At 50.9% G+C, this 69,244-nt stretch overlaps 3 protein-coding genes across 4 annotated transcripts; 2 read left to right on the top strand and 1 right to left on the bottom strand.

Moving 5' to 3' along the window:
• The first annotated feature begins 25,918 nt into the window (after positions 1-25,918).
• Positions 25,919-34,286, top strand: Znf683 (zinc finger protein 683). 2 transcript variants are annotated; one of them, XM_038333789.1, is made up of 5 exons: positions 25,919-26,682; positions 27,007-27,083; positions 30,052-30,707; positions 32,750-33,296; positions 33,897-34,152. In XM_038333789.1, exons 1-5 carry the CDS (start codon positions 26,588-26,590, stop codon positions 34,028-34,030), a joined length of 1,509 nt encoding a protein of 502 aa, XP_038189717.1. In that variant the 5' UTR covers positions 25,919-26,587; the 3' UTR covers positions 34,031-34,152. The 2 variants fall into 2 exon arrangements, with proteins under 2 accessions (XP_038189717.1, XP_038189718.1); XM_038333790.1 differs by having other exon boundaries at positions 25,926-26,682; positions 32,750-32,878; positions 33,897-34,286.
• A 1,277-nt stretch (positions 34,287-35,563) lies between these two features.
• Crybg2 (crystallin beta-gamma domain containing 2) lies at positions 35,564-64,916 on the top strand. The gene is made up of 22 exons (XM_038333791.1): positions 35,564-35,950; positions 38,218-38,287; positions 40,262-40,989; positions 46,736-49,271; positions 49,828-49,875; positions 49,957-50,069; positions 50,216-50,345; positions 52,987-53,126; positions 54,275-54,401; positions 54,695-54,730; positions 55,034-55,170; positions 55,309-55,435; positions 55,710-55,849; positions 55,938-56,064; positions 56,460-56,492; positions 56,601-56,713; positions 60,137-60,266; positions 61,542-61,681; positions 61,967-62,090; positions 63,660-63,818; positions 64,480-64,639; positions 64,730-64,916. The coding sequence occupies exons 1-22, from the start codon at positions 35,838-35,840 to the stop codon at positions 64,816-64,818; spliced, it is 5,520 nt and encodes a 1,839-aa protein (XP_038189719.1). The 5' UTR covers positions 35,564-35,837; the 3' UTR covers positions 64,819-64,916.
• A 1,501-nt stretch (positions 64,917-66,417) lies between these two features.
• LOC119817189 (CAMPATH-1 antigen-like) lies at positions 66,418-67,868 on the bottom strand. Its single transcript, XM_038334379.1, has 2 exons — positions 67,818-67,868; positions 66,418-66,712 (listed from the first exon to the last, which is right to left on the bottom strand). The coding sequence occupies exons 1-2, from the start codon at positions 67,866-67,868 to the stop codon at positions 66,479-66,481; spliced, it is 285 nt and encodes a 94-aa protein (XP_038190307.1). The 3' UTR covers positions 66,418-66,478.
• Between the last annotated feature and the right edge of the window lie 1,376 nt (positions 67,869-69,244).

The following is a 69,244-nucleotide window of genomic DNA, read 5'->3' as shown; positions in this document are numbered from 1 at the left end:
AGTCTCTGAGGCCAGACAGCTGCCTGGGAGAAGCAGAAACCAGTAAGCTCTCTGCAAGAGATTTAGACCAACAGAGCCCTTTGGAAAGGACACTCTCCAACCTGCTGAGCTGTCTGCAGGCTGCCGTGTGCTTTAGGTCCCCCAGTTTTGTGAGCTGTCAGTCATGCTATGATGGGCCTTGGTGATGCAGCTGTCATTCAGTCATTTCTGCCCCAGTAAGTGACCCCTCACCTGTAGTCCTCCTATAAGTAGCCCCAGTAAAACTCGTTGGTTCACCAAGTTGACTTTGGTGAACTGTGGTAATATCTGCACTTCTGTTCATCATGGTCTCCCTATCTGGGATGAGTAGACGAGTGTGTTGTGTCTTCCCAGGAAAAGTTTTCTCAGACAGGAGCGTTCTATGACCCTGGTGCTGTGAACACGAAGACAGGGGGTCAGGAGTTCAATGTCATCAATTGCTGTATTTGAGAACTTGACATTAAAAAAAAAAAAGAAAAAAAAAACCCAGTTAAAGAATTATCCAGAACGCAGTGTATTACCTACCTTTCCTGTGCAGTGTGACAACGCTCTGTGCTTCAAGAGAGAGGTCTAGAAGACGGCTCAGCAAGAAACCTGCCACCCAGCCTACTGATTTGAGCTTGATTGCTGGGACCCACAAAGGCAAAGGAGAGGGCTAAGTTCCAAAAGTTATCTTCTGACGTCCACATGTGCACCATGACACACATGCACCCACGTAATACACACATATGTGTGTACACTGAAAAGAAAAAAATTGTTATTTTAAAACGGAGAAGTCAGATGTGGCCGCACACACCTTCAATCCCTGCATTTGGGAGGCAGAGGCAGGTCTCTGAGTCTGAGGCCAGCCTGGGTGAGTTTCAGAACAGACAGGACTGTAGAAAGAAACCTTGTCTCAAAAGACAAAAAAAATTTTTTTTAATTACCAGTGGAGTTGGGTGGTGGTGGCGCATGCCTTTAATATCAGCACTCGGGAGGCAGAAGCAGGCGAATCTTTGTGAGTTCGAGGCCAGCCTGGTCTACAGGAGCTAGTTCCAGGACAGGCTCTAAAGCTACAGAGAAACCCTGTCTCAAAAAAACAACAACAAAAAAATTACCAGTGGAGGGTATGGAAGTACACATATTTAATCCCAGCACTCAGGAGACAGGGGCAGGTGGATCTCTGTGAGTTCAAGGCTAGCCTGGTCTACAAAATGAATTGCAGGACAGCCAGGGCCAGTAGTGAGGCCCTATCTCAAAACTAAAAACAGTGGAGAGGCCGCCAGGAATGTTTAGTAGGTGAATCACCTGCTGTCCAGCCTGATGACTAAGTGTCAATCCTCAAGACCCACATGGCAGACAGAATTAACACCTGCAAGTTGTCCCGTGACATTCACATGGGTGCCACAGCATCGCTGAACACAAAGACACGCACGCATGCCCACGCGAACGCGTACACACACTCACGTGCACACAGTAAAATGTCATTAGAAGGGAACACGATGTGTGCAGTTCATCAGCTGACTCACCTAACAGATACTTATTGAGCGTCTACTTTGTACCAGGTGGCACTGTGTGAAATGCTGGGGACACAGCAGGGAGCAGAGAGGTCAAATTCCTGTCTTCGGTCCATCCCTTTCTAGACAAAGGCAGACAAAGGCAGACAGCCAGCGTGGGTTGATATAGGGTGCATGTACCTCCAGCCTGTGCATCCCTGAGACCGCGAGAGACTATCACAGGTGTTTGTTTATTTTTGAGTCAGGGTCTCTCTGTGTAAACCAAGTTGGCCTTGAACTCAGAGATCCCTCCTGCCTCTGCCTCCTGAGTGCTGGGATAAAGGCCTGCGCCACCACGCTCAGCCAAAGACCAGCTTTATTCTTTAAGACTGAAATGAGAGTTGGATTCAGTGCTGACAGATGTGTCTTCCAGAGCTGAAATCCTGCAGCCGTGTGTGTGTGTGTGTGTGTGTGTGTGTGTGAAGAAAGACTCCATCGCTAACTCTAATGAGAAACAATCTGTCCTCGCCCCATGCTGTCAGCCTCATCCCATTGCAGGGACCAGTGCTTCCTACATCCATCAGGGCTCTGCACCTCTCACCTCGCAGGCCTGTTGAGCTGGCAGGAGGACTAGCCAGGGGACTTTCATCTGCTCCCCATGCTGGTCCTGCTTCACAGAGCAAGACGCCGGGCACTTGCTTTCACCAATAATGGCTTCATTAGATTGAAAGGAGACGAAAGTGACCTCGATGAAATAGACTTCCTGACCCCAGCTGACCTCTGACCCTCACCCTGACAGCCTCTAAATCTTCTCTTTCTGACACGGCCCCCACAAGAGAAGATGATGAGCGGTACGTGATAGCTGTCTGTCCAGCGTCGGTCCCTCTCCAGGTAGCCTCTGGAGCAGACCTCTGATACCCAGCTGGGCTTTGCTAGTTGCTGCTGCTTTCATGGGTCCTTATCCCGATTCTAGTCCGGACGTGGGGCGGGGGGAGGGTTGTCCCAGCCCATGCGGCTGTCATTCACATGGTGTCCATTTGTCTGTATCCAGTGGGTGTCATGGACCGCAGAGGCAGGAGGCAGGGTGACTAGCCGAGGACTGTCATTTCCTAAGTGCTCTTTTGACCCGCTCTCCCCTGATCGTGAGACTATGTCATACACCCCATGCTCACTGTCTGTCCTCAGCAGCCCAAACATGACCCCCATCGTACTAGACAAGACACAGCCTCAACTTAAGGATCACAAAAGAAGATAAAGTGGTTAGCGCACAGTATTAATAATCAATTTGTGTGGGAAGAATTGTAATAAAGGAGATACCGTGGCCAAGCCACTCCGTCCCTTTAGGCCGCCTCTCTGAGCCATTTCTTTGGAGGAGACTTCCGTATCTCTAAATAATATACATGGATGTCTATTCCTTGATTTATTGGCTTTAGTGCTTCCCTATTGATTTCCTGTTATGATGGATGAGAACTTACCCCTACAGGACCCTTTCCCCTTCCTCCCAAGTACAGATAAATCACCATTTCCAGCTAAATTGGTAACTGATGTTTATGTTGTCATGACTATGGAAATGCCCCACAGTGCCTTGCCAAGATGATCCTCTCCTTTTTCGGCTTGGCATTTTCTTTTCCCTCAGCTTTCTAGAAGCCGCCTTTTCCACTGATGGATCCCACTCACTCTCAGAGGTTCTCTCATTTTCTTTGGCTAAGCCCTCCCTTCTGCAGCCTGTCCCTGTTCCTCTTCCTGCCTGCTCTCTGGCTTGCTTCCCTGTGGGCATCCTGGGGGTCCCTCACTGATTTTCAGGTTAGAACTAATGTTTTCAGGTCTTTTCAGTTTTCTTGGAGGGGGACTTACTTGCCATGTAGACCAGGCTGGCCTCAAACTCAGAGATTCCCCTCCTGAATACTGGGATTAAAGCCACAATATCGCCATACTCAGCTTTCTGGCTCATACATGAACAAGTTTTGGGTTCAGCGTCAAAGAGAATATTCTCTAGTAAGTACCCAAGAAAAGGTTTATACTGGCGTAGGCTTGGGTGATGGCCAGGGGAAAAATGTTTGCTATTCAAGAATAAGAACCTGAGTTTGAGTCTGACGCTGGTGGCGCAAGTCTTTGATCCCAGCATTCCGGAGGCAAAGGCAGGCAGATCTCCATGAGTTCAAGGCCAGCCTGGTCTACAGAGCAAGTTCCAGGACAGGCATTCACCAAAGCCAGAGAAACCTTGCCTCGCAAAACAAAACAAAACAAAAAAGAACCTGGCTTTGCTCTGTGAGTTTGAGGCCAGCCTGGTCTACTGAGTGAGTTCCAGGACAGGCTCCAAAGCTACAGAGAGACCCTGTCTCGAAAGCAAACAAACAAACAAAGACACCCCCCCCCCCCAAAAAAATGAGTTTAGCTCCCAACACCCACATAAGAAGCCAGGCATCTCAGCATCTGGCTGCAAACCCAATCAATAGTGAGGGTGTATGGAGGAGCAGGCAGATCCCCAATGTTCTCTAGCCTGGCAGTAAGCTTCAGGCTCAGTGAAAGATGCCTGGAAGCCAGATATGGTGGTACACTCAGGAGCAAAGGCAGATGGGATTTCTGTAAGTTCAAGGCCAGCCTGATCTATATAAGTTCCAGACCAGCTAGGACTACATGGTGAAACTGTCCAAAAAAAGGGAAAAGCTATTGAGAAAGAACCTTAGTGTTATCCTCTGTCCTCTACAACCAGGCAGGCAGGCAGGCAGGCAGGCAGACAGACAGACAGACAGACACACAAGAGAAAAGAATAAGGGCGAAAGAAAAGATTCCTGGCAGACCTTGTGTGTCCAAGCTTGCTGCAGTATCCCTTGTTACTGTGTTCTGTTTGCCCAGCACTGAGGGCTGGGGATCAAACCCAGAGCCTTGACCGTCCTTCAGTGAGGAAGTGTTCAGCAGCTGATCTGCATCCCACCCTCTTCCCCTTGTTTACGGTTTCAGTATGTGTTCTTTTTCTTTTCTTTTTAAAAAACATTTATTTATTTATTATATATACACTATTCTGCCCGCATGTACAACCGCAGGCCAGAAGAGGGTGCCGGGTCTCATTACAGATGGTTGTGAGCCACCATGTGGGTGCTGGGAATTGAACTCAGGACCTCTGGAAGAAGAGCCTATGCACTTAACCACTGAGCCATCTCTCCAGCCCTCAGTGTGTGTTCTTTAACACTGTGCTCTGCACACCGGTAGCTGAATAAAGGACACTCTGTGGCTAGTGTTGAGGACATTAAAGCTGGAGATGTCTTTTCCAGATTCTGAGTTCTCAGTGGAACAAAACGCATGAGTGTTAGCCTTGTTTATAGGCTCACCGTTGGCCAGGTAATGTACCAAATGCTGTACATAAGTTCTTATCTCTCCCAACAAGCTGGGCAAAGTGGCACAGCCCTTTCATCCCAGCACTTGGGAGGCAGAGACAGGCAGATGGATCTCTGTGAGTGTGAGGCCAGCCTGGTCTACAGAGCGAGTTCCAGGACAACCAGGACTACACAGAGAAACCCAGTCTCAAACAAAACAACACAAAAAACAACCAACCAGTGAAAGTCAACCCTACCAACAAATCTTAGCTTTGCATGTATTGCCATGTTGCTAATGAAGTGGGGAGACACACAGGGTAAGTAGCTTACTCCAAGTCATGGAGGAGGCTAACTGGTTGATTCTGGAATGTCGTTTGGAGTCAGTACTCTCTGCTTCTTTCATAGAAGAGAGTAACAGTGCCTAGAAAGATGACCCTGTGGTCAAGGGCACTTGCTGCTCTTATGAAGGACCCGTGTTAGGTTCCCACCCTCATGTCAGGTGGCTCACAACTGCTTTTAACTCGAGCTTTCGGGGACCTGACACCCTCTCCGGGCCCCCATGGGTTCCTTCACATGTGGCATAGACTCACACAAACATTCGTACACAAGTGGAAAGAAAACTTCTCTTCAAAAAACAGGATTGTAGAGCCATGGATAGCGTACACAGCGGAATAAGTAAGTTTCAGGTTCAGTAATCCCTACACCTGGGAAGTGGAGGCAGGAGGATCAGGATCAACCTGGGCTACATGAGACCCCATCTCAAAACAAAGCAAAAAGAAAACAAGAAAGAGAAAAAAGAGGCTTGGGTCTTGGTATTGTCTCCCCTCCACCATTTAATCAATGTGGAGCTGGCTTGTTTTCTCCGAGTGACTTTTTTTGAAGTCTCAGCCAGCAGATGACGAGAAGTAGCCTCCAGGTATCTGACACGGTATCCTAGTTTCAGTAGGGATATGATCCCAGTTACTGTTTTGTTGCTGTGAAGAGACACCATGACCAAGGCAGCTTAAAAATAGAAACATCTAATTGGGGCCTTGCTTTAGTTTCAGAGGGCTATCTGTGGTCATCATATAGGAAACATGGTGGCAGACAGGTATGGAGCTGGGCAGTAGCTGAGACCTTACATCTGACCTGCAACATGCTGGCATGGGGCTTTTGAAATCTCAAAGCCCACCTCGGTGACACACCTCCTCCAACAAGGCCATACCTCCTAATCCTTCCTAAACAGTTCACAAACTGAGAACCAAACATTTAAATATATAAACCTGCGGTTCAATGAAATCTTCACAGGTGTGCAAGATCATATTCACATCCCCTCCTCCCCCGCCGTGGTTAGCGGGGCTAAAACTGGTAGAACAGACAGAGGGATAAACACAGATGCACCAAATTGTGATTGGGACACAGCAGAAACTCAGGTGTGTTGTGTGTCATAGCTTCAAAGAGGGGAGGTATTGAGTGAGACCTTGTATAGAGTTTTGGTTTTTTGTTTTGTGCTTTTTTATTCTCTAGACAGGGTTTCTCTGTGTAGCCCTGGCTTTCCTGGAACTTGCTCTGTAGACCAGACTCACCTCAAAACTAATGGAGATCCACTTGCCTCTGCCTCCCTAGTGCTGGGAATAAAGGCAGGGACCACTGTAGTGATACTCCATTTGTATTTTAATAAATAAAACTTGCCTGAAGATCAGAGAGTAAAACAGCTGCCCTGGTCAGCTGTACAGACCAGGCAGTGGTGACACACACCTTTAATCCCAGTAGCCACACTAGTTTGTCATAGAAACCAGGCGGTAGCGGTGCACATCTTTAATCCTAGCACTAGAGAGGAATATAAAAGGGGAGGAGACAGCCGGGCGGTGGTGGCGCACGCCTTTAATCCCAGCACTCGGGAGGCAGAGGCAGACGGATCTCTGTGAGTTCGAGGCCAGCCTGGTCTACAAGAGCTAGTTCCAGGACAGGCTCCAAAGCCACAGAGAAACTCTGTCCCGAAAAACCAAAAAAAAAAAAAAAATATATATATATATATATATATATATATATATATATATATATAATTTTTATATATATGGGAGGAGACAGCTCTCAGACACAGTCTCATTCTGAGGATTCCTGGAGGCAGGATTGCCATTTTGGACTGAGGTAGAGGTAAGAGCCAGTGGCTGTGGGTTTTGCTTTTCTGACCTTCAGGTTGAACCCCAATATCTGTCTCTGGGTTTTTATTAGTCACGCTACACACCACTGGTATAGTTTTGAAAACTGAGGAGAGTAGAATATTCCAGGAACAGAGACAGCAAAGAGGCTTAGAACAGAACAGCCTATCTGAGGAGCAGCCGCAACACTTGGCCTCACCTGGTGTTGTGGGACTAGATGTTTCCTGGGGAGACACAACACATATCAGTCATCCAAATCACGGCCACCAAATGTCAGGGGTGTCAGGGTTTCTATTGCCGTGATAACACACGTGGTGGTTTGAAAGAAAATGGCCCCCCAGAGTGACACTATTAGGAGGTGTGGCTTTGTTGGAGGAAGTGTGTAAGGTGGGGGTGGACTTTGAGGTCTTTTCCTCCAGCTGCACTCAGCATGACTGCCAGTCAACTTCCTGTTGCCTCTGAGTCAAGATGTGGCGCACTCAGTCCAGCTCCACCTCTGCCCGCATGCCACCATGCTCTCTGCCATGACAGTGATTGACGAACCTCTGAAACGGAGTCCCTCAATTAAATATTTTCTTTATCAGAATGGCATGGTCATGTGTCCCTTCATAGCAATAAAAAACCCTAAGACACCTACTACGACCAAAAGCAACTTGGGGAGGAAAGGGTTCATTTCTTCTTAAGACCCTCAGGTCACAACTCCACCCCTGAGAGAAGTCAGGGCCAGAACTCAAAGCAGGAACCTGAGGTGGGAACTGAAGCAGATGGAGCTGCTCTGATCCCTGGCTCACTCCTCATGCCTTGCTCAGGCTGCTTTCTTGTACATCCCTTTCTGGAACTACCTTCCCAGGGTTGGCACTGGCCCCAGTGGGCTGGGCCTTCGCACACCAGTAGTGAATCAAGAAGACGCCCTGCAGGCCATCTGGGGGATTTTTCTCAACTGAAGTTTCTCTTCCCAGAAGACTCTAGCTTGTGACAAGTTGGGGGGGAAAAAAGGAAAATTATGGACTTTTTTTCTTTCTTCTTTTAACCATGGGACGCATGGGACATCTGTGGTTTGAGAAGGATCACAGAGAAAACAAAGGCATAATGCCATAACGCTGCCCACTTTCCCCTTCAGCCTCTACTGAGTGTTAGCGGCACTGTGAGGTTCTGTACACAGATGCCCTGCCCCTGTTCTGCCTAGAGGAAGAGGGTGGGATGAACGGTCACACTCCAAGGTCCATGGGACCAAGGCTTTCGGATTTTGAAGGCCGTCCGTCCTGCCCCCATAGGCTCAGCTTGCTGTTATCTACAGACTCCTAGTTTGCTGCTGCTGAGACCTGGTCCATCCAGGGATAGTGACAGGGAAAGTTGCTTCTTCCACGGAATTGAGTCTGATCTCCAGAGAAGACCCATGAGCATCCTTAGGATGAGTCCTCTGTGAAGACTGGGGTTGGGGAGCAGGCTTTGTGTCCTACCCTTCCCCAGCTGTGTGACCTCAAACGAGTTTCTCGTTGTTGTTATTGTTGTTGTTTTTACTTAATAGTCTCCAGTCAGAATGAAGCAGCTTCCGTCTCGGCCACCCCTAGCCTCTTGCTATCGGTCACATACGATTTCATACTATTTTGTGTCGAGCTTTTCCAACCACAAGGTGGCTTCCCATTTATTGTCTCCTTGGGTCCTAGACATTCGGGCTGTTGGAACAGGAAGGGCATGCATAGTTGTATAAGGTAAGGCAGATCTCTGTCCCAGATCAAAGCCTTACTTCCAACCCTCAACTCCTTGGTCTCCCTCTTGCTTGGACCATCAGTAATATTCTCGGACTTAGACACATGGCTGTCTCTTCCTGGTTTTCCCTGTAATCTGGTCTCTGCATGAAGAACCATTTCATAGACTTTCAGTTTGTTGATTACTATTGCTATTGTTATTTTATTAGTGTCTAGGACAGGCTGTGCTTAAAAGCACAGATACTTACCTGCCTCTTCCCTCCAAGTGCTGGGATTAAATGCAGGTGCCACTACTTCCAGCCTCTTTTTAAAAAATTAGATTTATTATATTTTATGTGTATGAGTATTGCCTGCATGTATGTCTGTGCTCCACATTCATGCCTGGCATCTTTGGAGGTCAGCAGAGGGTATCAGACCTGGGAACTGAGGGAAGCTTGTGGGCCGCTATGTGAGTGCTGGCAACTGAGCCCAGGTTTGATCAACAAATGCAAAGCGCCTCTCTAGCCCACCTGTCTGGCTTTTGAGACAGCACTCTACAACTCAGGTTGCAATAAAATAAAATTCATTTTATTAACTTACCATAATTATTTGTGTGTGTGTGAAAGAGAGAGAGAGAGAGACACAGGGACATGCATGTAGAAGTCAGAGGCCAGCTTTCGGAAGACGGTTCTGGGCACTGGACTCAGGGTTTGCGCAGTAACTGCTTTTGCCAGCCGGGCTGTCTCACTGGCTCTGCATCACCCTTCTGAGTGCTAGGGTCACAGGCATGAGCCACCCTGCCTGGCCTCGCTTCTTCTTTCTTAATTCTTCCTTCCTTCCTTCCTTCCTTTTTTTTTTTTTTTTTGGACAGGATTTTTCTGTATAGCCTTGGCTGTCCTAGAACTCGTTCTGTAGACCAGGTGGCCTTTAACTCACAGAGATCCACCTGCCTCTGCCTTCTGAGTGCTGGCATTAAAGGTGTGCGCTGGCCTCTGTCCATTCCTTAGGCTCCAACACAGCTGTCACTTCATCCATTCAGGGATCTTTTGGCCACACCCCTCACCTATCCAACACCCTTGCCCAGTGTTCTTTTAGTACTGTGCATGTCAAGACTTGGCATAATTCCTTGTTAAGTGTTTGCAGTGTTTGCTAAGTGAATGTGCCTATGTTCCCACATAATTTTGGCTATTAATGGCCAAAATTAGGATCTACATTTTTAATTCCAATAATAATAATTTTCATTGTTATTTTGATTTTTCAAGACAGGGTTTCGCTGTAACTTTGGCGTCTGTCCTGGAACTAGCTCTGTAGACCAGGCTGGCCTCGAACTCACAGAGATCCGCCTGCCTCTGCCTCCCAAGTGCTGGGATTAAAGTTGTGCGCCACCACTGCCTGGCTCCAATAATTCTTTTTTGCCATCTCCTAATCTAACCTCTTTTATTGCCTCAACTCCTGTATGCCTTCCTTAGAATCAGCGTGGGCTGAGGGGATGGCTCAGCAGATAAAGGTGCTTGCTGCTAAGCCTAAACCCGAGTTCCATCCCTGGCACCGAGTGGTGAAGAGAACTTACTCCTTCAAGTTGTCCTTTGATCGCTGCGTGCAATCTAGGAAGTGTGCAGTCACGCGCATAAACAATAAATAAATAATATAATTTAAGAAAGAATCAGATCTTTTACTCTGCATATTTGCAAGGGACCTCAAAGTTATGGGATTGGTCCCATAACTTTTATAGGACTGAGATCCTAAGGGTCCAGTAGCTTGCCAAAAGCCAGAGCAGCTTGCTCTGTGCCCCCTGAGTCCGAGTGTATAGCTTTCTCTGTCATCCATGCTTTTGCGACCTCAAAGTGTGTTCCAGCTCATTCTCTCACTGGATTCTAGGTAACAGGAAATCGTGGATTTCCAGGGCTTTGTCTTTCGGGTGAGGGAGCAGTAAATAATCCCTGTAAGTCCTGCTTTTTGTTCTCTAGACACCCCAAAGTCCAGATAGCCAAAGTCTGTTGTGAGACCCTGCCCCAGGATGGGGTTAACGAGGGTGCGTGTAAGAACATGGGGAGTCAGACCAGGTGCAGCCTGTCTCACTGTCTTGGGGTCCCTCCAAATCCCCCAGAGTGGCAACACACTCGTGCCCCTGCCCTGACCTGAGGGGCCAGAGGTCAATAACCTGGGCTTTGGCATCAGCCCCCTTTAGCTCTCCAGTGACCACAGGGAACTCAAAAAGAACTCACAGGACTCTGGGTCATTAAGTAACGGTCTCTCCTCCCCAGTTCCACTTGGAGGCGTAGCTGGGGGAGGAGCTAGGGATGGGGAACCACACGGAGAGACGCAGTGTGTTTTTTTTCTGCTATCCTTGCTGCTGGAGGAGTGACCTCTATCTCCCCTTGACCCCGCTCCTGTCGTCTTTCTCTGCCAGCCCTCCTCACTGCCCCCCACACTGCTCTGAACTGTAGCTCCTCTTTTGAGCCCCTCCCCTTTGGTTGCACGGAGTGTGTAAACTGGGGGTATTAGAAGGCTAAGCTGAGTTGGGTAGAAATGGTATCTGGCAACTCCCCATTCACCTTTGTCTAAGTAGCTCATCTCATGAGTCTTTAGCCATTGCGCCTCCCCCCCCCCCCAACTCCCATGCGCCGTGTGTTCCTATGATTCTGCCAGATTTTCAGTATTTGCGATTTTCATTATTCTTTTCAGTAGGTTCTTGTTTCGGAAAGAAACAAAACACTACACCCCCAACCCCAACCAACTTCACATCCTGCTGCCCCAGTATCTCCCCCACCCCCATCCCAGTGCCTTAGCCAATCACTCTGATTGATTGATTAGGGAGGAGGGAGAGAGAGGATCGATGAGGAATCTGGTCCTATTCTTATTCAAAGCTAAAGGCCCAGGAGGAGGGGATATTAATTGTAGATAGGATTGGATGGAGGTCACAGGAGCTGGGGCCTGTGTAGTCTGCAGTGTGGGGGAGGGTGGGGGATAAAAGCCAAACTATTGGGGGTCAGGACTAGACAGACAGATAGCAAGAAGGTTGGGAGGAGAGTGATCGTGGAATTGATGTCGGAGAACATCAATTCTGTGGAATCTGGCCGTGAGATGAGGGTTCCCAAGACTGCTCCTCCTAATTTAGTGAGTCTGTTCTGGGCTCCTGGCACTGTGTCCAGCAGGGGGCGCTCCTTCCCCACGTGGCTCCTTTCCTTAGCCACCAATTCCTTTGTTCATTCATCCATTTGAAAATGTTTGCATGCCACTGTGTGCCAGTCACTGTGCGCCAGATCCAGTGCGCGAACTGGAAAAACACAACCTCAAAAGACACAAAGTTCCAGACCTCATGGCTCGTGCTCGGTAGGATGACAGCGAATGGCTAAGCATCGCGATTTAATGTCAGGGATAGGGAGCTACACAAAGCTCCTGAGAAATGGAGACTTAACAAATCTCTCTCTCTTGACCAGATGGAAAGTACTCAAGAAGATGGTGGTAATGATGAAGATGATGTGATTGTGTGTGGAGACTGGGTCAGGCTGAAGAAACAGTTTGCAAAGACCCGGACGCAGGAAAGATTTGGGACCCCTGTGTGTGGGCTAAGGTGGTCCAGTAGGGGAAATAGGGGTGGGTGGACAAAGCCTGGTGAGGCTGGATATAATTCAGCTGTGCTCAGAGACTTAACCCTTTCAGTGAAAGAAGCATCTTGTACTATGGCTGGGACTCCAGGACCCTCAACTTTCCACTGCTCAGGTTGCTCCCAGCCAACAGATCCCCGGCGGGAGTGGGGGGCGGGGGAAGGCTTTTCTAGAGTAACCAAGTACCACAAACCTCGTCCTCAGGAAGTGAGTAGATCAGAGGCGTTCTTTTTTTTTTTTTTTTTTGGTTTTTCTCCTGGAAGTAGCTCTTGTAGACCAGGCTGGCCTCAGACTCAGAGATCCGCCTGCCTCTGCCTCCCGAGTGCTGGGATTAAAGGCGTGTGCCACCACCGCCCGGCCAGAGGCGTTCTTGATGCCAGCTTTGGCTGTCCTTCCTGGGAAGAAGGGGGAGTATGCCCGGATGGCATTTTAATTACTACTGTAAATTTAATTTGTAGATAATGTATGTATTTAATATGTAGCCAGCAGCTAATGACTCGGAAAACAGCATAGTGATGTGCCCATCAGCAATATTATTACTTTTTGTAATACTTAATAATGCTTTATATTTATGTTATTTTTAAAAAATATTTATTTGGACTGGAGAGATGGCTCAGAGATTAAGAGCACTGCTTGCTCTTCCAAAGGTCCTGAGTTCAATTCCCAGCAACCACATGGTGGCTCACATCCATCTGTAATGAGATCTGGTTTCCTCTTCCTGCCCACAGGAAGGCAAACCACTGTATACTTAATAAATAAATAAATCTTTAAAAATTATTTATTTTTACTTTATGTATTTGGTGTTTTGCCTACATGTATGTCTGTGTGAGGATGTCAGATCTTGGAGTTACAGACAGTTGTGAGCTGCCCTGTGGGTGCTGGGGATTGAACCTGGGTCCTCTGAAAGAGCAGTTGGTGCTCTTAACTGCTGAGCCATCTCTCCAGACCCTATTTATTATTTTTTAGATTTATTTTTATGAAAGCAAAAGTTAAATCTAGCTAAATGTGAAGCTGCGAGTGACCCAGCAAGCAGCATCCCCACCCCCACATACTTTTCTGATTCATGTTCCAGTCTGCTGCAGGCACCAGGCATGAACATGGTATACACACACACACATACACACACATAGGCAAAACACTCATACGTATAAAATAAAACACTTTTTTAAAAGTAAAGATTTCTTTTTATTCAAAGTGATGTTTGGCTTCCACGGGTGTGTGTGCACACAGTGCCCGAAGAGGCCAGAAGAGGGCGCTGGATCCCCTGGATCTGGACTATTGTGTGGAGGCCGGGAATTGAACTCAGATCTTCTGCAAGAAGATCATGACTGAATGTCCTTCAATTTAGATTTGTCTGATGCTTCTTCATAATTAGATTCAAATTACGGATTCTTGGCAAGAATATCACAAAAGTGATCTTTTTCTCTACATACCAAGTGGTACGTGATGTCGCTTTGTCTCATTAGAGATGCTGAATTTGAGTCACATGGTTGAGGTGGTGTTTGCCGGCTTTCTCTAGGACAAGACCACTATTACCCCTTTATAATTAAGTAACTTTTTTTCTTCCCCGGACAGGGTTTCTCTGTGTAGCCATGGCTGTTATGGAACGCACTCTATAGACCATGCTGGCTTTGAACTCAGAGATCCGCCTGCCTCTGCCTTCCGAGTGCTGGGATTAAAAGTGTGAGCCACTGCCACGAGGCATAATTAAGTATTTAATAGGGACAGTCATTGACATTATGTAAATACCCTGCTTCTCATGAAACTTTCAACAAATACAGTATTTTTAAAAACTATTTTATGCGTGCATTTGAGTGCCCATGCTTGCTCATGCGTACGTCTGTGTACGCACAGAGGCAAGAAGAAGGTGTGGGATCCCTCAGAGCTGGAGTTGCAAGCCATAATGGCACAACTAGTTTGTTAGGTGGGTACAGAGATCTGAAGGAGCTCTGGTCCCCATAACTGCATAGTCTCTTAACTGCTGGGCCATCTCTAGACTTCTGTTTCAGTATTTTTTTTTCCTTTCCTTTCCTTTCCTTTCCTTTTTCTCTTCCTTCCTTCCTTTTTTGCTCTATAGACCAGGCTGGCCTCGAACTCACAGAGATTGCCTGCCTCTGCCTCCCAAGAGTGCTGGGATTAAAGGTGTGCGTCACCACCACCTGGCTGATTGAGTAATGAGTTCTTTTTGTTTTGGTTTTAAGATTCATTGTTTTGGGGCTGGAGAGATGGCTCAGCGGTTAAGAGCACTGCCTGCTCTTCCAAAGGTCCTGAGTTCAATTCCCAGGAACAAGATGGTGGCTCACAACCATCTGTAATGAGGTCTGGTGCCCTCTTCTGACCTGCAGGCGTACATGTAGACAGAATATTGTATACATAATAAATAAATTTAAAAAACTTTTTTTTTAAAAAAAAAGATTTCATTGTTTATATGTGAATTGGTGTTTTGCCGTGTGTGTTTATGTGAGGATGTCAGGTCCCCTGGAACCGGAGTTACCGTTTTGAGCTACCACGTGGGTGCTGGGAATTGAACCTGGATCCTTTGGAAAGAGTACCCTGCACTCTTAACCACTGAGCCATCTCCCCAGCCCTCAGTTAGCTTTCTGTTGCTGTGACAAAACGCTATGCCTGGAAGCAGCTTGGGAAGGAAAGAGTTTACAGGAGCTGATGCAGAGGTCATGCAGGGATGCTGCCTACTGGCTCGCTCCCCAGGACCTGCTTAGCTTGAACTCAGGACCACCTGCCCAGGGGGGTACTGCCCGCCTACGTCAGTTATCAGTCAAGAAATGGTCCCCACAGACTGGCCTACAGGCAGTCTGATAGAGCATTCTCTCAATTGAAATTCCCTCTTCCCAGATGAGCTCTAGTTTATGTCAATTTGACAAAAACAAAGCACCCTTAGCCAGTCATTTTAGATCCACAGTTAATCGTGGGCTAAGTCTGTTATTAATAATCATGGTGTGGGATGGACCCCCGGGGTCCTGTGCACACTGCACACACATCCTGCCCCTGACTTAACACCACCAGTCCTTCAGTTACTTTCAATTTTTTAGAAAAGATTTATTTAATCTTATGCATGTGGGTATTTGCCTGTATGTGTCTGTGCACTGTGTGTCTGTGCTTGGTGCCCATGGAGGTCCAAAAAGGGTGTCAGGTCCCCTGGAACTGGAGTTACAGATGGTTTGAGCTGCCCCAGGTGTTGGGCATCAAACCTGGGCTCTCTGAAGTAGCAGCCAGCGTTCTTAACCACTGAAGCATCTCTCTGGCCTCAATGACTATTTTTTTTTATGGTTACCAAATGGTGATTTATTTCCCCTTCCTCCCTCCTTCCTCCTTGTTCTTTCTCCCCACCCCTCCCCTTTGCTTTTTCCCTTCTCCCACCTCTCTCTCTCTCTCTCTTACTAGATGGGACTTCCTGGGTCACCCTCGTATGCATAGACACAGGGTGGTGATTTTCTAGATACATGCTCCCTCTAAATGGATTGAAAGAAGCATTTCCCACCTCCCCCGCTGTGTCGGAATGCATTCATGAATTCCCTTTTTCATGGGGGTCGTCATCTGCCACTCATCATTAACTCATTCTTTACTCATTTGTTTATTTTGAAGTAGAAGGGATTGAACCTAGGAGCTCACACACGCTCCTAGGAGTTCAGCTCTGCCACTGAACACCACCCCAAAAATACCGTCCTGTACCTGATGTTCACACTGTCCCAGGTCTATCCAGTGTGAACCACCTTCAAACTGGTTCCTGGGTCTTGTGGCACATCCTCATCTTTCTTTGATCGTTTCCTTGCTTCCTGCCATTTCACATGGTCCCAAGTCAGGACCTACCTCTGATGATGCAAAATGGGAACCAGATTTGGGAAGATGCGCCCACACAGGAGGCACAGATCTCTGCAGCATCCCTCACCTGACTTGGTCTGTGAGCAGAAGGGGCGCTGAAGCAGCTGTTGAGGTAACAGGGAAACAGCTGTAAGAAGCTAGCACGTGCTTGGTACACAGCTCGACAGCCAGGGATGGGGCTCTTGTCCTTTCCTGGGTGTGACTCCTGTGTGGTCAGAGCTGGAGTCAGTTTCCAGAAATGTGCTGTTAAATGAGCTAGCCAGAGGTGCCTGCCCCTGGCTGAGGGTGGCCTAGGTGCGCTGGCAGGAGCAGAGGGGAAGTCCAGCGGGAACTGAAGCCAGACGTCATGTGGAGGATGTGCAGGGAGGTGAGAGGAGCGGGCGGTGCTGGAGGCCCGACTTCCTGAAGACAGAGAGAACGTAGCACAGGCTCAGACAGTGGAGGTGTGCTGAGGTTTTTATTGTTTTGTCTTTTTCTTTATTGATATTTCAAGGCAACGTCTCCCTGTGTAGCCCTGGCTATCCTGGAATTTGCTCTCTAGACCAGGCTAGCCTTGAACTCAGAGATCCACCAACCTTAGCCTCCCAAGTATACCTTCATTTTGAGGCTCATATAAACTTTCTAATCTGATAGAAGACAGAACAACCATATGGAGCCTTCTTATATCAAGGGGGACCATGAACCTGCCATCAGGGGACCTTCAGGTATGGAGATACAGCCGATCCCTTTTTAGCCATTAGCTTTGCCCCTCCTTGTTCTGCTCCCTGATCCCCTTCCAAACCCGGTGGACTCTAGACTCTGGGCATATGCCCAGTCTATGCGGGAGGGCTTGTGGATTTGGACCAAAGCTGTTTGTCTTAGGAACTCCTGGAGGTTTCTTGGAAGTGGGGGTAGTGAGAGTCTGCTTCAGAGTGGCCACCACTCTTTCCTCAAAGGCTATTTAGGGAGGTGACACCTTCCCTTGGCTTACCACAGCCCTCTCAAAGCTTCCCCACCTTGCTGCCCCCACAGCTGCTCTAAGAGCTGAGAGAAACCACAGACCAGAAGCCAAACTGGTCTGCTCAGGAGAAGCTGGCGGGGGAGAGGCTGAGGGAGGATAAGGTCTCTGCTTTACAGGCCTAAGTGGGCTCAGAGTCAGGGTGAGGTCAGAGGCTGTGACTGTCCCCTGCCCCGCAGGGTCCTGAAGAGATCTTGTACTTTGTACCTTTTATTTTTTTTTAACATTTATTTAGTATGTGAGCGCATTAGGAATGTGTGTGCACACATGTGCATCTAAGTGTGCCACAGCACTAGGAGGGAGGTCAGAGGATGTGTGAAGGAGTCAGGTCTCTCCTTCTATCTTACGCTTCTGGGGATAGAACTCAGATCTTCAAGCTTACATCCATTTGAAGAAGTGGAAACCAAGCAAGTCACTTCAAAACGCCCTCTGGCACTTTAAGGTCAGAGAGAGGCTAGAGCCAAGATGTGCCTCTATCTACACCCCCAGTTATCCCTTAACTGGGAACCCTTGGAATCCATAATTTTCCAGAATGTTCCCAGGAACTTCATTCATGAATTGGAATGTATCTCTGTCTCTGTCCCTCTCCCTTCCTCTCTACCCCACCCCTCTCTTAGCTTTTTATTTATTTATTCAGATTTATTTTGTGTGTATGAGTGTTTGTCTCATGGATGACCACAAACATACCTGGTACCCATGGATGTCTATGGGAGAAAATGCAGGTATGACCTATCGGCCAGCCTACCTGGCTGGCACCCTGTGCTTCTAAAGAAGCATGGCGCACCATGCCCCAGAAGTCAGAACACTGAATTCTGAAGTAGCCCGAGTAGCCACTAGTTGACCTGTGGTCTCCAGGTCTCTTTAACATGTTTCTTCCATATAGACGCCCTGATGGTGTGACTGCTTGCTGCACAGTACGAGAACATGTGAAGAAATCACAGTGGATGGTTTCCACTCTATAAGCTGTAGCTGCGATAAAGCCCACACTGCTCCCTGAAAACGTCTCTGGAGAGGTTCATCTCCACATCATTTACCGACCCACGGGCATTGCTGTCTTGTTGGGGGACACCCTGGTAACGGTGACTTATGTCAGAAGACGATATCAGACACCCTTGGATTGATGGTTATGAGGTACCATGTGGGTGCTGGGAATAAAACCCAGGTCCTCTGGATGAGCAACAAGTGCTCTTACCTGCTGAGCCAACTCCCCAGGCCTCTTCTTTTAAAACGTATTGGAAAATGATACATTTTACGGACACCATTATGCACAGCTGGTCTCGCCGGTCCACGATTGCTGCTGTTAGGAAAGGCTTGTCATCTTCAAGCGCCATGCCTGTCTCAACTGTCCCGGCAGGCACCATCACCATGTTCTCTTCAAGGCCACATTTCCCACTGGCTGTCCCCAGGGAAGGACACAAAGACAGGTTTAGTTCTTGTTTCCTTCTGCTTTGTTTGTTGATTGGTCTGGGGATCAGGTCTCATTATATAGTCTAGGCCGACTGGAGTTCGCGACCCTCCTTCCTCAGCCTGCGGTTACAGAAAGCTTGGGCTCCACAGGCATCTGCTGCAAAGACAGATTTAGACAGTGGGCCTCTGTTGGTTCTGCCTCAAGTTACATTATTCTTGCTTTTATTATTTTGTTTCTTTTTTTGTTTGTTTGTTTTTTGAGACAGGGTTTCTCTGTATCTTTGGGGTCTGTCCTGGATCTAGCTCTTGTAGACCAGGCTGACCTCGAACTCTCAGAGATCCGCCTGCCTCTGCCTCCTGAGTGCTGGGATTAAAGACGTGCGCCACCACCGCCTGCCTAGCTTTTCGTGTCCTTCTTATGTGGATGTGTGTTTCGCCTGCATGTGTCTGTGCACCACATGTGTGCCTCTGGTGCAGAAAAGGGTGTCAGATCCTCTGGAAATAGGGTTACAGACAGTCTCAGGGGTTTTTTGGGGTTTTTTTTTTTTGGTTTTCAAGACAGGGTTTCTCTGTAGCTTTGGAGCCTGTCCTGGTACTAGCTCTTGTTCCAGGCTGGCCTTACAGAGATCACCTGCCTCTGCCTCCTGAGTGCTGGGATTAAAGATGTGTGTCACCACTGCCTGGCTACAGTCTCAGATTTGGGGGGGGGGTTACAGACAGGTGTGAGCCATTTCTCATACCCTCAGTTGTGTAATCCCCAGTCTGGAAAGGGGAAGACGGGGGCTCCCTGGAGTGAGCTGGCTAGTGATACTACCATATCCGAAAGCTCTGGGTTTAATTGAAAAAAACTGCCTAAACGAATAGACGAGAGAGCAATTGAGGAAGACTCCCTCGATGTCAGCCTCAGAACTGTGTGCTTTTGCACCTGCACACCGAAGTGTGAACATGTGTATACTCATGCGTGCACACCACAAACGTTCATATGCCTGCGAAGGAACAGGAGGAGGGGGAGGACCTGGATCCCAGCAGTGTGGCTTTTTGTGTCCAGCCCTTGGCGATGGCTGACGTGAGAGGCTTGGTGGAGTGACCTTGGATGTCACTTGAAGACGTGGCTGGACTTTTGTACCCAGAAGGAACGGAAAGTCACGGAGGGCGCAGGGGAGGGATGCAAGAGGCTGCATGCTCCTCTGCAAATGCGAGAGCTGGAGCTGTATCTCAAGATCTCTTCCTCACCCTGGGGTGTGAAGTCAGGGCCCACTCAGTGCATCCGACAGACTGCTGGGCTGGCCTAGGAGATTAGCAAGAAGGTGTCAGGCAGAGGGAGGAAGGTGTCAACCACAAAAGAGGTGGGGACCCCCCCACCTCCCCTCAGCCCAGTCCTTAGAATCATGTCCTACATGTTTGCTCTCCCTCTGGCCAGCCACAATGCCAGGCCCTCTCCTGACATGGGGTCCTGGCATAGTACCCCTCAAACACACCCATGTGACAAAGCTCTTGGAACCATGTGCAGGGCCAGCTGACACTTGGCTACTGAGTCTCCATTCTGGAGGTGTCAGTGGTTGTGGGACACAGGCCTTCGAGGAGGAGGTGGGGGATTTACCTGTGGGGCCATTGTACCCCCTTTCTCACTGTGCTCTCTGCTTTGCTCTGTTCCCCAAGCCCACGTTCTGACAGCCATTATGCCCTGATGTTTGCGCCAACGTTGATTCCACAGCACCCAGCAGGCCCTCTGCTAGAGAGGCTGCAGACCCCAAGGTCTGGGCTGTATCCCTGTGAGAGGTAGTCCCGGGAGTACTTGATGCCCGATACCTCATTGGTGGTCAGGAAAACTGTGAGTGAGAGCAGGGGATATAACCAGGTCGGCAGAGAGCTTGCCTAGGATGAATGGAACCCTGGAGCGGGTCCCCAGCACCAGAGAAAACCTGACCTAGCAACATATACCTGCAGTTCCAGTAGTTGGGACTCAAAAGGCAGGAGGGTCAGTAATTCAAGGTCATCCTGAGCTAATAACGAATCGGAGGACAGTCTAGGCTCCATGAGACCATGTCTTAAAGTATGTGGATGAGTGGGGGGCAGGTTCTTGAGGGTTACCAGATGTTTATTCCATAGCTCATTTCTTTAATCCTTAGCCTGGGCCTCTGTCCATCTTGACTTTTTTTTTTTTTTTTTTGCTTGCTTGCTTGCTTGTTTGTTTGTTTGAGACAGAATTTCTCTGTGTAACAGTCCTAGCTGTCCTGGAACTCGCTTTGTAGCCCAGGATGCCCTCAAACTCATTGAGATCCACCTGCATCTGCCTCCCAAGTGCTGGGACTGAAGAGTGTGCCACCACTGCCCGGCTATCCATCTTGATTTTTCTGGGTGTTTTATGGTCATTCTTACCATAGCACACCTCCTTACAAAACCTATATGTTCCTTTTCCTAGGGACCTAACTTAGACACACACACAATACATACATACATACATACACATATGTAGGTTTACAACAAGTTTTATGTGTCTGTGTACACACAAATTCATAGTGTGAAGTGATTACCACAGTCAAATAATAGTCATCAATTCAACATTAATATAGTAGTCATTTCATAGTGACCTGTGTGTGTGTGTGTGTGTGTGTGTGTGTGTGTGTGTATGTGTGTGTTTGGCAAGGGAACCTAACACAGCCAGTCATGGTGGCCCAGCTCTTAGGAGGTAGAGGAAAGAGGATCGGGGGTCAGCTTGTCTTACACAGAGAGTTGAAGGTCAGCGGAATGCCCAAGCTACTTAACAAACACACATAAAAATGTACTTAAAGGGATAAAGAGACACTGCCGGTTCAGTCTCAAACACAAGTATCTAAAATCTAATCCTCATGGCTATTTTTCAGTAGATTCCAAAATCACAAAATCATTTTCTCTTTTATCGTTTTTAGTTTTTTTGTTTGTTTGGGTTTTTTGTTTGTTTGTTTGTTTTTCGAGACAGGGTTTCGCTGTAGCTTTGGAGCCTGTCCTGGAACTAGCTCTTGTAGACCAGGCTGGCCTCAAACTCACAGAGATTCGCCTGCATCTGCACCTCAAGTGCTGGGATTAAAGGTGTGCACCACCACCACTTGGCTCTTTATCATCATTTTGAGACACAAAGCTGACCAGAACTCTCTAGGTAGACCAAGGTGGCCTTCAGCCCACAGAGATCTGCCTGACCCTGCCTCTCCAGTGTTGGGATTAAAGGCTCACCACCAGGCTCAGCTAAGGTTTTGTTATGTTTATGTGTATCTGTGCACATGTGGGTAGGTCCTTCTGAGGCCAGAAGAGGGTGTTGGATCGCTTGGAGGTGGAGTTACCCGGGGTTTTCCAGTGGCTGGTTGTCAGGGCCAGAACCCAACTGTGGTCCTCTGCCAAAGCACCAAGGACTCCTAACTGCTCAGCCATCTCTCCAGCCCCTCCTCCTTCCTCAGCCTTCTTTTCCTTCTTTACTCCTCCCTCACCCCTTCTTTTTTCCATTTAGAACTCCCAGGCTGGCCTAGAACCTGTGATCCTCCTGCCTTGGCTTCTGGATCATACCGCTTGTTCCTGCTCTCTCCAATGTTCTTAGCCATTCTTCTCATTCCATCACCAGGTATAACTACATCTTTGTACCCTTTGGCTCACCTTGAACCCCTGCAAAAGCACATGCCTTTAATCCCAGCACTCAGGAGGCAGAGGCAGTTGGATTTCTGTGAATTCGAGGCCAGCCCAATGTACAAATTGAGTTTCAGGACAGCCAGGGCTACAAAGAAAAACCCTGTCTCAGAAAACCAAAACCAAAACAACAACAACAAACTCCTTTCCACCTTTTGTTCTGTCTTCAAATTTGGAGTTCTCGGATGTTGAGTGAATCACTTTCTCTTGGTAGGTGTCTGTTTTCTAACCTGTAAGACGGGAATAATAGCATCCATCTTGAATGGTTACGGTGCTGGCAGGGTGAGGCAAAGCTTGTAGAAATGTCTTACCCAGTTGCTGGCACATGGTTAGGGCTGCCGTGCCATGAGGTGCTGCAGTGCTGGCATTGTGTAGACTAGACGGGCAGATTCCATTACATGAGGGCAGGGTCCCTAGCCAGGAAGGGGTTAATGAACAGAGCCATAAAACAAGTCAGTCTACCCAAGAGCATGCAGCCCTGCCCATCTGAACCCTCTGGGAAGCTGTTTTAGGCCCCTGCCTGATAGGACAAAGGGTGACTTATTCTAAGGGCTTGCTGTGGGCCAAACCCAACCCAAAGGCTTTACAGTGATTATTCTGAGGAATCCCGTACAAAGTTCCAAGAGGCAGAGATTGACAGATGAAGAAACAGAGATCAGGGGATTTGCGGTGAAGTCACCCAGCTGGATGATGTCTAGCAGAGCTGGATTAACAACTCCACACATTGACTCTGAGGGCTCTTCTGGCTTCATCTCCGTGTCCGCCAATAGGGATTGCCATACTGGAGGCTTCATCTCCGTGTCCGCCAATAGGGAATGCCGTACTGGAGGCTTCATCTCCGCGTCCGCCAATAGGGATTGCCATACTGAGGCTCACTAGAGTCAGAAGAGAGTGGGACACAAGTGTGCAGTGTGGACACATCATGAACCCAAGAGGCATATCCACAGGTCTGGAGAGCGCACAAGAGCAGATGAGATGCATCTTATAATTACATGCACAGATTAACATCAAAATGTAGGGGCTGGAGAGATGGCTCTGGGTTAAGAGCACTTCTGTTCCCAGCATCCATGTTGGGTTCCTCACAACCAACTGTAAATCCAGCCCCAGGGGGTTGCACCTGGCCTCCTCAGGGGCCTGTGCTCACCCGCACATACACACATCCCTGCATGCATACACACACAGTTAAAAATAATAAAAATAAAGTCTAGGGGCTAGGGAGATGGTTCAGTGGTTGGAAGCTGTGGCTGCTCTTTCAGAGGACCCGGGTTCAATTTTCAGCACTCTCGTGGCAGCTCATAGCTGTCTGTAACTCCAGTTCCAGATCTGACATCTTCATAGGCATACATGCAGGCAAAACATGAATGCACATGAAATAAAAATAAATTATTTAAAAAAAAATACGCCTAAAGAAACAAACCCCCACATCAACAAACTTAATGTCCACAATCACCTGTTGCCGATCCCTTTGCCCCAGCTTACATTTAGAACTTGCAACAGCTGGACCGCTGTTAAAAACGGTAACAAAAGATGAGTTGCTCAGTAAGCAAGAAAAGGGCAGGGCGGTTGTAGCACGTGGTTTTAATCTCAGCACTCTGGAGGCAAAGGCAGGCAGATCTCTGAGTTCAAGGCCAGAGTTCCAGGACAGCCAGGGCTGTACAGAGAAACCCTGTCTTGAAAAACCAGACTAAAACAAACAAAGCAAGAAAAAGAAGGGGATGGTGGTAGTGGTTGGGGCATAGAGATGGCTCAAAGGTTAAGTGCGTTGGCTGCTCTTCAAGGGGACCCGAGTTCAATTCCCCGAACTACATGGGCTTTGACGCCTTCATCTGGCATTGCTTGAATGCTGCACACACAAGGGGCGCAGGCACTCATGCAGGCAGAACACCATACACATAAAAGAAAAACATTTTTAAAGGATGGGGCTCTTAAGCAGCTTGGAAGACTCTGAAGCAACCCCGTGGCTTCTTTGTCTGGTCAGAGTGAGTGCTACATGGGTTCCCCACTATAAAGGGCTTCAGTGGGAGAGCCTTGGCCTCGCTTTGCACAGAAGGCCAGCTGTGGAGGTGCAGGGTTACTATCACAGAACTTAAGGGGTGAAGGTAGGAGGATACCCGGGTGCGGGCCCAGGCTATAAAGACAGTGTGAGGACAGCTGAGCCACATGAAACCCTGTCTCAAAACAACAATAGCAACATACTGTATCAATAGAAGCTGGGGAGGGGGGGAGTCAGGCACAGTCAAAACTCACCCCCTATCCTGGTGTGGTGGGTGTGGTAACATGTCCCTAATACTATTGCTTGGGAAACAAGAAGCAAGATTGGACATTCAAGGCCAGTCTTAGCTGTGGGAAACCCTGTTTCTTCTCTCTCTCTCTCTCTCTCTCTCTCTCTCTCTCTCTCTCTCTCTCTCTCTCTCTCTCTCTCTCTCTCTCTGTTTTTGTTTGTTTATTTGTTTTGTTTTTTGAGACAGGGTTTCTCTGTGTAGTCCTGGCACTCATTCTATAGACCAGACTGACCTCCTGTCCAGTGATCCTCCTGTCTCTGCTTCCCAAGTACTGAGATTAAAGGCCACTGTACACTGTACCACCACTTCCTGGCTGAGACCCTGTTTCAAAAAGAGAAAAAAATCCAAATAAGCAGCTCATGCCCTAGGACCAAAAGGGGCCTTGGCAGCCTCCTCTGTGCCCCTCTCTTCTTTCCTGGAAGCCTATTTAAGGCAACTTCAAACGTGTTGCATCTTCCTGTCATCTCTCACACCCCCGGGGGCCTCAGACTGCCCGTCTGTCTGCCCAGCCTCCTTCCTTCCCAGCCGGAGAGGGCTGCTGCAGAGCCGGGTGAGGAGCCTACATGGCCAGCTGGCGCCTTCCAGGCCACGGTATTTGAGACCTGAGACAGGGGTGGGGAGAGGGAAAACAGGGTCTTGGGGGCCTGAGACACTGGACTGAGAAATTTTTAGACTCTGAAGGGCATTTGGGGTCTCTTAGGATGGGAGGGGGTGAGGTGACAGTTGTCTAGCTAAGTTGACCTCTGTATCATGTGGCCTCAGATGAAGATGGCAGAGCAGCGGGGTGCTGACTGGCAGTCCACCAGCTGAACACGGGGGCAGCTTCTTGTCAGTCTAGGCAGATGGCACCTGGGGCTCTCCCTTTTTAGGGTTTCACTGCTGATGAGGGAGTTGACCCTGGAACAACCAAGGTTCACAAGACCCTGATGTTTCCCAGAAACGCTACCTGGGGGAGCCTGGATGGTGGGAGCCTCTGGTTGCTATGGTCCTGTTCTCTATGGAAAAGGCAGGTTCCCCAGTTCTCAATGGCCTTGAGGAATCCAGAATGTTCCCTCAGAGCGCCCAGGAGGACTTTGCTCTTCATTTAATATTCTTTCTGCCCCTTCCAGGGAAGTGCCATTGTCTTCGACGTGTCAGGACTAAGTTGTCACACATTAGCTAGGACCGTACCCATTTCTCTTTGCTTTTTTCTTTAGTTTTTCTTTGCTTGTTTTTTGAGTTTTTTGTTGTTTTGTTCTTTCTTCCTTCCGTCCTTCCTTTCTTTCTTCCTTCCTTTCTTTCTTTCTTTCTTTCTTTCTTTCTTTCTTTCTTTCTTCCTTTTATTCGAGACAGGGTTTCTCTGTGTTGCTTTGGAGCCTGTCCTACAACTAGCTCTTGTAGACCAGGCTGGCCTTGAACTCACACAGGTCCTCCTGCTTCTGCCTCCTGAGTGCCACCACCGCCCAGCCCTCTCTTTACTTTTTTTGAGACAAGGTCTCACCTAGCCCTGACCTCCCTATGTAGCCACGGCTGACCTTACAGTCCCGCTCCTCCCTCCTCTACCTCCCGAGTGCTGGAAGTACAGTGTTTCTCACCATGCCCAGTTTATGTGTTGCTGGAGATCAAACCCAAGGCCTCATTCGTGCAAGGCTTGCACTCTGCCAACTAAGCTCCGTCTCCAGTCCCGTGCCATCCGTGTCTCACATAGAGACTCTGAGGCCAGGAAGAAAGTGAGCTGCTTCCAGCCTCACCTCACAGCGAGGGTACCAGTGCTGTGCCAGCCTTCACAGCCCACCTGGCCTCGTCCATCTTCCCATCTGGTAGTGGGAACATGAAGGGAAAACCAGCCGCCCAGTGGGTTGTTACCACCAGACTTCTGGGTGGTTTGGGACACTCCCTGTCCCTCAGCTTGGACTTCCAGCCTTGTCACAATGACCATGTAGGATGGGACATGCCCATCTCCCTGAGAATGTCTGCATAATTGAACAGAAGGGTGGAATGCCTGAGTGGATGAGACCCTCCCCTTCCTGTTCCAGGTAGAGATGCCAGAGGCCCTGTGCACCTGCTTTAGGGGCTCAGATTGTCCTATAGGCAAGAGAAGGGAAAGACCACACAATGTGTAGATAAACTTGGCCTTGGACTTTAGTGGGGGCCCAGAAGCATCCCGTGCCTTTGCTGTCTTGGATGAAGATTTCCAAAGTTTCCTTTGGTCCCATTCAGAACAGCACAAGAGTTGAACACCAGGACGATCAGGAGTTGGGGTGTGGAGGGAGAGTGGGGTGAGTTAAATAGGGAAGAGGGGCAGTCTATGGTCAATGAAAGAAGCCCTTGGAGGAGGGAAGGGGAACCATTTGAACGAAGAGATGGTGAGTGGGTGGCCATGGTTTAGCTTCTTCCTTTTAGAAACCAAACCGGGGGTGAGTCTGTGCAAGAGACTCTCGAGGCCTTGGTACTCGGGCCTTTTTCCTGCTCCCCAGGTCTTCTTAATCAACACTTCTCAGCCACTTCTAGACACAATGGATACTTATGACCTGTCCTTGGACAGTAGGATGTGCCCCTTGCCCCTGGCACCAGCTCAACCTTCCTTGCTGGCCTGCCCACAGGCTCAGACCTTATGTCCTGCAGAAGACACTCCTGGGCATGACCCCACAGGATCTCAGAGAGGATGCCTCAAACATGAGTGAGTCTGGGGCCTGGGACTGGACCTGAGAGCTTTGCTGGGGGGAGGGTTGAATGGGACACAGGATTTAGGATGGGGAAGGAACTGGGACTCTGTGTCACTGGTGATGATAGAGCCTCAGGCACACTTTCCTGCCACATTTAGGGTTGGCGTTCTGGCCAGAATTGCCCGTGGCCCTTTCAAGACAATAGCATAGCAGCTGCAGTAGCCGATCATCAGGGTGGGGGTAACAAAACTGTTGACCTAGAATGTTTGAGCTAGAGCAGGCTTTAATTATTTTTACATTTAGTTAGTTAGTTATGTGTATAGGCATGCCCGTGATGGTCAGTTCTCTCCTTCTACCATGCAGATCCTGGGAATCAGACTCATGGTGTCAGGCTGGGTAGTGTGTCTCATTCACTGAACCAACTCATTGTCTACTTTACCAATATAGATGTTTATTTTTGCCAATTAACTTTTGCGTGTGCACGTGTATGTGGTGTAGGTGCCCGTGTGTATGTGGAGGCCAGAGGAGGATGTCCATAGTCCTCCTCTCTCGGTCTCTGCCTTAGTCCCTTGAGGCAGGGTCCCTCACCGAACCTGGAGGTAGGCTGGCCAGCTAGCCCCAGTGATCCTGCTGTCCCTGTCTGTGACAGCATTGAGGTTACAAGCCTGCACACAGCCATGAAAGGCCTTTTTTGTGGTACTGGGATTTTTTTGGAGTGATGGGGGTAGGCAGAAGGGAATATAATTTAGTTCTTCATAGCAGGCGTTCTTACTCACTGATCAAGTCTCCTTGTTTGTTTTTTAAGACAAGGTTGATTATTATTATTATTATTATTATCATTTTGGTTTTTTGAGACAGGGTTTCTCTGTGTAGCCCTGGCTGTCCTGGAACTTACTCTGTAGACCAGGCTGGCCTCAAACTCACAGAGACACCTGCCTCTGCCTCCTGAGAGCTAGGATTAAAGGTGTGCACCATCACGCCCATCTGAGCAAGTCTTTTAACGTAGATGGCAGGAGTCCTGGACAGGGGGTCACAACTACCTCTGTCCTTTCTAGTTCCCCAACTTTAGGCACACCCCAGACTTTCCTTGTCTGTAGAGCAGGGTCTCTTTTGGACCTGTTCTAGGTTTGTTGTATTGGAATACACTGAGGCCTTCTGAAGGACAGGGATTGATCTGTCTGTCTTTTATTTTGGGGACCCCAGCAGGACCCCAGCACAGAGCACATAGTGGAACAGCACTTTAAAACTGATTGAGGGAGCCAGGTATAGTGGCATACACCTTTAGTCCCAGCACTCAGGAGGCAGGGGCAGGTGGTTCTCTGAGTTGGAGGCCAGTGTGGTCTACACAAGTCCCAGTACAGCCAGGGTTACATAATAGAGATTCTGTCTCAAAAAATAATTTTTTTTTTTTGTTTTTCGAGACAGGTTTTCTCTGCAGCTTTAGAGCCTGTCCTGGAGCTAGCTCTTGTAGACCAGGCTGGTCTCCAACTCACAGAGATCCACCTGCCTCTGCCTCCCGAGTGCTGGGATTAAAGGCGTGCGCCACCACCACCCGGCTCAAAAAATAATTTTTGATTGAGGATATAAATGGGGGCCCAAGCAGATAATCAACCTCCCTTTCTGCATTATTGCCCCCTGAAATGCTGGAGCTAGAATCCAGAGTCTCCCACCTGCTGGGTAAACACTCTACCGCTAAGCTGTGGACCCCCACACTGCACTCCTGCTGTGCTGCGGTTTCCATGCCTGCTCCCCCTAAATGTTTCCACAGCTCACACTCAGCCTCCAGCTGTCTCTTTGCCCCATGTCCTCTCTCTTCTTCTTGTCCCCAGTCTCCCTGTTGTGTCGTCCCCTCCCTTCCTCCTCTCCCTTTTCCTCATTTCCTGTCTTCTTCACTCATGGCCATCTCCTTTCTCTTTTCTCCAGTCCTGTTCTATCTGGAACAGCACTGCTCAGAATCCATTCCTGTAACAACCTGAACTCATGCTCTTCCTGCCGCCTCCTCCCCTAGTGCTGGGTTCACAGATGTGTGCTCCCAGACCAGCTGGGTCCACAGGTGTGTGTTCCCAGACCAGCTGGGTCCACAGGTGTGTGTTCCCAGACCAGCTGGGTCCACAGGTGTGTGCTCCCAGACCAGCTGGGTCCACAGGTGTGTGTTCCCAGACCAGCTGGGCTCACAGGTGTGTGCTCCCAGACCAGCTGGGTCCACAGGTGTGTGCTCCCAGACCAGCTGGGTCCACAGGTGTGTGTTCCTAGACCAGCTGGGTTCACAGATGTGTGTGTGTGTGTGTGTGTGTGTGTGTGTGTGTGAACATGCCATAGTGCACATGTGAAGGTCAGGAGACAACCAGCAGGGTCAGTTCTCTCCTTCTACTATGTGGCTTCTAGAGCTTGAGCTCGGGTTCTCAGGCTTGGTAGCAAGCACCTTTACCTGCTAAGCCATTTTGGTGCCCCAATTATTTTAATTTTTTTTGTTCACTTTTATTGGGTCCCATGTAGCCCAGGCTGGCCTCATACTTACTATGCAGCTAAGGCTGCCAGTGCATTCCTTCCTGATCCTCCTGCCTCCACTTCCCAAGTTCTATGATAACAGGCACGCACCACCATGCCCAGCAAAGAACTGAACATTTTATTAAGCTTACTTTAATGTAAATTTAGTTGCGTGTTCATCAGCTGCCCCTTGGGACCCTTGTGTGACCTCCTCTTGACCCATAGCATCCAAATTTATATATTTAATCTGGGGCCTCTCCCTTAAACTTCAGCTAATCTCGACCTCTCCAGCTGCCTATACAGCTTTTCCTCCCTGAAACTGTCAGGCTTAGTAGCAGTGGGGAAACTGAGTCCCACAGGGACGTGTCCAGTCCAACCTGCCTCATCATCTTGCAGGTTCTTTCCCAACTCTGAGCTGGACAAGCTTACGGGGGGGAGGGGCAGATGTGCAGTCCAGACTGCAGGGGGCCTGATCATCTTCCCTTTCTGGTTCAGAGCACCAGTCACCTGGCCCGCGCGAAGACTCTATGGACAGTGAGGACCCACTAAGCAGAGACGAGATGGAAAACCCACCAGAAAGAGGCTCCTGCTTACCCCTCCCTGCTCTCACCAACTCCTCCCCAGATGTCAGGCTGGACAGAAAGAGCCCTAGTCCCTTGACCTGCTGGCCCTGGCTTCCTCCGACCATCACCTCTAAGCAACTCCCCGTCTACATCTGCCCACTCTTTCCTGAGTACCCAGTTTTCCTGCCTCCCCCTTACCTATTCACGTATGGGGCCCTACCTTCAACCCAATGTCCGTACCTCTTCATGCTGCCCCCAGACACCTCATACCCCATGATGGCTGCATCCCGCTTGCCTATGACCGCCGATGGAGCTGGGCCCCATATCACCCAGGAGAAGCCCCTGCTTCTCTACTCAGGGCCTTTCCAGAGTGCTGGACACACCCTATACCCCCAGGTCAGGAGTCGGAGCTCTAGAGATGCTTCAACCTTCTGCCCAGGACAGGCTGGTGTGGCAGCTCCTGCAAAGCGGCCAGGCTCCCAGGCCGGTGTCGTAACCCTGCCCTACCCTCTGAAGAAAAGGAATGGTAAAATCCTATACGAGTGCAATGTGTGTGGCAAGAACTTTGGGCAGCTCTCCAACCTCAAGGTATCGCCTTCCAGGGTTCAGAACTCTCTTGCCTTTCCCCTTTCCTGAAATCTGGAAGCCACTCCCGGGAACCTCCTAGGGCCAAATGGTCTTGAGGTTCACCCAGGTGGAAATCCAGGATAAGCTGGCCACTGTCTGGTTTTGTCAGTCAGGAGACCGTGGCAAGAGAGTGACAGCAGATATCCAAGACCAGTTTGGGCAATGTAACGAAACTCCTGTCTTAGGGTTACTATTGCTGTGACCACGGCAACTCTTATAAAGGAAAGTGTTTAACTGGGGATGGCCCGCAGTTCAGTGGTTTAGTCCATTATGCGGGAAGCATGGCAACATGGAGGCAGACAGGTACTGGAGAGGTCACAGAAAGTTCTATGTCTGGATCCTTAGGCAGCAGGAACAGAGGGAGAGACACTAGCCAGGCTGGAGCTTCTGAGACCTCCAAGCCTGCCCACAATAACCCACTTCCTCCAGCAAAACCACACCCACTCAGCAAACCACACCCACTCAGCAAACCACACCCACTCCAGCAAACCACACCCACTCCAGCAAACCACACCCACTCCAGCAAACCCACACCTCCTAATAGTGCCACTCTCCATGAGCCTATGGGGCCATTTTCTTCTTCCTTCCTTCCTTCCTTCCTTCCTTCCTTCCTTCCTTCCTTCCTTCCTTCCTTCCTGTCTTCTTTTTTTTCTGTTTTGAGACAGGTTTTTTTCTATGTAGCTCTGGCTATCCTGGAACTCACTCTGTAGATCTGCCTGGCCTCTACCTCCCAAGTGTTGAGATTAAAAGTGTATGCCACCACTGCTTGGCTCTATGGGGCCATTTTCATTCAAACTTCCACACCATCTAAAAGACAAAAAGAAACTTTAAAAAAGCCAGGTGTGGTAGCTTTTAATCCCAGCGCCTGGGAGACAGAGACAAGCAGATCTGAGTGGGTCTGAGGCCAGCTTGGTCTACATATCAAGTTCCAGGCCAACTAGAATTACACCGGGAGGCCCTGTCTCAAAAATAAAGGGTGGGTGTGTGCGCATCAGAGTCTCCTCCGTCCTGAGAGACCGTCTGTGAGATCACTTCATTTAAGTTAAAAACGAGAAATTGAGGTCCCTAGAAGACAGGATTCCAAGGTAAGCACAGTTGATTAGTGGGTTAGAGCTTGGATTTCAGTTTCTTGGCATCAACTACTGAGCTCTCTCCCAGACAGCATCCTCTCTGGGTCCCCAACTAAGCCTCCTTCTTGTTTTTGAAGATCAAAGAGGAGGAATGGGTAGGTTTTGGTGACTCAAGACCACAGTCTTACAACCTTTCTCAAGTGGGATCCCACAAATCAGGCCAGGTGCTGCAAGTGTCGTCATCCGTCAGGGCATGCCCACGGGGGCCTCACCATAAGCCACAAGCTATGTGTAGGATATGGTTGCTGGGGAAACAGCTTTACTGGCTCCTCCAAGGAAGGATTGCTTAAGCCTTAACAAACCTCAAGCCACCACTCACTCAGAGAGCTAGCAGACCTGCAGATTCCTAGACTCCGGCCTCAGAGATGATGGCTCGGCTGACCTAGAGGTCAGCCCCTGGACTCTGCAGTTTTTTTTAAAATGTATTTATTTTATGTGCATCAGTGTTTTGCCATGGGTGTCAGATCCCCGGAACTGAAGCTACAGACATTTGTGAGCCGCCATGTGGGTGCTGGGAATTGAACCCATGTCCTCTGGAAGAGCAGTCATTGCTCTTAATCACTGAGCCATCTCTCCAGCCCATAGACCCTGCATTTTTTGTAGCACACTCCCAAGGTTACACATGATGCTGCTGGCCTGTGAATTACTTCAAGGAGCTATTCAAGGGGTTATCTGGAGTACCCCTTATCTATCCTCCCAAATCTCTGCTACAGAGCAGAGCAAACAATGAGAGGGCCCTGGGTATTGCTAGTGTCTGAGGAAGGGATAAGGCCTGGATGAGAGCAAAGGGTCCTGCAGAGGGTGTGGGTGGAGATTTGGAGTGGACTCTGAGCCCTGTTAGACGTTCCGGGCAGCTGGCAATACTTCTTCCAGGTCCACCTGCGTGTGCACAGTGGAGAGCGTCCATTTCAGTGTTCCCTGTGTCAGAAGAGCTTCACCCAGCTGGCCCACCTACAGAAGCACCACCTGGTGCACACCGGGGAGCGGCCCCACCAGTGCCGGGTGAGACCCTTCTTCCCTTGCAGCTTGGTGAGGAATTCTAGGTCCCTGGAGGGATGGCACCGGGGCCTCTGTTTCCCAATCCTGTTAAGTAAAGATGGAGAGGAGAAGGTAGAGGATGGGAAGATAGCTAGTGGCGAGAACGTGTGTGTGTGTGTGCGTGCGCGTGCATGTGTGCAAGCACACGCGCGTGCATGCTCAAGCACAGGCAGGCCACTGGAATGTGTGGTGTTGGAAGAGAAAACACAGCTGCACGCCTGTGCATGGAGAGTAACGAAGTTGAAGATCCTGGAGCATGCACCTCCTCCCCTGCCTTCCGGCGTAGTTGAAGGAGCCGTAGCAGATAGGAAATATCCAAATAGGCAAACAATTGGATCAATACAGCTCCTTGAGTCTGGCTTCATTCTTTGGGAAGGCAGAGGCGAGGAATCTCTTCCTGTTCCAAGGGGCAGAAAGGAGAACAGTGTAGTGGTTATGAGTCTAGGTTATGAATTCAGACCACTGTTCAGCTCCCAGCTCCGCCTACCGACTTGTGGGGCCTTTGGCTAGAGACTCCCTCCCCCCCCCCAGCCCCTGCTCTCTCGCTGGGGTTTAGTCATGCTTCTTGGGAAGACTAGGGAAGGTCAGTTCCTGGCTTGACCAGTTCCGGGGTAGATGTCGACTACTCGCCCCATGCTGCACCCGCCCGATGCTGTAGTCCCTTGCATCACGGTTCTAAGTGATATTAACCTTATTTGGACTTCCCTAACTAATGAGGCTAGGAATTAGTGCTCATCTATAACTGACAGAGAAAGAAAGAAGCTCAGAGGGAAGTTATACAAAGTCACACAGGAAGTAAAGGAGAATGCTAGCCCCCACCTGCCAGGCTCTAGTGTGCCCTGCTGTGGGTCCGGGGAGAGAAGCCTCTGGGTCTGCAGTTGACAGGGAGGTGGGTGTGTCCAAGACGGGTGAGATGGGGAGAGAGGCCCTGAGCCCATTGGAGGGCAAGGATGACATGTGTTCCCTTGCCCGTTTCTGTCAGATATGCCACAAACGCTTCAGCAGCTCCAGCAACCTGAAGACCCACTTCCGCCTGCACTCAGGTGCCCAACCCCTTCAGCGCAACGTCTGTTCCAGCGGCTTCGCCCCGCGTGTCCATCTGAAGCTGCACCATAGGCTGCAGGCTCCTCAGCCCTGTAGCCTGGCCCACCCCCACCTGCCCCTCACCTCTCTCACCTGCCTTGCCCAGTGGCACCGAGGAGCACTAGCTCTCGTGGAGGACTCATCGGAGAAGATGGGCTGGGGTGTGGACAAGGTCAAGGCGTCCTCAGTGTCTCCCAGAAAGCAAGGGCAGCCAGCCTGAGCAGTGGGGCTAGGGTTGCTCTGGGAACGGAGTGTTGGTAATTAAATGATTCTCCCAGTGCCGAGTGAAGACCTCCTGAGTGTCTTTAATGGAGGGAAATGTCCCCCGTGCACCTGGGAGCCCGGTGCACTTGCCAGATCCCATCCCGTCTCTCACCTAGGAGCAGGGCAGGGCACACAGTCCGTGTGGGGTAGGAGCATGCAACCATCCACCTCAGGCCGGGTTTGGGTTCCACTCCTTGTTTGTGACCTATCTGGGGCTGAGCCCTCCCGTCTCATCTCTCCAGCGGACAGTGCTGCCTTTCAGGACTGGATGACGGCAGAGTGTCCTCGGTGGGAGGAGGGGCACCAGAGGCAGGAGGACTAGAGCCATTCCATTATGATCAGCCACGTTAGTTGCCTGGGCTGATGAATGAAGAGCACCTGGAAGTAACGGGAGAATGAAGCAAGAACTGATTTGTGTGCAGTCTAAGCACAGGACACGTTGCCCTCCTTCCTGAACGCCTTAACCCAACACCTTCCCTATTATCCATGTGCTCTGGACACCTTCTAATCTCAGTTCCTACTCAGCCAAGGCAGAGAGGTCAGCTGGTATTACTAATCCTGCCATCCTCACGGGATGGGGGTGAGAAAAGAGACACAGATAGATTTTCCTGTCCTCTCATGATCCAGAATCATGAGGTCCCTGGTGTACCAGGACCAGAGGGCACCGGGTATCCAGCCAATTAGGACTACAGACAGGGAAGAACCGGCAAAAGAGTGGGGGTAACAACCCTACCAGTGGCCAATCTCCACGGGATCCCCTCAGATGTGCAAAGTGTTCCCTTCCTCCACGCATGAGCCAGGCGGCATAAGGTGGGAAATCCAACTTCCCGGGAAGATCAGGGTAGAGCCACAGTGAAGGAAGGCTACAAAGAATGACTCATATTTAGCCACTGTGAAGTTCTTTCGGCCGACCTGCGGCAGAGGGCGCCAGTCGCGCCTCCGTTGGTTTCCTGTGGCTTCCTCATCTCCAAAAGGAGTGACAGTCCCACTCCACGTGGTGGGTGGTTCCAAGACCGAGAGAATCCTCCTAGGTAGCCCCTAAGGCGATGGCAGGTGGGCTTCGGCTCACCTTTGTCACACCTTTGGGTCGCGGGGATGCCCACCGCAGGCTTGGCCCCACCCTGTTGATAGGAATCTGCCCGCCTCCTGTCCATGCTCGCTCAGCTCCTTTACCGTGCACTTCCCTAAGCTCGGTCCAGCTCCCAGGACCCGGCGGGTCCCAGACTCCTTTCGTCTTTGCTCAGGTCCAGCTCCTTGAGTGCTCACACAAACCCACCTCCGACATCCGGAGGCATGAAGTTTCAGGGCGGACTGAGCAGAGGGCAGAGTTCAGAAGAGGGGGTTCGGTGTGGGAGTGCTCCGGACTAGGACCTGGGGTGTCCAAGGTCCCCTGAAGGTGCACTTGCGTCCCAGGGACCGGGCAACTTCTGAATCAGTCCCCGCCCGCGGCCCCTGCGAGCGAGGTTGCTGTTTGCTCAGGAGGAAGGGCCGGAGGTGGTGCTTCTCTGCCTGGACAGCGGATCCGGGTGGCACCTGCAGCCAAGCACCCCGCCGGCTCCAGCCCCATGATCTCGCCATGAGAGAGCCACGCAAGGGCTTCGGGGCTCGCCTGGCCCGGCTCTTGAGTGGACTAGGGGGCCGAAGGGAGCGCAGGGGCAAGATCTCAAAGGAGACCAGACTCCCGGATAGGTGAGGGGAGATGGAGAAAGGTTGGGTGGGGCCTCAATGGCCTAGGGGTATGTGTTTGGGTTACTGTGTATTAAAGTTTAATGAGTGTTCAAATCAGCATGTGACTATCTTAGAGCACAAAAATATATGTGATGATGTGCCATGATTTGGATTTGTGAATCTGTGAATTGTGGGATTTCTCCGTGGACTTTTTATTTATTTTTTTACTTTTTGTCTTAGAAAATACAGTATCCCCATGTCGTAATATGTATGTAGAGTAGCCATGGCCTCAAACTTGTGACAAACAATCCTCCTGCCCAGTCTCCCAAGTGCTGGGATTACAAATATGCTATATTACATTGGACAGGTCCTTGTGCTTTTTTTTTTTTTTAGTTTAAAGCAACTTTTGAGAACTTCCTGTCAGGCAAGCTGCTTACTGACCCACCCAGTAGTACCTCCTCCTGCTGCCCGCTGTGGACTTTGGTTCTCACCTCACAGGTCAATGTTTCTCTGGCCCTTGTGAGTCTGGCAGGTCCTGGAGCTGTCTTTGCACTGTGTTTGCCCCCAGATGCCACACATAGGCTTCCCTCTGTCATCCTGAATCCTAGAGAGATAGCTCTAAACTGTACCTTCATATGCCCCTTGCTTCCTGCTTTCCCCCAATGATCTGAAGCGGCCCTCCCGGCGGCCCTGCAAGGCCTGTGTGACTCAGATCCAGGAGAAGAGTTTCAGAGAAGTGAGGTCACCTACCTAAAGTCACACAGCTGGGAAGAGGTGACGCTGCGACACGCCCCTTAGCTGGCTGCCGTCTGAACTTCCCCAAAAGCTCTGCTGCTATGGAGGTGGCCAGATGGGAAAGCCATGATGGTAGGCTGCTACCCATAGTTGCCTGCTGAGTCACATGAGCTAGTTCCTTCCCCTCTCTGAGCCCTTCATGGTGGGTTGTCTGAGAACAGCCTATCCTGTGGATGGCTGAGCCTGTTGGCTTCAGGGGGGACAGTGAAGATCTGAGAGGCCCTTGGAGCTCATAGGCCCTGCGTGAGCAGAGCATGTGGGTGTGCTGGCAGAACTGGGTGTTGGGTGTTTATATGTCGTCTGTGCAGTTACCGGGCAATTTGTTCAGATCTTATCGTGACGCAGCTGTCTTCAGGCCTGCTGGCCCAGGAGGGATGAGGGCGTGGTGGGGGCAGAGGGGAGGGGTTTGGTTGCTCTCTCACCCTAAAGAGGGGAGGGCCCAGCCACCCTGTGCCTGGAAGCCTGAGTGCCCTGGGGTGCCCACACCCTGCCAGGGCTCTGCCCGCCCCCACCTGGAAGACACACCCTCTCCCTTACCCTGTCTGGCAGAAACCTGCCCTATAGGCCTGATAGGTTCTCCCTACACCCCTCCACACTCAGAGAAGAGGCTGGCTTGGGGTTTGGGTGAGTCAGGAGTGAGGAGGGCAGGAACAGGAACGCAGGGCCCGAGTGATGATACGTGCTTGCTGTGAATACAGTCGGACCCCGCTCTTACAGGCCATGGGGATAGGACCCTGAATAGGCAGGCCTCTGATCCCTGGTTACTCAGGAGGGGGCAGAGGGTTGGGAACACACTTGTAAATCTCTCTCTCATTAATTCAACATCCAATCAAGCTTTGGAGTAGGATAGTCATGCTGACTGTATTCTAAAGCTCACTAGCTGTGTGACTCCGAAACAATTGACTTTGACTCTCTGTGCCTCTGTTTTTCTCACCTGAAGTCCCTAGGCACTGATATTTTTCTGACTCCTAAAAGAGATCAGATAGGCACAGACCCTAGGGTTGAGCCTGTCACCTGGAGGCTCTTGGTAAACATGAAGCACTGAAGTCATCTGGGCATTGTCCTCTTGTCGTGTGAATGTGTGTGTGTGCATATGTGTGTGTGCATCTGTGTGTGTTCCTATATGTGAGTATCTTATCTGTGTGTGTGTCTGCATGTGAGAGTGTGTGTGAGAGTGTGCCTGTGTGTCTGACTGTGTCTGTGTGTTTGACAGTGTATGTATTTGTCTCTGTGTGTGACATTGTGTGTCTGCGTGTTGAGTGTGCGTGTGTGAGAGACAGTGAGTGTCTGTGCGTGAGTGTGTATGTGTTGGGGAAGAGGTGAAGGAAGCAGAGGAGGCCATTGGCAGGCCTTCTCCAAAAGCTTGACTGGCTCATGCAGCCGAGTTGTGGGCCCTGGATTAGGTGGGTGAGGGGCTGCTAGACTCAAGTCTGTGTGCCAGGTGTTGGGACAGCAGGAGTCTGCTCATTCTTTTCCCTGTGCTTCCTTCCCAGGCCCTGGGGTGGCCAGAGCTGCCCTAACCTTGCTCAGGATCAGGGCGGCAACAACAATGTCAGCCTCAAGGTAGGATGAACGCAAATGACAGGAGGTTGGGAGCAGGAGCTCTGGAGGGCTGGGCCGGGTGAGGAACCTAGATTTGTGGGCTCCCTCTTTGCTTCCACTGCCTTGTGTGATCCTTGAGAGCTCTTCCCCTCTTTGCCAAAGGGGACAAGACAATAAAGCCTCTGTCAGAACTGTGGGGAGGAAATCAGTAATAGATGCAGGAGACCAACAGCGTCTGGGTGTCAAAAATGTGTCCGTTCAGTGCTGGGGAGCCGGCTCTGCAGTCAAGAGCACTGCTGCCTCCAGAAGGCCTGACATCAGTTCCCAGAACCCATATCTGATGCTACACACTGTCTGTAACTTTAGCTTCAAAGAATCCAATGCCGTCTTCTGGACTCCATGGATACCTGCATGTATCTACACACAGACACATGTGTGTACACATAACTTAAGAATAAAAATCAATGTTTAATGAGTAAAAAGAAGAAATGTTTAAACAATAAGTAAAAGTGTGCATCTAGTTCTGGGGAGCTGGGGAGGCGTACAGCTGCCACGGGGCCTGTTTTCAGGGCCCCCTACTCCTCCAGTGCCTTTGACCTTCATTCCTCATGGCCTTCTCTTCTTTATTTCCTGACCTAGTCCTACAGATGTGATACAGGGCCTGTGATTTAGCCTTCTGGATGGTCTCCCCCTCCGCGACGGGGACCTGAGCCATAAGTAGGAGAGGAATGGGGTTCTCCCTTTGGGGGACAGACACCTCCCACCCCTAGAGTCACTCAAGCAGCCAAGTCACCCCGCTTTGGTCCTCTTTGTATAACTGAGCATCCCTGTGCTTGGGTACTCGAACCATTCATGTAACACCCCAGGAGTGGGATGCTCAGTTTACATCCCCACATATGAGGACATGAAGATGTGAGTGGTTTACCTTCGCTAGCATGGTGGAGCTGGGGTCCAGGCCCGGTTTACCTCCACGATCTTCGTGTCTCCGGTGTCTTGGGGTGTCTAACCCCTGGGGAATGAGAGGCCATATCTATTTCATAAATGAGTAACTTAAAGATGATGGAATCAAGCCTGGCGGTGGTGGTGCATGCCTTTAATTCCAGCACGTGGGAGGCAGAGGCAGGCGGATCTCTGTGAGTTCAAGTCTAGCCTGGTCTACAGAGTGAGGTCAGCCAGAGCTGCATAGTGAGACCCTGTCTTGAAACAAACAAACAAAGATGATGGGCAAGAAAAAAAATAATCCCTGCTAGGTGGGGTTTTGTTCCTAGATTTGATTTTCCCAGTGACAAGGACACAAGTCTATCTTTGAAAACTGGTAGTGTGAGGCCAGTGTCCACTTTGGCCTGGGATCCTTACCCTCTTCCCCTTGTTCCCACAACCAGCCAGGCTGGATCCCAGGGAGAACAACAGACAGGCCAGGAATTGTCCCCCTCTTTGGCACTGGGATAGGGGGCTCTCCCTTGCTTCCCTCATGCCCTGTACTTCTCTCAATGCCCATATGCACCCTCCCAGGTCTACTGTGGGAACTTGGGACTGGGAGGGTTTAAGGGAAGTGGTGCAGGCCTTTTGGAGGCTGGGAGCTGGCGAGGCTGTGTGCAGTCATGCCAGGTATGCCCACACATTCCCTAATCCCTAGATTAGGGCCAGAGGCTGGGCACTCTGAGAAAGCAGCAACAGGATTGGGAGGAAGCTTCAGGAAGGGCAGGCATGGCTGGGTCCGGCAGCCGTCCCTATCAGCAGTGTGATGCCTGAGAGTAAGGAGACGTTACTCTCTACTATATGACTGTCTTCTCCAGGCTTCACTTTCTGTGTAAGTAAAATCGGAGAGCAAAGACCTGGCCAGGGTCCTGCCCCATTTCCTAGCTCTGAGAGTCCTGCTCAGTTTCCTGTGGGTCAAGGAGGTCGACCAAGAATAGCTAGAGGTACCTGGATTCCAGAGGGGAGATGCCATCACCACGTCCCCGTCACTACATCCCTGCTTCTGCTTCCCACCAGGTCCAAAGCAAAAGCCATTCAGAATGGGACCTTCAAGTCAGGAGCCATGGTGGTTTCTGGAAGCGACTGCACATCTCAGGAAGACGAAGCGAACCCCTGGGGAGGCTACAGAGGCCAGCCGTGGGCAGTGCCGGTGACTTGGCCTGCTGTGGCCCTATGGAGCATGAGTGCCCAGCACCAGCAGGCTCTGCAGAAGCCATTGATGGTGTCAGTCATCCCTCTTCCCCAGAACCTGCTCCTTCTTGTTTGAAACAGGGATCCCCAGGTGACGCCTGCCAGCACCCCCAACACAGCACCCCAGAGGTTCTGCTGAGGCCAGAGACATCCAGCAACCTGGAAGACACAGCCCTACTGCCCCACCCGGTGTCCTTCCTCACAGAAGCAAGGGCAAAGGGCAGGCCTGACACCCCAGAGCCAGCCCAGCCAGAGCCAGAGCCACTACATACTGGTCCCTGTGTCAAAAGGACCCGCTACCACATCTCTGTCACCCTGCAGGGGTGCGGGCAGGCACCTGGGGAGGAGGGTAAGGAACCGGCCAGACCAGATCCCCACCCCTGTGGCCCCGAGGAATCCAAGGGTTGGCAGGAGCCTCCCCAGGAACTCCGCCCCATCACTGGGTGTCCAATCAACCTGCCTGAGGAGCCAGGGCTGAGTGTCCCACAGCATCAGGGAAGCAAGGCCCGGCAGGAGCTCAGAGAGGGCTGGGACCCTGGATCCCCACACAGCAGGTAAATAAAAGCTGGTACCTGAGGGACATGATGGTGGGAGGGTGGCCTGGGGTGACAACCCCTGCTCGGGTCCCTCTGTCTTGTTTCTGGGCTTCTCAGGCTTGAGATTCCCATTCATTTGGTACCTTGAGAGTGAGCTAACTCTGTGTCCGCTCCCCGATTCTTTGCTTCTCCCCCGACCCCCGCACTCCCAGGCTTGCCTCCTAAAACCCACCACTGCCTTCCTCCCCTGCCCACCCTCAGGAGGGCAAATCTCATCACAGAGAGAATGGGCTAGTCAGGCTAACCTTCCTTTCCTTAACTGCTGTTACCCCTGGGTTCTTTGCAAGAGATCACAGAGCCAGTCTGGGAATGGGCTTCCAGTCAAGGTGTTTGGTGCCCAGGCATAGGTTCCTTAACTTCTCAGGGTCTTGCTTTGTTGACCCAGAGAGTTGGGTATGGCAGTCATAGATGAGGAAGAAGGAGGTGGCTAAGGGAGCATGCTTTGAACCTCATTCAGCTGGGCCGCTAAAATGCAGGGATGCTTATTAATTACATGCCATTGGCAGTGTAATTATCCCACCTGGCTCTGCTGGCAGCCGTAAGAAGAGGCGCCAAGACTCCCAAGCTTAGATTTTTATTTGTGTTGAAGTGAGTCGGCCTGGTAGGCTGGGGAGGGGATGGCGTGCAAATCCCTCAGAACTCACTGAGGACCGAACATGGGATCTTGCTAGGGAAGAGTCCTGCGCCACCAAAGTGGCCTCTGAGAAACTCCTACTGATGGTGGCGGCACCTGCCATCAGTGGCTGGTCTTTTTAAGAATAATTTGATTTAATTCACCAACTAGGGGCTAAGCTTTCCATTACCCCCAGCTAATTGGAGAATCAGGGAACTGAGGCCCAGTAAGGATAAGTCTCTTTCCTAAAGCCAACTGGATAGTCAGAATTCAAAGCCAGGTGTGTCTATGCCCTGGCCATCCTCTCCTGGACCCCCGCCTGTCTTGTAAGGAGGCCTCTGTGGCTGTGCAGAGCTCAGAGTGGCCCTCTGGTTGCTGTGTGGAACACACTGTGGATCTGACAGTGCCCTTAACAGAGGCCCAGGCATGAAGACTCAGGGCCCCTGGGTAGGAGGTGGTGTGCCTGGTTCTGTGCCCAGGGAGGAGGACACGGGTGGCTCAGACTAGCCCTCAGAGCTGCCAGGGTACCCCAGCATGGGAAGACAGCTGTGAAAGGATGAGGGGGTGGGAAGTGAGCTGGGCTTAGAGAGAAGCGGGGAACAGATAGTGGGGTGGGCTGGGGAACACGGGGTTCTGGTTGGTTGCAATCTAGATGAACAGAGACTGGAACTGGAATCTACAATCCACTTAGAAATGAAGGAGGGTGACTCCCGGGGACATTGTCCTTCTGTATCCACTTTCTGCTGGAAGGTTCTCAACTAATGTGGGGCAAGGGGCAGAGAACAGCCAGGGAAGAAAGTGGGAATGTAGAAGCTATGTGTGCGCTGAGTACGTATCCCTGTTCAAGGGCAAGAAAGAGAGAACTTGTCCGTGGTTGTAAACTAAATGGGTGTGTGCTGGGGATATGTGCACATGTGTGTTATGGTGCCTGTGTGTTTCGTGGTGGAGCATGTGGCTTGCATGCCTGTTGTGCTGCGGGGTGTCTCTGTGTGTTTGTGTCTCTTGGTGTGTGTCCATGCGTGTGGTGGTGTGCGTTCCTGGCTGTGTTTGTCTAGGTGGGTGTCTGTGTATTTTTGTGCTGTGTTACGTGCTGGGTCTTTGGCTCTGTGAATACCTGTCTGATGTAGCATGTGTTTGGCAGCATGTGGGCCTGTGGACTGGTTTGGCCTAGTTTGGGGGTGACTCACCGGTAAGCGGAGAGAATCCCAGGACTTGTTGGGTTAGATGAGATTTTTTTCCCACACTCCCCCCCTTCCCTCCTCAGCCTCTCCCTTCCCATCCCCACACAGCTTGTTTAGAGGTCATAGGTCACCTTGCTAGCAAATCCACTTGTGGACTGGGGCCCTTGGGGCCCTTGAGACGAGAAGGTTCTGGGAACAGGCACTTCTGTTTGCAGGGGCAGTAGCTAGGTTACTGGGGTGTGTCTGCAGACAAAGACAAAAATGGGGAGCTATAGGCAGGCACATTCCAACACATGTAAAGGCATTCTAGCAGTCATGACTGTCCAAGGATGGGACAGGTGAACTGTCAGGAGGTGACCTCCTTGTCCCTAGAAGTATGCAGGCAGAAGCTGTGACCACATGCCTGAGGAATGAATGGCCATCAGAAGGTGTTGTCCCAGGGCTGGGCTGGGCTGAGAAAGGCATGGAACTGATTGCTGGGAGTCATCAATAGACTCTGGGCTGACCGGAGTCAACTTCCCCTGAGATGTTTTCCTGAGACTTTGCCGAAGCCCATGGGACTTTCCAGACATCTGGACCTTTAGCTGTGGACTCTGGGGATATCACCTTCATAAGAAAACCAGCTTTGGGTGAGCTTGACCGGCAGTTGGCCCTTCGCCCCCAATCATTAGCACTGAATGAATGAATAAGCAAACGGGCAAGTTATAACTCAAGCTCTGCCTTTGCCATCAGCGACAAGGGGCGGGAGGGGGATGAAGATAGTGGTTGTTACTCAGAAATGGAGAGGGGTAATCCCAGCACTCGGGAGGCAGAGGCAGGTGGATCTCTGTGACTTCAAGGTCTGCCTGGTCTATGGAGCGAGTTCCAGGACAGCCAGAGCCACACCAGAGAAACCTGTCTCAAAAAACCAAAAGGAAAAGAGAGAGAGAGAGAGAGAGAGAGAAAGAAAGAAAGAAAGAAAGAAAGAAAGAAAGAAAGAAAGAAAGAAAGAAAGAAAGGGAGAGGAGACTCTGTGAGTCTGAGCGCAGAGGGAGGGACAAAGTTCTATAGGGAATCCCAGCAGAGAAGACAAGGTTTCAATGAGGGTGGGAGGGTCGGGTTGGGCTGTTGTGAGGAGCTGAGTTCAGGCCTCTGGTGTCTAGGTGTGTCAGTTCTCACAACACACTCTGGTTGGAGAAGTCTTGGGAGTCATCCAACCCCCCCATCACCGTTCACAGGCTGTCAGGGGCTCCGTGGTCTCTATGTTAGACGCCGTGGTAGCCACCAGTGGTCCTGGAATTGAGTCAGGCATCCCGAGGCCTCTGAGTCTTTCATCTCTGCCCCTCATAAAACCTGACTCACGGCTGGGGCCACAGATCAGGTCAAAGTTCTGGTTTCTTCCAGTTTCTCAGGAAGGAGGGAGGTAGAGATGGGGGGGAAGAGAATTAGGGCAGTGGACCTATTTCACTCAGAGTGTAGCCCTCTTGGGGCAGGCTCATAGAGATGAGGTACAGACTAGAGGAGGGGCTGAACCAGATGGGTGAGTCCTGGACTCTTCAAGCCTAAAACAGCCTTGCCTTGTGGTGTGTGGAGATGTGTGGTTACGGGTGGATTGTTCTTTAAGGTCTGAGGTGGGTTCTTCTAAAGGTGAACCCCAGGGCTGGGATGCACCTCAGTTGGTAGAGTATTTGCCTAGCATGTAGGAAACCCTAGGTCGCATTCCAGCACTATAATAAAGAGTGGTACAGGCCTATATTCCTACCAGAAGTTCAAAGTTCAAGGTCATGGCTAGGGAGACTATAATCCTACCAAGAGTTCAAAATTCAAGGTCATGGCTAGGGAGACTATAATCCTACCAGAAGTTCAAAGTTCAAGGTCATGGCTAGGGAGACGAGTGTGTGGACAAGGAGGTCTGCTGTCAAGCCTGACAACCTGAGTTCAGTCTCCTCAGCCTGTGTGGTGCAAGGAGGAAACCGACTCCCACAAATTGTCTCCTGACCTCCTCATGCCCATCGTGGGATACCTACACACGCGTGCGCACACACACATGCACATGCACACGCACACACACACATGCACGCACACACACACACATGCTCGCATACACATGCACACTCACACTGAATGTAACTTAGGAAAAAGTTAAGTTCAAGATGTTCTTTGGTGGCAAAGAAAATTCAAAGTCAGGCTGGTTTACATGAAGCCCTGTCCCAAACAAACAAACAAACCAACAAACCTCACTGTAAACCCCAGTGAGCCATGACAGTACAAGCATATAATTCCTGCGCTTGGCTTGGGAAGCTGAGTAGGATTAATATGAGCTGGAGGCCAGCACGGGCTACATAACTACTACCAGGCCAGTCAGAGTTACATATAAGATACTATCTCAACACATTAAAAAGGGCCAGATGTGGTGCCACACACCTTTAATCCCAGCACTTGGGAGGCAGAGGCAGGTGGATCTCTGTGAGTTTGAGGCCAGCTTGGTCTACAAAGTGAGTTCCAGGACAGCTAGGGCTACAGAAAAACCCTGACTCAAAAAAAATTAGATTAACCACCAAACCAGAGCCTTGATTATCTGATAAATATGTAAACCTCTATGTATATATGGGGAATTTGGAGTGTGACTAAGCTCTTAGGATTGGGGTGCAAGTCTCACTGCTAAGGGGTGAATCTTGTTCAGAATCATCTGTCTGAACCTTTTAAGTCTCATTGGTGAAATAGAAATGCTTGTTTATAATTTAGTAACGATTTACTTTTTAAGAAATAATTTATCTATTTTCATTTCCTGTGCATTGGTGTGTTGCCTGCATGTATGTATGTATGTCTGTGTGAGAGTGCCAGATCCCCTGGAACTGGAGTCACAGACAGTTGTGAGCTGCCATGTGGGTGCTGGGAATTGAACCAGGGTCCTCTGGAAGAGCAGTCCATGTTCTTAACTGCTGCGCCATCTCTCCAGCCTCTATGACTTATTCTTCTTAAAGATTTATTATTTTAATTATGTGTATGTGTATATCTGTGTGTGGGTGTCTGCACGTGAGTGCATTGGATCTCCCGGAGCCGGAGCAACAGGTGATTGTAAACAGCCCAGCATGGCTACTGGGAACTGAATTTGAGTCTTCTACAAGCGCGGTAATTGATCTTAACTGCTGAGCCATCTCTCACACTTTATTCTTCATCATGTCCAGTCTCCCCAGATTCAGGCTCAGTAGAGCAACAAAATGGAAAAGTGTTTAGTCGGGTGCCCCAGAGGGTACCCTCAACATGTGGTGGCCGTTACTGTTGTAGAAGTGCCCAAGCCCAGATTTCGGCCTTGACAGGTGTTGCTCATTGTCCCCATCTAATAAAGGAGGTTAGAGAGAGTCAGGGAGATGAGGGAGGGAATAGCAAGAGGGTTAAGAATATGACTTACGGGGAAGGAGGGGGGAGGAGGAGGGAAGGAGATGGAAATTTTTAAATATAAAAAAAATAAACCATGAGAGAAAACAAAAAAAAAGAATATGACTTAGTCATGGGGTGTTTGCCTAACATGCATGAAGTCCTGGGTTTGATGCCCAGCACTACAAAAACATAAAGAAGTAAGATTCCGTAGTCTGGTGTGTTAGCTCCGCTATTAAGAATGTTTGTTGCACCTGGCAGTGGTGGCGCACGCCTTTAATCCCAGCACTTGGGAGGCAGAGGCAGGCTGATCTCTGTGAGTTCCAGGCCAGCCTGGTCTATAGAATAATTCATCCCCTTTTTCACCTCTGGGCTCAGGCCTGAGCTTTGCCTTTTGGGGACCTGAACAGGGGCATCACTTGGAAGTGGTGAGACGGGCAAAGGGTCACGTGACTTTCCTAAGCATGCTCAGCCCAGTCTGGGTCTGGCTGTTGCTTTGTGATTTTGGGGATCCTTCCCTCTACTCAACTTTCTTTCTTCTTATCATCCTCAGGGAGCCAGGCCACGGTGTGACAAGGACATCTCAGGTTTTGCTGGGGCCCAACATGGAAGAGACAGTTGGGACCCCAGCTGGCTCTGAGGCCCGAGTAGTAAGTGCCACACTGACATGGCGCCAACGGCCTCCTGTCCAAGAAGAGACCAGACACCGATTTCACAAAGTATCCCTGGTGTCGGGTGCTCGGATGGAAAGCCCTCAGGGGGACGTGCTGGAGCATAGCTTCCGGAGAGAAATCAATGGCTTTGTTAAGAAAGAAGAGGAGACTATAAATTGCCAGGGTCCTGGGGAGGAGCCTGGATCCACGAATTTTCAAAGCCATGGGCCCATCTTTTCCAAGAAATATATTCCACCCCCCAAGGAGAAAAGGCCAGTGGTGAGGATACAGGAGGCTGTGGATTGGGGTGATGGTGGCCCCCAGGCTCCCAGGACTGAACCACCAGGCGTGGGATCCATGGCTAGAACTGAACTATTGGTGCCCTTGCCCGGGCCACGTGAGCCGAGTCCCCATCCCAGTGTGGGTGTCACGAGCGGGGGTTCCAGGAACCGTGAGGAATGGCGCGTGACTCGCACGGTGAGGACCACCACCACCACCACTACGGTGATAGGAGGGCAAGTGGACCGCCGAGTGAGCAGCTCTGTGAATGTGGGGCCCTCGATGTCAGGTGAGACCCTCCCGAGGGGCCGCAACGTGACACGAACCATCCGGTCAGTGGTGGTGAACCCGAGAGCCCAGGACGCACCCGGCCGCAGCCAGGCCCCGGACGCACCCAGCCGCAGCCAGGCGCTGGAACTGCTAAGCAACCTCGTACCAGCTGAGCGCAGCCCTCCTGCCAGCCGGATCCCAAGGCTCACCGGACTTACTTCAAGGGGCTCAGCCCTCGGTGGCACAATGGGAACAACCCTGGGACAGCTACTTGAGACTAGCACAACAGAACTGAAGAACAGCCCAAGCCTGACCCCAGGAGGCATCTCCGTGGCCGATCATCGCACTCAGAACCTAGATGTTCCTACAGCCCACCCAGCCCAAGACCAAGGCAGTGTCTGGGATGCCAGAGCTGGGGAATCTTCAAGGCTGCAGGGAGCCTCCAGTCCTGTCCTGCTCCCCAACCAGACTTCTCATAACCACCTGCCAACACCCTCTTCTCCCAAGCCCCAGACCCGTGCCTCCTCCCTGGTGCATCCTCCAGAGCAACCAGTGGTACCCACACACCTCAAAGCCCAGCCCATGCCTCATGTCCCGCCCCCTGTGGAAGAGAAGCTTACAGATCTCCCCACGGACTCTGTTTTGCCTGTGGCAAAGGACGGGGTTACAGTTCCTGAGCAGCCCCCTAGCCCATCCTCTGTAAGGAGGAAAGCTGTCCCTAGTCCCCAAGGCCTTTCTGCTCCGGCTTCACCAAAGAATAAGTTTGTTCAGGACCCTGAAAATGTGCCTGTTTCTGTTCTTACTCAGAAAGAGGTATTTCCGAGTCCTAGTGTTCCTGCCCACTCCCACACCCCCAAAGAGGTTGTAAAGGCCCCTGCTGCTTCCACTGCCTCATCCTCCAGTTCAGCCAAGGTTGTCCAGGGTGTAGAAGAAGGTGCTTCCATCAAGGAGGATGGCCAGGATGCTTTAGATAGCCCTTCCCATCCCCTTCCTTGGAAAGAGACAGCTGAAGGCCCCACTGCCCCGACTCCCGAGACCCCCAAACAAGATGAAGTTGTCCAGGATTCTCAAGGGAACTCTTCCTCATCATCTACCCCAAATGAAGGTTTTCAGAGCCCTGCCAGGCCCGTTGCTCCATCCTCTTCAGAGACCAAGGTGTCCCTCAGTCTAGAAGGCTCCCCTGCCTCAAAGCCGGTAGGAGCAGAGGCCAGCATGGAGTCCCAGTTCACCCCAGACTCCACTGAGGGGAGTGTGACCACAGAACCATCAAAGGAGGAGGATGAAGCAGCCCTGACTGCTGACCTGGAGATTTTCCTGGATACCTTGCGGAGCATGGAGCCCCCTGAGATCCTGCGAACTCACCGACTGCCCCGAGCTCCCCGCTCCTCCTACCTGGCCATGTATGCCACACTGCCTGCCATTGAGGAGGATCAGCTGAGCCCATCCTTTCCAAGGCCCAGTCCCCAGGAAGAACCTGCATTGGAAGAGGAGGAGGAGCTGGAGAACCCTTACCTGAGTGATGATGAGAAACTCCAGCGCAGGCAGGAGAAAGCAGGGCCCAGCCCCGCCCTGGATGCCAACCCACCCAAACCTGCTAAGGTCTCCTGCTCTCCTCTGGAGATGATGAAGAGGCATACAGCAGATCAAGGTGCCGGACCTCAGCCCAGCAACCGGTCTACTTCCCGCCTTGGAGGCAGCCTTCTCTTTGGCAGTCTGATGCCAACCAACAAGGACATCCCTACCCTGGAACCACTAGGTTCAAAATTATCTGCTCTGCCACCCCATGGAGCTCCAGGGGTCAGGAAGGTGCCTGGACAGTTACCTCTGCTCTGCAGCGGAAGGCCACCACCAGAGAAGCCAGCACCTACCCAACCCCTGGAAGGGTGGGTGAGTGAGACCTTGGAGGGGCTTGGGAGGTACCTGGCTTCCCCTTGAGTGGTCGGAAAGAGTGGTGTTGGGAGGCCGGGTCCCAGGAGGCAGGAGGCTTGTGTCTGAGCTTAGTTGAACTCTGCAATATATATCATTTGGGGCCTCAGTGTCCATGATACATAGTGGGAGTGTATAGATTCCAAAAGGGCTGCTGGCTCAGAAGACAGAGACAGGCAGATTTCTGTGAGTTCAAGGCCAGCCTGGTCTACAGAGTGAGTTCCAGGACAGCCAGGACTCTTTCACAGAGAAACTGTGTCTTGAAAAACAAAAACAAAAACAAAAACAAAACCAACCATAAAGGCTTGCTGGTTCTCACTGCCCAGAAGCTGGGGAAGGAATGTCTTCCAGCTCCTAGGGCAGGGTGGTGGGGCCGTGGGAGCTGGAAGCAATGGTGGTTATCTCTGTGGGCTGTATCCTGTGGGGTGGAGGCCAGCAGCAGGATACGGGATTCTCGGAAGAGCAGTGTGGGGGAAGTGGTGACCCCATAAGATCTCTGACACCCTCTCTGTTCTAGAGCCCAGCACTGAAGACTCAGGGCAAGCTGAACACCAGGCCTGGGAAGGTAGGAACATGGGGCAAATGGAGGCTGGCAGGGGGCAGTACCTGGTGACAGGGCCTGAGGATACCTGCTGTGTTTTCCCAGGTGATGCTCTTCTCAGAGCCTGGCTGCCACGGCAGAAGCAGGGAAATCTGGGGAGACACTGCAGATACCTCAGGCTGGACCCCTGTTGCCTCCGTGAGGGTGGTGCGAGGCTGGTAAGTGGGGAGTGGCCAGGGAGGGGGGACCTGGCTGTGAACCTGGGGGTGAGGGAGGTGGTGAGGCCTGTAGGAGCCCCACCAGCTACTCAGAGACTCTGAGTGCAACCTCCTGCCCTATGACCCTGGGGTCTCTGGGTCCACAGCTGGATACTATACGAACAGCCAGAGTTCCAAGGCCAGAAGGTGGTTCTGCCTGAAGGGGATGTGGACATCAGCACCCTGGCATCCACTTGGAGTACCCAAGGCATCGGCTCCCTGAGGAGGGCTGTGCGGGTGAGTGGTCAGGTACCTGGGGAAGAGGTCAGAAGGGGGTCAGTATAGAGTATTTCTGAGTTCCTTGGAGGCACTGAGAGAGAAAGAAAGTTTTGGGGAGGTGTAGGCTGATGGGTAGGGTGGGGGCTGTGCCCCTGGGTAAGCAAGCTGAAGAGGTATGAGCTGGTGCTAGATCAAAATTAGGTCAGAGTAGCCGAAATGGGCCAGAGTCACCCACCGCTCTGGGCAACGTGCCAAGGGGCCTATTTATTTATTCATTCACAGATATTCCCCTCTGTGGTGTTTTTAATTAAAAGTTTTATTAATTTGTGTGTGTGTGTGTGTGTGTGTGTGTGTATGTGTGTGTGTGTATACACACCCACATGCCCCAGCATGGATGAATCAAAGGACAGCTTGAGAAGGTCAGTTCTCTCCTTCCTCATGTGGGACCCAGAGCGTGAACTCCAATCATCAGGCTTGGAAAGAGGCTTCACATGCTGAGCCATCCTGCCAACCCCACAGACATTTCTCGGATCCTGGCTAGGTGCCAGGCCCTGTGTTTGTTTTCATAGCATGACTTTATAAACTACTGATACTGAATTTGACAAAATTATATTCAGATGAGTGGTGGTGGCACACACCTTTAATCCCAGCACTCAGGAGGCAGAGGCAGGTGGATCTCTGTGAGTTCAAAGCCAACCTGGTCTACTAGAGCTAGTTCCAGGACAGGCTCCAAAGCTTCAGAGAAACCCTGTCTCGAAAAACCAAAAAAACAAAGCAAAGACAAAATGATATCAACTCCAATTCCTAGAGAGATGCAGAGCAATGCTAGGAATAAAACCCATCAGACCCTTGGTGGTTTGTTTGTGGGTTTTTGTTTTGTTTTGTTTTGTTTTGTTTTGGAGATAGGATCTCACACTGAGCCCAAACTTAGCTAGCATTTACTTGCAACAAACCTTCTGCCTCAGCCTCCCCAGTGCTATGCTTAGAGGCTTACAGGCATAAGCCACCATGCCTGGCGACATTTTTCTTCTTTTAAACACATGGTCTGATGTCAGCCTAGGCTAGCCTCACAGCCATCACGTCGTCGTCGAGACTAGTCTTGAAATCCTGGTCCTCCTGCCTTCACCTCCTAGGTGCTGGCATTCCAGGCATGCACTGTTGCACCCAGCTAGTAGTGTTTTTGGTGAGATGAGCCCTTGACCCCAGAGTTCTCTCTCTGGTAAGGGTGATGAGGTCCTAGAGCTGAGGACCCAGTACAGGTTGAGAGCTGGAAGAAAGGGAGGGCTGTTGTCAAAGGCTCTACGGATACAAACGTGTTAGTGGGCAGTTCGTGCCGAGACACTCAGTGAATTCATCCCTGTGTAGGCGGGTATGAGACACGGGAGGGAAACAAGTGAGGTTTACCCAGTGCTGGGACCATCTGATTCATTCAGCCCTGAGCTGGCACCTACTGTGTGCCAGGCATGTGGGAGGTGCTGGGTTGCAACATTAAACCAAAATGACCCTTCTCTGCTCTCGGCTCTGCTCTCTGATGTGTTATCCTGGGCAAGTTTGCTTAGCTTTGCTGAGCTTCACCTTCCTGTATGTTTCTATGGAGAACTTCTCTTGAGGGACTAAATGATCCCATTTAGGTAGAATATGACCTTAGCACAATCCAGATGATTTATCATCTGATGAATGAGTGAGCAAGTAAAAGCGATCCCAGTGAAGGAGAAAGACAACGCACAAAACCCTGCCGCCATGCGGCATGAGACAGCCAAGACCAGGCTGGCTATGGAGTGGGCGAGCAGGCTCGTTTGGTAGAGTGCTTGCCAAGCTACGTGAATCCTGGTTTGGATTCCCACCACCATGTAAAACCAGACATAGTGCCACGCGCCTGTAACCCTGGCGTCCAGGAGGTTGAGGCAGGGGAATAAGAAGCTGAAGGTTGGGGCTGCTGAGATGACTCAGTGACTTTGTCACCGGAACTGACATCTTGAGTTTGATCTCCTGGACCCACCTGGTAAAGGAGAGGACCAATTCCAACAAGTTGTCCTCTGACCTACAAACACATGTTGTGGTATGCTTGTGTTCCCTCACCCCCCCCCAAAAAAAACCAAACAAATAAATTTAATTTAAAAATAAAAAGTTTAAGAGCAACATTGGCTACTTTGTGAATTCGAGGCTAGCCTGGACTATATGAAACCTTGAGAAAAGGAAAAAAGCCACCCTAGAGCAAGCATGGGGTGTGGTGGAGACCTTGCCTAGCCCTTGCAAGGGTGTGGATTCTAGACACAGCACCCACGTGAACAGTAACAAAAAGCCAGTCTGGACAGAGGTCAGAACTGTCCATCAAAGCAGAATCAGGAAGTGCGTGTCCATCTTGCTCCCTCCAGCAAGTGGGAAGTCAGCCACCCAGAGAGGGGACAGCCTTGACACTCTGCAGGTTCTGGGGACTTTGGTCTTGGGTTCCAGAAGTCCACAAGGTACCAGTGAGAACTTTGGTCCAGGGTTAGGCTGGCTGGCCTTGTGGAGAACACTCTCTCTGGGTTCTGAGAACACGACCAGCGGGGCTTTTGTAGAGCCCCCAGGAGCCCTGCCAGACGGGAGGCCCTGGGACACAGGTGGGTCAGAGAAGCCTGAAGTTTGCACTTGAACATCTCCCCTTCTCCCTCTGCAGGACTACTGCACCCCCGGGATCAGCCTGTTCTCTGAGGAGGGCCTCAAGGGCAACCAAGTGATGCTGACGGGGGACTTGAAAGACTCTCAAGGTCTAGAGAAACCCCTACAGGTGGCATCTGCCACTGTCTCTGCAGGACTGTGAGTCTGGCTATTCTGGGATCCCTGGATATTCACTGTACCAAGAGCTGGGGACACAGAGCAGACAGGGTAGACAGTTCACTTCTCAAAGGCATTCAGTCTGAGGCCTGCATTCAGTGACGCACGCCTTTAATCCCAGCACTTGGGAGGCAGAGGCAGGTGGCTCTCTATGAGTTTTAGGCCAGCCTGGTCTACAGAGTGAGACGGTCTCAAACAGAAAAAAAACAGAAAAACAAAACAAAAACCCTTACTCTTCTGGCGGGGACAGGCATATAAACAGCCAACAGTAGCACCTAGAGTGGTCTGGAATAGGGGGGGGCGGCACAGGGTTACAGGGACATGCTAAAGTCAACCAGCTGAAGTGGAGGTAGGTGTAGTCAAAGAAGCCTTCCTGGAGGAAGTGGTGCCTCAGTTGGGACGAGCTAGCCGAGAAGCTAAACCACAAGAGGACAGGAATTTGTATGTTCTGTTGACGTGGTCTGGCACACGCAGAGTGGTATGGTCTCTGTATGTTCTGTAACCCTGGCGTCAGAAAGCTTAAGTATCTGTCCTCTGTATAACTGGAGGAGGAGTCTGGAAGAGGGAAGGTCATGTGAAAAGTGAGCTGGAAAAGGACCACATCTCCACGTGTGTGTAATCCCAGCACTTGGAAAGTGGAGGCAGGAGGATTGCGGGAATTTCAAGGCCACCTTGAACTGTGTCTCAAAAACAAACAAACAAAAACCTCCCAAGCTTAGCCTTGGACTAGGAGTTATTCGGTGGTAGAGTGTACACTTTGAGCAAGCATGAGATCCTGGGTCCCATCCCCTGGATCAGACAACAGAAATCCAGCCTGGCCAGTGTATACAGTATAAACAGTGACTGGAAGACAGGAGGCACCAAGGGAGGAAGATTGCAGGCCTATGGGTAGCTAGGCTTTCCTGTGAGGCTAATTAGAGTAGGGGTTTGAAGCAGGTACGTGTGTAACGGAGAGGGCCGGCACAGGAAGGGGTTAAGGACAGGCTGTTCTAGAATGGAGGGAGGATTGGGATGTCTTCTCTAACATAGCTGTGCAGGCCCCCCTCAAAAGCTCTTCTTCCCCTCTAAACCTACCCTATCATTCCATGTCTATGTCCCAAGTTCAGTGGCTTCTCTTCTGTACCCCCCAGGTGGCTGCTGTACCCCAAACCATTCTTTGAAGACACTCCCTATATCCTAGAGCCTGGAGAGCACCCTACCTTGGAGGCCTGGGGAACATCAGGCCCCAGTGTAGGTTCACTAAAGCCCATGAAACTGGTAAGGAGTGGGGGACACCTACAAGCCACCCTGTCTATACTCCCCTGTGGGGTGGTTCCAAATCTGTGGGCAGGAGATGGGGGGTAACCATAGATCAGTTCCCTGGAGACTCGGTGCCCCAGAGCTCCTATTGGGACCTGGACTAGAGGAGAAGGGGGATTAGCCCAAGGTGCGGGATGCGGGAAGATACGGGCCTGCAATTTTTAGGAGTCTTAGGATGGAGAAAACCCTAAGTCTCCAGCCTCATCTGTGTGCACCTCTGGGCTAGCATTCCAGCCATGTCTCCTTTGCAGGGCTGCCCGAGTGTGGAGAAGCCAGGGGAGCCTAAGGTAAGGGGACAGACTCAGGGTCAAAGGGTATTTGGTGTATCTGAGGGGTGGTCACTGTAGCCTGGACAGGAGATAAGGACCCTGTGGGGGGCAGAAGGTGGGCCTAGAAGGGCAGGCCTGATGGACTCACTAGGCACTGGCTTTGGTGTGTGAATCGGGTCAGAGGTCAGAGCAGACAGGCCACAGTGCTCGAAGAGAGGGTGGGGGACTTCAGGCTGGTGTTGTGTAGAGCCATTCCTAGAAAGCCAGTCTCTCTGGGTCTGGTCCAGATGACACCCGACACCCTGACATCCTTTCTTACAGGCTGTGGTATATGAGGCCCCAGATTTTCAGGGGCAGAGCTGGGAAGTGAGCAGAGACATCTACAACCTTCGGCAGCCAGAGGATAGCCAGAGCCCCCAGCTGACCTCTGTGGGGTCCCTGCGGATCCTTGGGGGCTGGTGAGGACTTAAAAGATTTCTCCTATCTGCCCTGTCCCTACAGGCTTTCCCCTTGAGGGTGGAGAGTGACTTAGGCTGTCTGGTGTAGCATGTATTATCTTATTCATGGCTCATCTTTCCCTTTTTCCCTTCCCCCAGCTGGGTAGGCTACGAGAAGGAGGGATTCCGGGGCCACCAGTACCTGCTGGAAGAGGGCGAATATGCTGACTGGTCACACTGGGGAGGCTATGATGAGGTCCTGACTTCCCTGCGGGTCATCCGGACGGTGAGTAGGAGCAATTGGCTATCTTTCTGTCTGGCAACACCCCACCTTCCCCAGCACAATCTAAGGGAAAAATTTGCACTCCTCTGCCTGTTCTTCCTGGCATGGTGCCCCTCACCCACCTTAAAGCTGGTCTCTCTCCCTCTGGCGGCTCTTCCCCAGAACACACCGGCACCTCACACCTAATCCCCGGGGTGGGTGGCTTCCTTGAGTTCTGGGCACTCTCACGGGTTAGCATCAATGTACGGGAGAAACCTGACTGTCTCTGGGGGCCCAGGACTTTGGAGACCCGGCCGTGGTGCTGTTTGAGGATACGGACTTCCAGGGGCACTACGTGGAGGTGAGTTCCGCTTTGCCAGACGTGGAGCTAGCGCAGCACGGACCCAGCACGCAAGCCATCCACGTGCTCAGCGGCGTGTGAGTAAATCCCCGCCCCAGGCACAGGGCGGGCCCAGGCTCAGTGCCGACCCCGCCCTCGCCGACCCAAGCCACGCCCTTCCTGCAGGTGGGTGGCCTACGAGCAGGTGGGCTTCTCCGGCGAACAGTACATCCTGGAGAAGGGTGTGTACCGCAACTGCGACGACTGGGGCTCCGGTAATAGCGCCCTTGGCTCCCTTCAGCCCGTTGTGCAGGTGTGTGCCTGAGCGGTGGGCGTCGCCTCGGAGGCGGGGCCAAGACGGTGGGCGGGGCCATACTGGCAAGCCTTGACTGCACAGCAAGGCTGGGCAGAGGATGGGCGTGGCCGGAGGGGGCGGGGAGGGAAGGGGGTAGGAGGGTAGGAGGGGCATTGAGGGTGGAGATGGGTGGGCTTAGACCTGCTGGACTGACCTAGGTGGTGGGAGGGACAAGCTGTGTCACGCAGAGGGGACGGGGCGAGGAGGTCCTGAGCTCTTGGTGGCGGGGCATCTGGAAGAGGCGGAGCTTGTAGCTGCTGGACAGCTGGACCGCAGCAACGGTTTTGAAGTTCAGGGTCCGAGGCTTGAGGCTGGCCTCATCCTTCAGTCACAGCGTTGATCTCTCTCTGCAGGTTGGAGAGAGAGATCTTCACTTTGTCTCGAAGGTAAGGAGGTGGCTGCGCGGGATCTGGTGGGATCTTCACAAGAGGGCAAAGTTCTCTTCCTTTGGCCCTTCCTCCTGCCCCACCCCTCACCCTTCACTCTGTCTCCAGATTCAGCTTTTCTCAGGCCCCAACTTCCTGGGCGACCACATTTCCTTTGAGGATGACCAGGCCTCTCTGCCCGCTTCCTTCCATCCCCAGTCATGCCGGGTCCATGGTGGCAGGTGAGCAGGAGGAGGGGGTGGAGCGCGGAGTGCTGGGAGAGGCCGGGGATGGGGATGGGGTAGGGGGTAGGTGAGTGGGGGTGGGAGTCAAAGGATACCACCTTTCAGATGATTTTCTTCCTTAAGATTAACTGTTATGTCCTGAGTCATTCAACTTTAAAACAAATAGAATAACATTTTAATACAAAATATAACTGGAGAGAATCCCAACTGAACAAAGGGTACATGCCTGCAATCTCAACATTTGGGAGGTAGAGGCAAGAAGGTCAGTTTAAAGTTAACCTTAGTTCAGTTACATCTGGGGTTCAAGGACAGCCTGAGCTGCATGAGACCCTGTCTTAAACAACAGCAGAAATGTGTTCTGTTTATAACTGTACTTAAAGAAATCTGAGGCTGGTGAGGTGGCTCAGTGAGTCAACGCCATTGCCACGCAAGTGTGATTGCCTAAGTTCAACCTCAGGATTGTCCCAGAGTGGAAGGAGAGAATCGAACTCTGAAAGTCCTCTGACCTTCACCTGAGTACAGTGGTACACACACACACTCACATAAATACTCGAAGACATGCTGACTCCTTTCCAAAATTTCAGAAACTTTCAGGGCTGGAGAGATGGCTCGTTGGTTAAGAGCACTTGCTGTATTTGCAGAGGACCCAAGTTTGACTCCCAGTACCCTTGTCTGGTGGCTCACAACCATCTGTAACTCTAGTTCCTGGAGACTGGAGGCCTCTGGCCTCCTCAGGCAGCTGCACTAACATGTTCATTCCCCTCCCTCCTTTCCCCACATTTATATACATAATTAAAATTGATAAAAATGGGGGCTGGAGAGATGGCTCAAGTGGTTAAGAGCACTGTTGCTATTGTAGAGAACCTGGGTTCTGTTTTTAGCATGTCTGTGACTCCATTTCTAGGGGACCCAATGCCCTCTTCTGACCTCTGAGGTCACCAGGCATACACATGGTGGCTGTCATAGTTAGGGTTTCTATTGCTGTGAAGAGACACTATGACTGTAGCAAATCTTATAAAGGAAACATTTAATTGGGTCTGGCTTACAGTTCAGAGGTTTAGTATCATCATGGCAGGAAGCATGGCAGCACACAGGCAGACATAGTGCTGGAGAGGGAGCTGAGAGTTCTATATCTGGATTGACAGGCAGCAGGAAGAGACGGTGAGCCACTAGGCCTAGTTTGAGCTTTTGAAACCTCAAAGCCCACTCCCCAGTGACACACTTTCTCCAACAAGGCCGTACTTCCAATAATGCATTATAATCTGCATGCTAAGTGCTTCAAAATTATAATGTTCTTATTGCTCCAGAGTGGAGCCACTGAGCGCTACGGGGGTTCCTTGTGGTTCTACTATATGGGCTTCAGATTTCTTTCAAAGGTAGGTTTTTGACTGTTTCAAACTGTGTAGGTGTAAGAAGAATCTAGGACAAAAAGAACCGCAAGGAACCCTTTTTGTCAAAAAGCTACCTTTTAAAGAAATTTGAGGCCCATATAGTAGGGTGTCCCTTTAGTCCCCGGCACTTAGAGGCTGAGCTGAGGTAGCAGGGTCATGCCTGTGAAGCCAGCCTGGGCTCTGAGACCCAGTCTCAAAGCCAAAACAAGCGGAGGTAGGTGTGGTCACACATGACTTTAACCCCAGCACTTGGAGAGTGGAAGCAAGAGCCCGGGATCACCTTTGCCTGTGTTGTGAGCTTGAGGCCACTCTGGAACCTGTGGGAAAAAGAAAATCTGAAAGAAGTGTAAAATAATCTTATTAAAAATGATTTATTTTGGGGTTTGGAGATTTAGCCAGTGGTAAGCACAAGGCCCCAGGTTAGGTCTTCAGCTCCGAAAAAGAAGACCTGTTTTTATTTTATGTGTTTGAATATTTTGCCTGCCGGTATGTTAATGTATGTGTGCCCTGTGCATGCAGTGTCTGTGGGAATGAGAAAAGGGTGTCAGATGCCCTGGAACTGGCATTACAGGCAGTTGTGAGCCACCCCGTGGGTGCTGACAACTAAACCCAGATCCTCTGCAAGAGCAGCCGGTGCTTTCAACCTCTGAGCCATCTCTCTGGCCCTTGAAACAATCATTTTTGTCTGTGATTATATTACAAATCTGGTATATAGTTAGATTAATATTTTAATTTTTAGGAACTCTTCATGTGTTTATTTGCAAGGATAAGGTTTGATCCCAGGGCCTCATATATACTAGGCATGCATCCTACCAGTGAGCTACATACCCAAGTCCTAATTCTACATTGTTGTTGTTTTTTTTCTATAGTCTTTTTAAGATTATAAATTCATGCTCATAAGCACGCATGGTAGTGCATACCTTTTTTTTTTTTTTTTTTTTTTTTGGTTTTTCGAGACAGGGTTTCTCTGTGGCTTTGGAGCCTGTCCTGGAACTAGCTCTTGTAGACCAGGCTGGTCTCGAACTCACAGAGATCCGCCTGCCTCTGCCTCCCGAGTGCTGGGATTAAAGGCGTGTGCCACCACCGCCCGGCTTGGTAGTGCATACCTTTAATCCCAGCACTTGAGGAGGCAGAGTCACTGAGTTTGAGCCCAGCCTGATTGACAAAGTGAGGTATAGGACAGCCAGAGCTACATAGTGAGACCCTATCCCAGTAAATAAAGTAATTAGTTAATGCAAATAACTTGAATAGTTTTACCTGATGAGATACAGTTCAGTATGCAGAAGAAAGCAGGAGGAAGAAGGCTTGGGAAAGGAGGCTTGCCAACTGGTTTGGGCCTGATGGCTAAGGCCCTGAGTCAGAAGACAAACCTCGGCTTCACTAATCAAAGCTTATATACTAAATGAATTTATCTACCTGAAGACATGGGGATGGAGGTGTCTCACAGCCTGGCCTCACTTTAGAGAACACACACAAACACCACAGTTGGCTAGGAACTTAGTAGGTTTTTGGCTTTTTTGTTTGTATGTTTGTTTGTTTGTTTGTTTGGTTAGTTGGTTTTTCAAGATGGTTTCTCTATGTAACAGCCCTGGCTGTCTTGGAACTCACTTTGTAGACCATGCTGGCCTCAAACTCACAGAGACCCACCTGCCTCTGCCTCCTGAGTGCTGGGATTAAAGGCGTGCGCCACCACGGCCTGACTGTTTTTGTTGAGACAAGGCTTCACTGTGTAGCCTGGCTGGCTCAGAGCTCGCTGTGTAAGACCAGACTGGCTTCACAAGCAGAGATCGACCTGCCTCTGCTTTCCTTCGTGCACCACTGTGCCCGGTTCCTTTAGCTTTATTCTTTTCTTTCTTTCTTCCTTTTCCCCTACCTCAGTCCCTGCTGCTGTAGTGCCTGTCCACCCTGGACTCCTTCTGGATTAGAGGAGCACCGTCAAGTCTGCATGCACTGTGCACTCTCAGGGTTCCTGGCAGGTGTAAGGTGACCTGGGCTCTAGTGCCACCTTCCCTTATCTGTTCCTTTCCAGCTGGGTCCTGTTTGAGGAGAAGAACTTTGAGGCAGAGCAGCACATTGTGTCAGAGGGAGAGTTCCCGACTCTCACAGCTATGGGCTGCCTGGCCTCCACGGTCCTGGGCTCTCTCCGGAAGGTTCCCTTGGTGAGTTTCCCATTCTGTCCCGAGAAGCCAGAGAGGCAGAGTCCTGTCTCACATACCACCTTCCAGACTCCTCCTTAATTCTGAGGCTCCTAAAGCAGGTCAACTGACCAGGCGTTTATTGATCGTTTGCTGAAATAGTCCAGAGGCACCAAACTTAATTAGACCCAGGACCTATAAAGGTGCCAGTGCTGAGTGGCGGATCCAGACCAGAGGCAGTGCTGGGATGGGAGAGGCTGACACTCAGAGTTAGAGGCAGGGCCAGCTTTTGCCCAGGTCTTGCCCGTGTAGAGAGGGCGATCAGGGTCCTCTGGGAAGATGGCTCTGCAGAGGAGAGGTGGGAGGGGCAAGGCAGGGGGAGGCGACTGCTGTTCCTGGGAGGAGCCTGGCAGAAGCCACGTCTACACTACGATGGCGGCAGTGTCTGTGGAGACCGGGAGCTGGACTGGGTGGTGCTGACATTCGCTGGGTGGCCCTTTCCAAAGCTTGTGAGGCCCCTTGTCATTACTCGATGTGGGAATTAAGTCCCAGAGGCTCCAGGTGGCACAGCTGGGACAGACAGCAGCTGTTCCCGCAGGCTGCCCGGCTCTACAGCTTGAGCCCCTTCCCACCAGTACACTGGGCTCTGGGGACAATTAACTTAGGCCTGGTAGGAGCGCAGATATGGGGCCTCAAGGCATCTGTCTTACCTTCTTCAGCCTCAGGGCCATCTCTGCCAAACAGGGGTCATGATAGCATCTGCCCCTTAGGGGCGGTGAGGAGCTAGGATGAGACTGGACAAAGTGCTGGACCTGGCCTGCAGTGAGCCACAGATAAAAGTGGGCAGTTATTCATAGATGTGATGATTAGTTCTCATCATTGGGATGACGTCAACGGGAGATGATGCCGAATGAGCCCCCATGTTTCCAGCCTGGCCATTAGTTCTTAGGCATGCGAGCTATCTGAGCCAGGCACAGTGGCACACACCTGCAGTCGCAGGACTCAGGAAGCCAAGGCCTGTGCTGCACGGTGAGTTCCAGTCTAGTCTGAACAATTTAGTAGGTCCCTGTTCAAGAACACAATTAAGATAATCCCTGCAAGAAATGTTTCAGAGAGAGGATTTTGAGCTGAGCTGGTGCCAGTCTGTCACAGGCTAGGACTGAAAATCTGGGGACCTTGCTGATCATAAGTGTCCTCAGAAACTAGGAGGCCTGCAGGTCTGGACACAGGTGTTGGGACTGTAAGACAGAGCTGCGCTGGGCTCGGGTCATGACTTCATCTCTCTTTCTTTGGCTCCAGCACTTTTCAGAGCCTTCCCTGTCCCTCTTCGGCCTGGAGTGCTTCGAGGGCAAGGAGATCGAGTTGACTGGGGAGGTGCGAAGCCTACAGGCCCAGGGCTTCAACAACCACGTGCTGTCTGTGCGCGTCAAGGGTGGCGTGTGAGTGTGGGGGCGGGGCTCCTAGCTGGACTGGGTGAGTAGTGGGCTGGGGACCCCACTCCAGGCCAGGAAGGAGGGAGCAGTGTGGACTGAGGGTCTCAGGGTTTGGTTGGATGCTGGGTTCTGAAAACCTCAAATCTGCTTATTAGCCTCCTCCTCCCCTAGAGGGCCCTCATCCTGTGTGAGGGAAGAGGACGCTGAGGTTCTTCTAACACCTGTGCCTTGTCCTCTCTGTCTATCTGTCTGTCTGCGTCCCTCTGTGTCTCTGGCATCTGCCGGGTGCAGCTGGGTGGTGTGTGAGCACAGTGACTTCCGGGGACGACAGTGGCTAGTAAGTAGCTGCGAGATCACCAACTGGCTGACCTACAGCGGCACCCAGAGGGTAGGCTCCCTCTACCCCATCAAACAGGTAGGTAGCAGTCAGCGTGAGCACCTCAGGGTGTGCCTGTCCCACATCTGTGTGTTTCAAAGCTTGACGTTTGTGCCCTTCTGCCACAGTTTGTCCTTAGCTTCTTCCTCTATCGTCATCCCAGTAGTCTCCACTAAATCAACTTTGTGTTTGTCCTAAAAGACTATACAGTGTATACAACAGACTTATTCTCCCAAAGCTGAGAATCACCTCACGCTCCACATACCAACAGTCGGCACACGTGGCTTTGGGAAGCATGAAGCTTGCACGTGGGGTGCATGTCTGTACCTGCTTGTCTAGAAGTTGGCTTCATTTCCGCATACATATATTGCTAGGGTACTAACCTGCGTGTATGTGTGTATACACACACATACATGTGCCCATCTAAGAGTATGTTTGTGCCTACATCATTTGAAGTCATGCATCTAAATACTCTGGAGATGATTTGTATGTTTTTGTGTGTATGGACATGGGTATGTGTATGTGTGCCTGCTCACACCTCTGCCCAATAGCCTTGTGAATGAATATATACATCCATGTACAAGGGCATGTGTGTAGTCTCTTTGTTCATAGACTCTCATGGCAGTGGGGGAAATAAAGGCCCAGGGAAGTGGGCAAGGAGTTTATTTTCAATCTTGGTCAAGCGCTGCCCTCAGGGATCTTGGTTTCTGTGCGTGTGTGTGTGTGTGTGTGTGTGTGTGTGTGTGTGTATGTATGTGTACACCTATATATTAAAGCAGGGAATCATTATGTCTTCATAATTCTGGCCGGCCTGGAACTCTCTATGTAGACCAGGCTAGCCCCAAACTCACAGAGACCCGCGGGCCTCTGCCTCCTGAGTGCTGGGATTAAAGGTGTGCGCCATCGTGCTTGGCTGTTTCCTCATCTATAAACTGAGGGAATGGGAACAGTCCTGACTTGGTTGAGGGCCCATGACTGCAGAACCCTTGGGTGACACGCTAGTGGGAAGCACTCATAGATGATACCTAGGGCTTTCCTCGTTGTTTCCATGACTGTCACCTCTAATGAAGGCCCTGCCGAAGCTGGCTGAGCCCGTTCCGATCTCTGGCTATCTAGTGCCACTGCATTTCTCTTTAGCTTTAGCATGTATGCATGCATGCATTTCTCGAGTGTGTGCGCAAGCGCTCACATGTGTATATGTATGTGTGCATGTGTGCATTTGTATTATTACGATTAGCTGTACCTGTAGCAAGCATAGGTACTTAGTACTGAATGGACTAGGGGGATCTTTGTGTCGATTATGGTGTGGGAATGTGATGACTGCATGGACCTGTAGAATTGTTTGTGCTTTCTGTAAACTGTGCCACCTTGTGGACTGTGGGTATATCAGCCAGGAACCCTAGATACATGTGTAGGTATCTATGGTCACAGAACTGTGCACATGTGCTATGCCTCAGGATGGGTATATAAAGAAGGTGTGATTTAGAAGCAGGGTCAGGAAAAGTTTGGAGGCAAGGAGGGTTTGGGGGTGTGGGTCTTCTAGAGGGCCCAGGGTTGAGGGTGGTGGGCACCCCTGGCTGCAGACTCTCAGCCTCGCCTTGTCTGCAGCGCCGAGCCTACTTCCGCCTCTGGAATGCGGCGCTAGGGGGGTTCCTGGCAGTGCCTGACCGCGTGGAGGACATGAAAGCAGGCCGTGTGGTCGTCTCTGAGCCCCGAGCTGGGGGCAGCTGTGTCTGGTACTATGAAGAAGGACTGCTGAAGAACCAGGTAAAGACTCCGGAGCCGGCTCTGCTGAGCTCTGGGTTTACCACCTTACTTTAAGAAGTCCCTGCCAAGTTAGATCCAAGATGCCTGGAGGAAGTAGAGAATGCGGCCTCTTATTTTTCTCATGGTAAACCTTCCAAAAACCAGTATTTGGGGCTGGAGAAATGACATAGCAGCTAAAAGCACTTGTTTTTGCAGAGGACCTGGGTTCAGGTCCCAGCACAAAAACGATGCCTCATAGCTATCCCTAGCTCCATTTCCAGGGGATCTGATACCCTCTTCTGACCTCTGTGGGCACCAGGCAAATATGTGGTGCACAGATTTACATTCAGGAAAAACCCTCATAAAATAAGTAAATCTAAAAAGGATAAAGAGACTTGCCTAGGGCTACAATTATAATAGCCAGCATTCAAAACCAGCTTATGAGCTGGGTATGGTGGCACATGCCTTCAATCCCAGCACTCAGGAGGCAGAAGCAGTTGGATGTCTGGAAGCTTCAGGCCAGCCTGGTCTATATAATAAGCTCCAGGCCAGTCAAGGCTACATAGTGAGACACTGTCTCAAAGACAAAACAAGCAACAAAAATCCAGGGTGTGAAGGATAGCTTGAGCTTGGGAGATTTACTGTGGGGAATGCAATGTCTAATGATCTTCTGGGGCCTCAGGTGGCCCCCACCATGAGCCTACAGGTGATTGGACCTCCAAGCCCAGGCTCCAAAGTAGTACTTTGGGCCGAGAGCCGACTACCACGCCAAACTTGGAGCATCAGTGAATTGGGTCACATCTGCAGCCAGATGTTTGAAGGCCAGATCCTCGACGTGAAGGGTAACATAAGTTGAGGAGGGGAGGGCACCCAAGGGGACTGGAGACAGTGCTGGCTCCAGCACCCTGACCACCTCTGAATCTCCCCCTCAGGTGGCCGAGGTTATGACCGGGACCACGTGGTGCTCTGGGAACCAACCAAGGACAGGCCTTCCCAGATCTGGACTGTCTACATACTTTGAACCAGTTTCATCCCGTTTCTTGCTGGAAGCTTTTGCTGGGATGAAATGTTTTTTATAGATCTTTTGCTGTAACATCAGCTATTTTCTGTCGCGCTGCCCGGTGTTATCATGTCTTTGACCTTGCCTTTGGGAGGGAGATGGTCCCCATTACCCTTCTGGCCCCCTCCAGGTTGGCTTCTCTCTTTGTACAGCCTTCCCTTACCACCAGAGGGAGCTCCAGAACCAGACTAACTAGTGTGCCACCCAATTCTGCCTCCCTGACTGTGGGGGCGGGGCACAACCATTAACCAAAGCCCTGTATCCCATCCCAATGCAGGTTTCTTTCTTCCTTTTTTTTTTTTTAATTATTTTGACAGGGTTTCTCTGTGTTGCTTTCCAGTGCAGGTTTCTGATGGGTGTTATGGAACGGAAGTGGAGGTCTGTGCCACTTGAAGAAGTACCCTTAGTTGACACACACATGGGGAGGGAAGGAGTTAGCCAGGCCAAATAGAGGAAGCAGAGGAAAGTATTCTAGGAATACAGATATGTCCATGGGTGAGAACTTCAAGGTTCAGGGTGTGAGCCCACAGTGGGCATGGCAAGAGAGATGAGGGGGTCTTCACCCAAGAAGCCTTGTCCTGGGCTCCTCCCTGCTTCTTCCAACTCTAGTCTCAAAGCCTGAAGGCTTGACTTTGGTCCAAAAAACCAGAAGGGGCTGGGTCCCTAGTTAGGGGACAGGTCAGGCTGTGAGAGGGGGCTGGGTCCCTAGCTAGGGGACAGGTCAGGCTGTGAGAGGGGGCTGGGTCCCTAGCTAGGGGACAGGTCAGGCTGTCAGAGGCCCAGAGCTGTAATCACTTTTGAGTCCTCTGGGCTTAGGTTCCTGCGAAGACACAGAGGCAAGGGTCTTGGGGACCGGTCTGGGCTCCCTGTCACTTTGCAGCCCCAAGCCCAAGAGGAGCAGTTGGAGGAGCCTGATTGTCCTTCCTGCCTTCCCTGGCTGTGGGTGTGCGTGGCAACACCTGCCTCCTCGTCCGCTAGCCCCGTGATAGATGACTCATGAGACGCCCTTCCGTGAGCCCTCCCAGACACGAGGGTGCTTCTGGGTCTACAGCACTCCGGCTGGGGGGATTGAGAGAAATGGAGCCAAGTGGTCTGTGATGTCCCCACATCTGTCATTATGAAGACACCTGGGTCATGGGGGTGGGAGACGGCCTGAGAGGTGTTGTGTGGGGCGGGGGATAGAACTGGGTCTGTCATTCCCAAGTACCAGGCCCAAGTGAAGCCAATACAACTAGCGGTGGCAGTGAGGGTGACAGTTTCCTGTCCTTGTCTCTGCAAGGTGACTCTAGGCTAGGGAACCTGGGGGGAGTCCTTGCTGCCCCCTTCCCTGTACATGGCCACAGAAAGTTAATGTTGCCACACACGTGCTTCCTGGGGTCAGTAATAACCAGTGACCACATGGGAGGCCCCAGCTAAGCATAAGTAGAACTTTATTGAGCCCCGGCTGGATGTCACTTGCCCCCTTCCACCAGCACCTCCCCATTTTGGCCATTGGCTGTCAATTTTCACTTCTTGGGCTCTCTGGTGTTAACACTTTCCAAAGACTGGGTTGGGGTGTCTCTTGCTACTGATGGTGGCAGCAGTTTGAGGAGCACAGGGCTATAGAAGCAACATCATCACCTCAGCCGAGGTAGAGGAGGCACATTAAGGTGTTGGCGAAGAAGAAGAAACTGCAGGGACCCACATCGATGAGTGAGGAGGCCCCACCCTTTGGGGGTTTTGCAGGGGTTTTTTTGGCCACAGAAGTTTTTTGGGATCCCTCCTTGGTAGTCACAGGAGCAGGACCAGGACCAGGACCAGGACGAGCAGGGGTGGCCACGTCGGTATTATTATCTTCCAAGACACCCATTTGTATCTGCAAGAGAATTGCCATGCTCAGGAGGATTTGAATCTCATGTTAGGAACCCATCCCCTTTGTGCCCTTCCCCAACGCTAGGCCTCTGCATCTTCTGCCATAGGCCCTGTGGGATGTTTGGCTTCTTGTCCTGTCCCAGGCGGTGATAAAGCCATCTCTGTCCCTGTCATTCTCCCACCGCACAGACATTTCCTCTCACTTTTCAGGCCACCAGATCTTCCAGCACAGAGGGAAGCAGAAGCCCCTCGTTGCCCTTCTGAGCCTGAGGAATGGTTTCCCCTCCCAGAAACACGGGGGCACTTCTGGGTCTGTGGTACCCCACTTTGGAATTTTGTCTCTTGTCAGGAAGAGTCCACCATGGCTGGGAGTATGACATTAGACAGGGCTGAATGAAAAGGTTCCTGGCAGAGTGTGGGGTGGAGATAAGCAGATGTGACAGGTTGTCCTGGATGCTTGATTGAGCGGCCACTGAAGCCGCTCTTGATGGGAATCAAACTAGCTTTGGTGACAGTGAAACTGCCCGTGATGCTTGGTCAAGATGTTCTTGATCAAGAACTTGATGGCTCCATTCCTGTATTAATCAGGTCCCTCCAGGCACATGGGTGCCACAAAGGCTGCCTCGCCTCCCAGAGTTGATTTAGAGACTGATTGGGAGACTTCTGCCTCTGCATTCCCACATACCCAGGCTTCCCTATAGCAGGGGCGGAGGACAACCCCCTGCCGCCTATGGCAGGTCTGTTAGACATCTCCTCACCCCACCAAAAGGACTGTTGCCTGGCGGCTCTCCTCAGCAGAGTATCCTCTCCATACCTCATGATCCAGAATTGCACAAAACCCTCTGAGTACCTCCATGTACCTGACAGCTGTGAGGTTTCCTCACATGGCACCATGGCCTTCCCCGAGGGCAGACGGACGGCCACTAAGAGGAATGGAAGCCCAGGCACACAGCCACCTGTATCCCAGGTTTCCTGTTGGTAACCGTCTGTCTCAGTCACTGTGGTAGACGACTGGCTCCCCCAGGAACTTACATCCCCTCCCTGACCCCAGCCCAGCCCATCAGTGGGGATCTGGTGATGGAGGCAAGGGCCCTCAGGACTGTCCTTACCTGAACCGCAACCAGCAGACTGATGGTAGCGAGAAAGAGGAGGCCGTTCATCCTGGACCTTCCCGGGCTCTGGTAGCAGCTGTGAGAGTGGAGCTCAGGACTAGCTGCAGGCCTCTTTGAGTTTGGCTGCTTTTGAACTAGGAGGTGGAGGAAATAGGGAGGAGTAAGGGGAGGGAAGAAGGAGGGCTTGGGGGCGGGGAAGGGAGCTACCTTCTTTCAAACCCGGGGGTGGAGGAAATTAGCCTCAAGGTTCCAAGATCTGGTACATGAATTCTGAGTTCTCAAAAGCACAGGCAGGAGATGAGGGGCAACAAGAGGCCCAACTACAGGGTGTTCCCTGGGCTTGGAACCATGTGTTCTGGTCAGGGGATATTGCTTTCATCATTTGACAGCTTGGACCTCGGCCTGAGGCTGAATCACTGAGTCTTTTGACAACAACAACAACAACAACAACAACAAATAATAATAATAATAGCGCTGCTGGAGGATCAAATGCAGTGTTAATCCTTATTTCCTTTCCTTTCCTTTCCTTTCCTTTTCCCTTTCCTTTTTTCTGACTGTCCTAGAACTCCCTCTGCAGAACAGGCTGGCCTTGAACTCACAGAGATGAACTGAGTGCTGGAATTAAAGGCATCGGCCACTACCACGCCAGTGATAATCCTTATTTTGGGGATTTGAATTCAGGATCCTCCTGTCTCAGCCTCCTGGGTGCTGGAACTGCAGGCCTGCATCACCTTGCTGGCTAATAACTTATTTTTTTTTTTTTTTTTTTTTTTTTTTTTTTTTTTTGGTTTTTCGAGACAGGGTTTCTCTGCAGCTTTTTTAGAGCCTGTCCTGGAACTAGCTCTTGTAGACCAGGCTGGTCTCGAACTCACAGAGATCCGCCTGCCTCTGCCTCCCAAGTGCTGGGATTAAAGGCGTGCGCCACCACCGCCCGGCTCTAATAACTTATTTTTAAAAAGTGTCAACAAGGGACTGGAGAAATGACTCAGCAGTTAAGAGCCCTGGCTGCTCTTCTAGAGGACCTGGGTTCAACTCCCAGCACCTACATGGCAGCTCACAACCATCTGTAACTCCAGTTCCAGAGGATCTGACACCCTCACACAGATATACATGCAGGCAAAACATCAATGTACATAAAATAAAAATAAATCATTAAGAAAAAAAAAAAGAAAGACAACAAGCCTGCCTCTGCTTCCTGAGTACTAGGATCAAAGGCATGTGCCATCACTATTTGTTTTAAAGACCACTAGTCAGGAATGGTGAAGCACACCTTTAATTCCAACACAAGGTAAAGGCTAGCCTGGTCTACATAGTGAGTTCCAAGACAGCCTGAACTACAGTCTCAAATCAACAAAACCCCCTGTATATTGATAATACCCAACACTAGCAACTATTATATAAATGGTAGAAGTGTTTAAAAAGTG

The sequence above is a fragment of the Arvicola amphibius genome, chromosome 6 (assembly GCF_903992535.2).
Source record: "Arvicola amphibius chromosome 6, mArvAmp1.2, whole genome shotgun sequence".
In the NCBI taxonomy this organism is placed as follows: domain Eukaryota; kingdom Metazoa; phylum Chordata; class Mammalia; order Rodentia; family Cricetidae; genus Arvicola; species Arvicola amphibius.
This window is presented reverse-complemented; position numbering and strand designations above follow the sequence as displayed.

Coding starts and splice junctions, on each gene's coding strand:
- Znf683 (XM_038333789.1), top strand. CDS start 26,588: ATGAAGATTTCCAAAGTTTCCTTTGGTCCCATTCAGAACAGCACAAGA. Junction 27,084..30,051: donor AGAGGATGCCTCAAACATGA/GTGAGTCTGGGG, acceptor TTTCTGGTTCAG/AGCACCAGTCACCTGGCCCG. Junction 30,708..32,749: donor GGCAGCTCTCCAACCTCAAG/GTATCGCCTTCC, acceptor TACTTCTTCCAG/GTCCACCTGCGTGTGCACAG.
- Crybg2 (XM_038333791.1), top strand. CDS start 35,838: ATGAGAGAGCCACGCAAGGGCTTCGGGGCTCGCCTGGCCCGGCTCTTG. Junction 61,682..61,966: donor GTGCGCGTCAAGGGTGGCGT/GTGAGTGTGGGG, acceptor TGCCGGGTGCAG/CTGGGTGGTGTGTGAGCACA. Junction 62,091..63,659: donor CCCTCTACCCCATCAAACAG/GTAGGTAGCAGT, acceptor CCTTGTCTGCAG/CGCCGAGCCTACTTCCGCCT.
- LOC119817189 (XM_038334379.1), bottom strand. CDS start 67,868: ATGAACGGCCTCCTCTTTCTCGCTACCATCAGTCTGCTGGTTGCGGTT. Junction 66,713..67,817: donor GTCTGCTGGTTGCGGTTCAG/GTAAGGACAGTC, acceptor ATTCTCTTGCAG/ATACAAATGGGTGTCTTGGA.